Source organism: Mobula birostris, chromosome 13 (assembly GCF_030028105.1).
Source record: "Mobula birostris isolate sMobBir1 chromosome 13, sMobBir1.hap1, whole genome shotgun sequence".
Lineage (NCBI taxonomy): Eukaryota > Metazoa > Chordata > Chondrichthyes > Myliobatiformes > Myliobatidae > Mobula > Mobula birostris.
In genome coordinates, this window is record NC_092382.1 from 40,273,808 (window position 1) to 40,324,303 (window position 50,496).

General features: G+C 45.0%; 1 protein-coding gene across 1 annotated transcript; it reads left to right on the top strand.

Moving 5' to 3' along the window:
• The first annotated feature begins 19,233 nt into the window (after nt 1-19,233).
• LOC140206736 (NACHT, LRR and PYD domains-containing protein 3-like) lies at nt 19,234-49,045 on the top strand. Its single transcript, XM_072274932.1, has 11 exons — nt 19,234-19,258; nt 20,895-21,061; nt 26,499-26,670; nt 26,768-26,833; nt 34,759-36,514; nt 37,431-37,517; nt 37,673-37,843; nt 37,999-38,169; nt 47,941-48,111; nt 48,267-48,434; nt 48,600-49,045. Exons 1-11 carry the CDS (start codon nt 19,249-19,251, stop codon nt 48,685-48,687), a joined length of 3,027 nt encoding a protein of 1,008 aa, XP_072131033.1. The 5' UTR covers nt 19,234-19,248; the 3' UTR covers nt 48,688-49,045.
• Nucleotides 49,046-50,496: the final 1,451 nt, after the last annotated feature.

Genomic DNA, 50,496 nt, shown 5'->3' on the forward strand with positions numbered 1-50,496 from the left:
ATATCGAGAAATACTTACCCGTTTCAGGGTGATAATGTCGTTCAGTCAATCGAAGGTCAGGTGAATACTGTTAAAATGAAACAATGAACCCCGCAGATAAGGATGATTACTGTCGCAAGTAAATAAGGATGTAGGAAACTGCACCAAATTTCAAGCGTGTGACGATGTTTCTTTAGCGTCTTCAGTGGGAGGTTTCTGAGTGCAAGGGCCGACGACATATCTCCGTGTGGGAAAGTGTTGTTCTGCCAAATCTGCTACAAAATTCCAGATGGTGTCTTTCCGGTGAATCCAAATACTGTCATTGTCATGCTGATAATGTTAATTTTGTAGTGGTCAAATAAATATCGTAAACATTTATTATGCTAAATATCATCAAGAACAACCAGCATTGAATTACTGACGGCTCAGTGAACCGTGGGTCTTCCACCGTCAGGAACACATATATATTTACTTCATGTAACCCGCTTAAAAAACACCCTGCCGTTAACAGACAGCCATTGTGCTCCGCCAAAGATCAGATTTGATACTTACTAGTGCATGTTATGCATGCTTTGAAAGTTACTACTTATTAATATTTCTCAAATTAGGAATTCAAGTTTAGTACCAAAATGAAGTCTCCAAGACCCTTCATTTTAAAATGTTATTACCAGTAACTTATTTGCACCTCCGGCGCCGGGCTTGTCGTACTTTACCCAGAGACAGTTCGTCTACGTTCAGTCTCCTCCTGACATCCAGCTCTTACCGATGGCCCCGAGTAACTGCTTGCATCCGACAGTGGCAACCCCTGGTCCGGCGCTTCGACAGGCGGGCTAAACCAGGTGAAGGTAGCCGGGAAACTCGAACCCCCGTGAGTCAGGGCTTTGCCTACCGCAGTATGTGAAGCCAGTTCCCGGACTCGGCGGATGAGATCAAACACAAGATCTAACACCCAAGAAGCCGGTGCAGCAACGCGACACGGAGAGCGAAGGGCAAAACAAGACACAGAAGGCGGCACGGTTATTCCCTGCAGCCGCGGAAAACTCTAGTCTGGGCGTTCTTTCCTGCCACTGGACCAAGTCGCTTGAAGCCAGGAGAGTGGAACTGCCACAGTGCAACGGCTTTTTCACTATGACATTCTTCCTTCACAAGTTACGCCATCGTTGGAAACAATAATTAAACAGCAATTAGAAATAAAACAACAAATCAAATCAGCTAGGGCATAACACATTGATATTCTTCGAGGATCTGACGCACGATTTTCACGATCATTTCAAGTGCACATCAGCTTTCTAACTATGATTCTGCATATTCCATAGAAATTGTCACCACGGCTATTACAAAGAAATAAATCAGTTGATAGCCAATGGGCGCATGTAAATAGATAGAAAGGTGCATAAGTAGATAGATAGATTGAGAAGGTTTACCTTCAGGAGACAGAAAATTTGATGTCCTTTCTGGGCTGTGACGAGAACCGGGATTATTTCTCTCCTTCCAAGGGTTTAACTACTGCACTGACCAGGACTGTCACAGGTCTACAGGCACATCACTGCCCACCAGGTGTTATCAGTGATTATTTTGACATGCCACTGACCACATGGATATCACTGCTTGTGCAGATCCCTCAGTTCGGCAATGTTATTATTACATCTCATTCTGTCCCACGTTCACTCACGCAGAGAATGTCACTCTTTATTCAGAACCATCTCGATGTATACTGGCAATTTCCCTGCTTGCAGTCTCGTGATGGACACAGCGAAAACAAGGTATATGACTATCTGGCCATAAAAATAACATAATCACACAGCTCTTCAGCAGAATCACAGTGTTAGTAATGATGCTCAGTCATCACCAACCACACTGGTGCATATCTGAACATATCCGTTATGTCTTTATTTGTTAATGCCCGCATCCTTGCAAAGTACAAACTGGGGAATCATGCCTCAAAAGTGCCATCAATAATGGCAATTATAGTGCCCTGCACAACATAGGATGGCGATGTGATGGGAATACAACTTTCATGCAACTTATCGTTATGGACTTGCTTTTACCAGTTGTCAATGCAGAGGAGGGGGATGTTCTGTCAATGTACCAACGATTTACCGAGCAGCAGTGGAGTATAAAGACATTGAACCTCGGCTTTCGGTATTCTTTTCCTTCCGATAAGAGGAGTGACCTGGTGGTTCAGGAGAGATGTTCACTCTTTTTCTTCATCATGACTTTGGGACGTGTTTGTATTTCCAGACACAGGCACATTTTATTTTCGAAGGTCTAAAGGAAATTCGATGTTATATACTTGCAAGTCTTATTACACCCTTTTCTTTAGTCAGACTGTAAGGAAAAACAACCCGGACGTGTTCAATGGGTTCACGGATAAAGAACCTCATTGACGAAAATAAGTGCAGCTTGTATTCAACAGGTTCAGATCATGGAAACCACCAAGGAACATAAGAAGGGCAAAGCACCATCACTAACAGATTTACACAGCCGAGATGTTTTTTTTTTCTGTGATGTCTCATACCAGGAATAAAATAGTAAATATGATTGTTAAAATACCCTGTATACCTGAATGCCCTGAATACGTTAGGTATATTTAAAATTTTAAAAAAAAAACGTGCTGAATGCTTCGAATAAATGTGCATGATTTTGTTGTTTCAAGCAGGCGGTGCAGAATAATAAGAAACAATTATTGCACAACAGAAATTTAGCTTCAAAATGAGATGTGGTTAACCAGTTATAGTTGGGCACTTCGAGATGTAGAGCAAATGCTCAGATATATATTTGTTTACAATTAAAATGTGACAGTTTTTAAATAGATTTTGAAATAATTTATAAATATTGCTGGAATGGAGACAAAACATTACAAAGAACAAAATAAAGAGGTCTCTGCAGACGGGCGGTAATGTGAAACACATGCACAAACTCTGGAAGGTGATAGGTAAAACCAGGACGAGGAGTTATCCTTCTTGTCGAACGCTCTGTCAGTTCGCTTTACGTCGCTATCTGCTATCTAAGGAACATATAAGTACTCATAAAGTTTCCGTCTCCAACGGGGTCTTACGAAGATGTGCATACCCTACCACGCCCACAGCGCCTTATCCGCTTTCGGCAGCTATCTCTTTCACATCATTCCCTTGTCCACTATCCCTCCCTACTGATCTCCTTCCTGGAAGTTATCCCTGAAAGCGTTGCAAGGGCCACATCTGCATCTGCACCTCCTCCGTCACTGACCACCATTCACGAAAATCTGTCCTTCCAGGTTTTTCTTTTTAACGTGTCGCACCAGGTGTCAGGATTAGACTCCTTTCGGATTAACCGGGTCACGACATGAACGTTCCTGACTCAACCATTTTTGGCTCGACGACGCTCAACCCAGCATGGATGGAAAGCACGTTCGGGGGCGGCTCGACTTGGATTCGAACACGGGAGCCTTCGCTCCGGAGTCCGGCGCTGATGCCATTGCGCCACCAGCCGGCTTCCTTCCAGGTCAGGCGCTTATATCCGGTTTTCTCAGATCTGCTGCCTTCATATTGGTGAGCTCCAACGTAGACTGTGGAACCGCGTTGCAGGATGCCGTCGCTTCGCAGTCACCCACTGAATCCCATGCATTTCATTAGCGAATTGATTCGCATCACTCAGGGCGAGAACTCAAAGTGTACGCGGCACAGCTGGCTGGTGCTCTAACCCTCAACACAGGAGCCAGGCAGTGTTCAGTCCTGACCCCACCTCCTCTACTCCTTATACACTCACCACCGTGTTGACACGCACAGCTCCAACATGCTGATCAAACTTGCAGATAACTGGACATTGATAGACCTTATTTCCAACAATGATGAGACAGTCTACAGAGGAGAAATCAAAACCATGACACAGTGGTGCCAAGAAAACAACATCTCCGTCGATGTTGAAAAAATTGAAGGCACTGATCGCAGATTAGAGGAGGAGCTGAGACAGGCTGACACCTGTTAACATCAATAGGACTATATTTGAGAATTTGCGTAGTGTCAAGGTCCTCGGTTTATACATTATAAAGGATCTCACCTGGATACTGCATACCTGTTGGGTTTTGAAAAAAAAGGACAACAGCGCCTCTTTCACCTCAGCCGGCTGAGAAAGTTTGGCATGAGCCTCAAAACCACAAGATTTTCCACAGGGGCACCATCGACAGCATCCTGACTGGCTCTGTCACGTGAACTGTACTTCCCTCAATCGTGAGGTACTGCAGAGGCTGGTGGGGACATCCCAACGCATCTGTACATGTGAACCTTCCTCTCGGCCGGACATGTACAGGAGCGGGTGCATTTGAAAGGCTCAAAGATCAACAGGTACTCCAGCCACGCCAACCATAAACTGTTTCAGGTGCTTCCGTCTGGCAAACGGTACCGCAGCATGAAGACCAGGACCAAGAGGCTCCGGGAAAGGTTCTTTCACCAGGTCATTAGATTTCTCAATACACATTGATCTGATTGCATATCTGACTGTACATTATATGTGACTGCGCATACATGTACACAAAACAATTACGTGTACAATCTCAGTGTTTGGGCAATATCCTACCACATGGATGATAAATAACAGCGGACCTAACACCAATCCCTGTAGCATATTCATCACAGTCAAAGAATCAACCGCCCACTCTCTGGCCTCCTACGCTAAAACAGTGTTAGATTCACGTTGTTTTAGTTTGATGTGCCTGAGTGAAAGTTGGAAGACAACATGTGATTTTCTCCTGAAGAAACAAACAATGTACTTCCTCAGCAGTGTTTCATGTGGGCATAATCGGCGCTTTGGACTTTAGGCAGTCAGTTTCAGTGCGAAAATAACGTATTGTATTTAATCGTGTTTCCGTGCCAAATAATGGACCAGACTGGGAATTTGCTGATAGATCATATATTTTAGTTTTTACGTCTGTTCAAACCGAATGTGGAGGATGAAATTGTGGTAGAATAGTGGCAGCTCTGGCTAATGTCTTTAAAGTTTTGTAGACTGTACTGAACGCCATTGGTCAAGTCGTTCACGAGTAGATATTCTGGGCATCATACCGAAATTCCCATGTGTGAGTGTGCAGGAGAAGAACGTTAACAAATAGCCCACAAACCGCAACTAATGTTGTGTGGGCGTGTACATTTTTATTACCAAGGTCCCTGGAATACTGCCCTCGATCTCTTTTATATGCTTAGAAGAACATACCTACAGCGAGTTTCATTGTGATACATGTCATCAACTGTTACTGCGACTTTCAGCATTCAAACCACTCGAAATGGCGGGAACGAAAGAATGAAAAGAATGCAACTGTCTTTCCCTTCAATAAAGATGTGTACTCCATTGCACTTCCTAAGTACTACTCCTGGCCTTAATGTTGGAAGCGAATGTACTCCGCTGAATGTGACAAAATAAATCTGTTTGAAGTAGACGTATACAATCTCAGTATTTGGGCAATATCCTACCACATGGATGATAAATAACAGCGGACCTAACACCAATCCCTGTAGAACATTCGACACAGTCAAAAAATCAACCATCCACTCTCTGGCCTCCTGCGCTAAAACAGTGTTGGCTCTACGTTGTTTTAGTTCGATGTGTCGGAATGAAAGTTGGAAGAGAACATGTGATTTTCACCTGAGGAAACGTCAGTGTGCTGACTCAGCGTGTTTCATATGAACATAATCAGCGATTTGGATTTTCAGCACTCAGTTTCAGTGCGAAAATAATGTATTGCATTTTATGGTGTTTAATTCCGTTTTCATGGCAAATAACCAGACTGGGAACTTGCTGATAGATCACAGATTTTAGTTTTTACATCTATTCAAGCCGAATATGGAGGAAGCAATGGTGTTAGAATTGTGGCCGCTCTGGCAAATGTCTTTAGAGTGAAATGGACTGCACCACACGCCATTGGTATGGGGTAAAGTGATCAAGTTGTTTACGAGTAGATGTTCTGTGTTTCATACTGAACGGCCGATGTGTGTACTGGAAAGGAACGTTCAGCAATAGGACGAGAAACCGCAGCTAATGTCGGTCGAGCGTGTACCTTTTTATTACCAAAGATTTCTGAAGTATTGCTCTCTATCTCTTTTATATGCTTGAAGAACATACGTGCAGCGTGTTTATTTTGGTACATGTCATTAGCTGTTACTGTGAGTTTCAGTATTTAAACCTCTCGAAATGAATAGAAGGAACGAATGAAAATAATGAGAGTGTCTTCCCCTTCAATAAAGACGTGTACTCCATTTCACCTCCGGAGCTAACCTCCTGCCCTTAAAATAGGAAGCGAATGCACTTCGCCGAATGTGATAAAATGTGTTTGAAGTTGACTGTCCATGATGATTGTTCAAGATGATTGCCTATATTAGAAACAACACTGGACAGAAAATGTCCCATTTCAGTTGCTGAAGCCTGGTGTCTTGGAAATTACATTCGTAATGTTCATATTAGCATTTGCTTTAAATTTAATAACCTGTAACATCCCTTGGAGAGACGAATTTATGGCATGGTTTCGGAGTGAGAACAACACTTTAATGTCAGTGTTTGTGTAGCTGTTTGTCCCTTATGTGACTGATGTCATAACCACACTAATTGCCTCGGAGGAATTACTCTGAATTCCATATAACTCTGCAGATCCGATCACCGGTCCATATGAGCGGTTGGAACGTTTCGTACAGCTGAACGCTGCTTCTGACGGAATATGGGATATCCAGCGATTTACTACATCGCGAGCATTTTCTATCCTGCAATTGTAGCGATCGGTATCCCTGGTAAGATACTGGAACTAGACATTCTCTGTATGGTGCCGTCGTCTTACTTTTGTTCCGCTGAACTATTCGGGGTTTTACTCAGCACAAATGCTACCCTCAGCTTCATTTCCATATTTTTTTTTCTATGTGGTGATATATTTTTTTCTTTTTTGTCAAGAACGTTGTTGCCTATATCGCCATAGTTTCATGGTTTGTTTTTGCTTGGCTTTCTGAAGCGAGAGCGGTCGTTTTTCCAGATCAGCAGCTTTCTCAAATGACTGTCCAGTCAAATATCGACACGCCAGCCAGTTCTTCCATAATCACTAAATTATAACGTATGCTTTGAACCTCATTAATTTCAATACACATAATCCTTTCAACTCTTTTACCTCTAATAATGGAGATGTTGTTGTTTCTGGAGCGATCGGTTGCTCACCGGTACGTGCATCGTGGGAATCAGATGCCTCGCTCTGAACGGTCTGAAAGTCACCACACCACCGCAACTCCAGTCCATTATTCACCTCCAGCCGGAGTACACCGACAGAATTTCAGCTTTTTACTTCCAAACCATCTATACACTGCATAGCATTAGAAGAATGGTGGGCATTCAGGGAGTTTGCAGGCACGAATAGTTCTGTGATGTTGTTGTTTTTTATCTCTCCAAATTTCTTGTAGTGAATTTAACGGCGATTGTGATCCTGTCTCGGGGAAAATGCGGAGTCTCCAAATGCATCACCCGTTACCTGGTTGGAATGGCAACAGCAGATCTGATGGTGGTTATAGTTTTCGCTTTAGTGGATCAGACCAACAGCATCTACATTTTTTCCCGATCCCTGCTCGTTACTCAAGTATGCGCTCTGACACTTGTGCTGAGGGTTGTAACGAGGCACTGTTCTGTTTGGTTTACGGTCAGTTTTACTTTCGATCGTTTCATCGCAATATGTTGTCGAAAGCTGCGGGAACGATACTGCACTGAGAGAACAGCAACGGTGATTATGGTGACCGTGGTTATAGTGAGCTGCGGGAGATGTGCCCTGTTTTACTTTGCCGTTGAACCTTACGTCATCATTGACAACGTGCCGTGGCGTTGCGTCCTCACACATGAATACGCTACTTCACCCGTGTGGAGAGGAATCGAATTGTTGGATAGCATTTTAACACCGTTGTTACCAATTGGCTTAATTTTAGCGTTCAATGGGTTAACAGTAAGACATATCTATGCAGCAAATAGAGTCCGTAGAGGGCTTCGGAACAGCAATGATAATCAGAAGGACACCGAGATGGAAAACCGCAGAAAATCGGTGATTTTGTTGTTTTCTATATCAGCAAATTTCATATTATTCTGGATGCCCTATGTAGCCCATTCCTTGAAATGGCAACCGGAAAACTATGTGTATCAGGACAGATATTTGAGTTTCCCGGTATATATTCTACAACAACTTGGGTACATGTTGCAAATTCTGAGTATGTGCACCAATACTTGTATCTATACGCTGACACAGAGGAAATTCAGAAAGGAACTGAAGAATGGACTGAAATATATGTTTACGTTAAATGGCTATTTGTGTAGATAACGCCCACGGCCAATTGCAATTCAGAGGAGTTTCCGAATAAAGCAGTTTTAAGCAGGAGTCGGTTTGTCATAAATTGAAACAATCATTTATCTGGTCATCCTGAAAATACAAAATTCACGGAAGATTGCAGACTTCCTGCAATTAAGGTAGGAAATGGGACAAACGTTCATTGAGCTGGCATGATTTTTACATATGATGAGGTACACTCCAAACTATCGCAGATAATTGACCATCATAAGGGTGGGTATTGTTTCTGGACTTCCGGGGTTTCAGATGTTTCCTAATGGACAGAATCGTGTAAAGGAGAGCAAAAGGATTGCCACTGAAACACAGAGAGAGTGTGATAGTAACACAGCTGTAGAAAGGGAAGAAACTGTGGAGAGATTGTCTATTGATAGGCTGTAAGTAGATCATTGAAGTAGAAAGGGAGCAATTACTCGTTTGGGAGTATTCTGGAAAGACCACACGCAACACGCCCCCACCCCCTCCCCAAACCTGTCAACAACAAAAACGGAGAAACGAGGAACTGTTCGGTAGCTAGATTTTGGACGGGTGCCACATTAAGACGGCTGTTGTCACAGGCAACTTATCCCCTTAATAATCATTGGAACTTCCACAGGTTAAAAGGTTTAGATACGACAGAATTTCTCAGTTGTGTCTCGGAAGGTGTCCTGGCACAATAAGAGGGCACAAGAAATAGAGAACAGTCCATCCAGGATCTCGTACCAGAAAATGAAACGGATCAGTTGACAGGTCTCATCGCGGGTAACTAATAGACATTTACTATAACTTTACACTGGGATAGGAGTTGATAGTATGGAATGTACTTAATTGATGCTATTAGGTAGGAACTTGGGAACCGAATTTGGGAAATGGCCAACTGTGTAGATAACGTCCAGGTCCAATTGCAATTCAGCAGTGTTTCCAAATAAAACAATATTAAAAACGAGTAAGTTTGCCAAATATGTCATAAGTTCAAACAATCATGTGCCTGGTTTTCCTGAAATGAATAAATTCCAAACTATCGTAGAGACTTGGCAATCATCCGGGAAACGGTACCGCAGCATTAAAGCCAGGACCAACAGTCACCGTGACAGCTTCATTCACCAGGCCATCCGACTGAATAACTCACGCAGATTTGAGTACAACTGTTCTATTTATTATAAATTACTGTGATTCCACATTGCACCTTGAGACGGAGACGTAACGTAAAAAAAAAATTAATCCTCGCGTATGTGAAGGATGTAAGAAATAATCAATTCAATCACAAAGGAAGGATTGACTTGCGGAATTTTCGGGGTTCAGATGTTTCAAAATGGTCGTAGTCGGGTGAAAGTGAGTAAATAAAGTCTCTTTGAAACACAGGGAGAGTGTGATAGTATCACAGCTGCAGAAAGGGAAGAAAAGGTAGTGGGATCGTTGGTAAATAGACTGTGAGTAGAACTCAGGTGTAGGAAGGGAACAAACACCCGTTAGAAAGTATTCTGTACAGAGCTCCCATCACTAAAACGAAAACAACACACAGAGACAGTGACAGATTGGGAGTTAGATTTTGGGCAGGTGCAATATTAACAGCGTAATTGTCACAGGCAACGTAAACTTCACTAATATTCATTGACACTTCCTCAGGATTGGAGAATGACATTTTTTTTCTTCGTTCAAGAAATGTAATAGCGATAGTCCTGAGAATTACACGTCAGTGAGTCATCGGTCAGTAGTGGGCAAGGTATTGGAGAGGTTCCTCAGAGACGGAATTTACGGAGAAACGTATTCTGGTTCAGTAGAGTCAGCCTGGTTTTGTGTCCCTTATGAGTCTGAATACGTTCCATGAAAAAGTGAAAAATAGGCAGCTGAAGTCAGAAGAGTAGATGTGGGATATATTAATTTTGTAACGTGCTAGACTGTGTTCCCTATGGTTCACGCAATCAGAATGTCAGGTGGCCTGGGATCTAGTGAAACCTGGCTGCATAGATTCAGAACTAGCTAACCAAGGGAAGACCGATGAGATAGTCGATGGAGTGTATTGTGCCTGGAGGACAGTGGCTACTGATGTTCCACAAGGAAGGTATAATTTTCAGGAATTTTTTCAACTGTAGACTCTGCTATTACAGTGTTCTGAGAGACTTTCTGAGGAAATTTCTGAGGAAATTTTTTAACTGTAGACTCTGCTATTACAGTGTTCTGAGAGACGGACATTAATTAGACCATCCTGCAGGATTTGGATAATTTACTGAGTTAGGGCTGATTTTGAAAGCAAAGTACAGAAACTGTACGCTATCTAAACTGAAATCACGTTTACTTCTTACAGGGCAGATGCTACGTATACATCAAAACAATCTTTTCCGATGAAATCATGCAAGTCAAAATCACCATTTTAAAGTACTCAGCAGCATCCTTTGGTGCTTCCCAAATGAACCAGCCTAAAAGAATGCGAATTTCAAATCCCCAATTCAAGTACACACGAATTTGTCTTAATATCAATTCACCTTTCAACAGCGGGTTTATCGTACCCGGAATCGGTACACTCATATCTCTATCCCTTTAACCTTGAGTTCACAGGGCCAGTGTTGAATACGGTGTCCCTCTGAAATCAATATCAAAGCAAAAAAAAAACGTAACAACACAATCTAAATACGCAGTTAAGACAAACTAACAATCTAACCTCGAACGTTTCTTCCTTTAAAACTGTCGCCTGTAACCTGCATGTATGGAATAAACAGTGAATTCCTAGAGTGAACACGAGAAATCCTGCAGATGCCGGAAATTCAAGCAACACACATCAAAGTTGCTGGTGAACGCAGCAGGCCAGGCAGCATCTCTAGGAAGAGGTACAGTCGACGTTTCGGGCCGAGACCCTTCGTCAGGACTAACTGAAAGAAGAGCTAGTAAGAGATTTGAAAGTGAGAGGGGGAGGGGGAGATCCAAAATGATAGGAGAAGACAGGAGGGGGAGGGATGGAGCCAAGAGCTGGATTGGCAAAAAGGATATGAGAGGATCATGGGACAGAAGGCCTAGGGAGAAAGAAAAGGGGCGGGGGGGGGGGAGTCCAGAGGATGGGCAAGGGGTTTAGTGAGAGGGACAGAGGGAGAAAAAGGAAAGAGAGAGAAAGAATGTGTTTATATGAATAAATAACGGATGGGGTACGAGGGGGAGGTGGGGCATTAGCGGAAGTTAGAGAAGTCGATGTTCATGCCATCAGGTTGGAGGCTACCCAGACGGAATATAAGGTGTTGTTCCTCCAACCTGAGTGTGGCTTCATCTTTACAGTAGAGGAGGCCGTGGGTAGACATGTCAGAATGGGAATGGGATGTGGAATTAAAGTGTGTGACCACTGCGAGATCCTGCTTTCTCTGACGAACAGAGGCGAGACACGGGGAGATCGTTTCACTGAACACCTACGCTCTGTGTTCACTTGAGAAAAGGGACACTGAATCTGTAGCAGTGAAACCATGCGTATTATACAGGTTGCGGATGAGGAGGTGTTTGCTGACTTTAGGCAAATTAGAGTGGATAGATCCCCAGCGACTGACAAGTTGATCCATTGGATCCCGAGGGAGGTGAGTGCGGAAATTGCAGGGATGTAGCCGATATGCTTAAATTCTGCTTCGCGATAGGAGAGCTACCAGAAGAAGGAGTGCTAATTTGGTTTGCTGTTGAAGAAAGACTCTAAAATTAAAGCAGGAAATTATAGGCCGGTGCGCCTGACATCAATAGTGGGAAAACATTGGACGAACCGGAATAATAAGCATTTGCATAAACATGAGTTTGTGTGTCCTAAGCAATCTTATAGAGTTCTTCGAAGAACGTTAGAGAAATGTTACCAGGAAAGTTTTTGAAGGCAAGACACTATCTTTTGACTACAAGGACTTATTAAGGCATTTGACAATGTCCAGCATAGGATTTTGCTTAATAAAGTTCATTTGCCTGGCCATCAAGGCGACTTAGTCCATTGGAGTAGACATTGGCATTGTGGGTAGATAGTGGCAGCAGATGGTAGCTTCTCTGACTGGAGGCCTGTGACTGGTAGAATGCCACAGTGATCCGTGCTGATATCGGTTATTGTTTGTCATCTATATCAATGATCATGATATTAAGTTGATTTGCTAGATCAGCAAATTTACTGATGATACTGAGATCTGGGGTGTTATTGATAGCGAGTAAGACTATCAGAGCTTGCAGTGGGATCTGCCTCAGGTGGAAAAATGGGCTGAAATGGCAGAAGGAATTTAATGCAGGCCTGCGGGCTGTCACACTTAGGTAGGATGAGCCAAGGTAGGCCTTACACAGTGAACGGCAGGGCACTGAGTGTGGTAGAACACAGGGATCTGGGAATACAGGTCCATAATTTTTTAAAGTGGCGGCAAAACTAGATAAGGTAATACAGAAATCTCTTGCACCTTTATAAATTAAAGTACCAGTACAGGAGATTGGTATGATATGTTGAAGGTGTATAAGACATTTATGAGGTCCAATTAGGAGTATTGAGTGCAGATTATGTCACCACCTACAGGAAAGATTTAAATAATTTGACAGCGTACAACGAAAATCTACAAAGATATTGTTCCGATTGGAGGACCTGAGTTATAAGGGAAGATTGAAAAGGTTACGACTTTGTTCCTTGGAACGCAGACAATTTGGGGGAGATTTGATGGAGGTGTACAAAATCATGGTGGGTCTAGATGAGGTAGATTCGGCAGAGGGATCTGGAGTGTGCAGATTAGCCAGGGGATAGAGGGAGTGAGGCTCCCATTTTAATCAGAACACAATTCCCTCCCTAGTGCTCATTTTCCATTAGTACGTCATTCCCTCCCTGTCGGCCATTTTAACGTATGCGAATATTTCCAGTGAATACGTCATTCCCTCCCAGGCGGCCATTCTCACATTAGCCTCCCTCAAAAGTGCCGATTTTCAATCAGCCCATCATTACCTCCCTCGGTAAAACTTCTGGTCATTTCAAACAGGTAACTTTTAAGAGAAACAAATTCCGCAAGTGTTTCCGTCGGGGCGTGGATCAATAACCACTGCTTGTGAAATGAAACCCGTTGTTAACAGTGGGCAAGGGAGATTACTGTGACAATAGTTGTCCGGATTGGAATACAATAATCGCTCAATGATAGAGTTAATAAATGAATGTTAGTAAATTCCCCTGAATCGAGAGGCGCTGAGAAAATCATTGACCAGATCTTTTTTTCACAGTTTAGTGGGAATATATATAGTCGAACGTATTTGGTTTAATTTCAGCAGAAGTGAAGCTCCCTGTACCTGAACAGCTGAGGGAAGTTTGAGCTGAAACTCTACCTACGCCGGACAGTCCCATATACACAGGGGGCGGAGCTCAGACTGTTCCAGAACCCGGGCTGGATCAAGTTCTCAGCCTGGGACTCGCTGAGTTAAATAGAGAAACTCCGTCCCACTGGTTGCAGTGAAACCAAAAGGAGAGATCTACCCGGAAATCCAGACAGAATGGTTAACGCAGCCTGTTTGTTTTCCTCGTTAGGGTTGTTACATTGATCCCACTCCCGCCTCCTCCCGCTATCAGACCCGTCCTGGGCCGGTGAGAGTTAGTGTGACACGGACTGCGGCAGTCCCGCTCTACCCCAGCTCACCCGGCCCTGTCCATGTGTAATAAGCGACGGACTCGGGAAAAGCAGCTCTGGCTCAACTCTCCGTACATTGTGAGCACATCGGTGCAGGACAATTGCCGATCACCCGGGAAGTCAGACTGTGATCTCCCGGGACCACACTGAACGCCGTCAGGTTACGATATCAGAGGTAAGAGTTGCCGATGATTCTGTACAATTATTCAGCCTTTACAGCGAGGCTCGGCTTTGGTCGGGATCGGGAGTGAATTTAATGGGAGAGGGGAGTCCTGACATGTTCATGTTAACGGGTCGATCATTGTCCAAATGGATTACGAGAAACGAGAGTGGTTACTAGTGAGAGCGAGTGAAGAAATCTTTCACACTAGTGGTAACATATGACATATCCCACGGGGCAGTGACCCGTCACCAATCTCTCTCAAACAAGAGAATACAATAAATGCTGGAAATCCGAGCAACACACAAAAAATGCTGGTGGAACTTGCAGGCCACAGAGCAGCCTTGGACAAAAAAAAAAACAAAAAAAAAAAACAAAGTATAGTCACCTTGGAGGCCACAGGTAATGTTCTTTACATTGCACCATTGGTTTTATCGCTCTTTCCTGTAGCAGAAAGGGTTAAGTAAAATATCAGACTTTCTTCACACTTGAATGCCAGTGTTTTGTCGAACCGGTTGGGTTTGATTTCAGAAGAACAGCCGCTCCCTGTTCTGAGGAATGTGCACGGACAGGCAGCTGCTGGCACGCAAACTCTGAGCCTACGTCTCACAGTACAACAACCCGCACCTTCCAAATCAATCACTTGGCCTCTTCCCCTTTCCATTCCAGTCTTGATGAAGGGACTCCGTCCGCAACGTCGACTGTTTACACACATCCATCGATGCTGCCTGACCTGCTGAGTTCCTCCAGCATTGTGTGTGTTGCCATGGTTATGGAGAGAACCGTGTGGGGTAGTGGGCGGGGTTATTTTAAGAAACTATGCACAGTATCCACACTCAGAATATTCTTGGGGAATTAAGGTGAGAATAATTCAGCCTCTGATATTTAGTTCTGATTTTTATCTTTATTTCCAGTTGTCTGTGCATTGAATCAGTGATCAAGGAGATATTTGTGTTTTTTAAGCTGCTTCTGGTGGTGGTGCTTTTTGTGTTCCCACTGTTTCCTGTTTGCTCGATTGACATTTTCCACAGGTTAGGTAAAGATTAAGAACAATGGCCACTAGTTTCAAAGCAAGGGTGCGAGTTGTACAGCAAACATCTGTTCCGTTTCCAGAATTTCCCATTTCAGACGAGTGCATCTATTGTTCCTGTGTCGATTGTGTGTGTTTTTTTGAACTCCTCTCCTCAATGGCCAGTGGAAGCAAAGACTTATTCTGTTGAAGGCCGAGATTTTTGATAAACAGCGGGTTTGAAGTGTAACAGCGATGGACATAGGGAAATAGAGAATGAAATTTTAGATCAGTTCAGCGGTGATCTCATTATCTGCAGCAACAGTCTCGAGGGGCAGTGTGGTCCAGTTCTGCGTGTTGTTTTGTTGACTGAAAAAACTCTGACAATTTAATTAATGTAAGCTTACTAGCATGTGAAGGGAGATATGATTTTATTTATATAGTTGAACTGAACACGAGCAGTTTGCTTGATTTAATGATTTGCATTCAGCTTTGTGCGTTAAGTATGTGCCGCAGCCACATTAAGGGTCGAACTTTTGAATCATTCGTCACCCTCGCGCTCTCGGGCTGACGTGGAGACAATTTCATCACGCTGCGCGCGCCCGGCATCTATCAGATACCTTCCATGATGTGACGTGAGATTTACTTATCTCCCATTGGTGAGAGCAAATGCCAATTTAGCAGAGCAGCCAATGGGGTTATGGGTTTCGTTATTAAAGTATTCCTTCCCGTAGACTTGCCACGTATTTACCACCCTGACTCCCGGGAAATACCCAATAAGCTTTTTTTTTAATGTCACTCTTCCTCGGCAAGGAGCTTGCGGAGCTGGAAGGCCGACGGATTGAAGTGGGAGAACAGAGGGGTTATCTCCTCCTAATTAGCAAGGACGAAGAAGGCTTCAGTATATTTGTAGCGGACACTGGTCAGGTATTCACCTGCAAGTGCAGTGTGGGCTGATTTTGAGGGCAAGCAATGATGTTACTATATGATCCGGTGGCTGGCTGTTGTTTGAGGTGTCTGGGTTTAAAGAACAGAGTAAACAGACCCACCTCAGGCCAACAGGCTGTCCCAGTGCGTGTTGTGGGGACAGATGCTTGGAGTATGGTTGTTCCCTGCATGCATTAGCAATTTATCTGAGGGACAAAATGCAACATTTGCAAGTCCATTATTGACTGAAAACATTTATATTTATTCTGTATTTTGTTTATGATACAACCATTGACTAATTTATGTTCAAATTCAATAGTCATTCAACCATACATGAAAACCCATGAATACAGCGAATTAAAACAGCGTTACTGCACACCAAGCCGCCTTGCTGGAAACTGCTTATCCAAGATCCCACAAGGTCATGCGCATTGCCTGAGTGGTATTATCTATCCATCATCGCCTCTGTTGTCCTCTCCTTCTTTTACCTTCCGTTTTACACAACATGGAATACTGTCTTCTCTTGATGTGGCCAAAATATTTGAGCTTTTCAAGTCTCCTCGTCAGCAGTTTGGCTGTATATCATTAAGTATTGTCTTGTTGGATCTGCTTGGTGCCCAATAAACTCTAAACATTTTCCTCCAGCATCCAAGTTGAAAGGTGACGATTCTTTTGTATTCAGCCTTACTAATAGTCCAGCTCTCTTAGGCATACATCATAACTGGAAATGCCATAGACTTGAGTCTACGATCCTTCGTAGACAATGTTATGTCTCTGCGTTTCAGTATTTTATCTAAATTCCCATTGCTGCTCTCCTCAGAAGTAAGCGGCCGTTTAATTTCGCGGCTGCAATTACCATCTATAGAAATCTTTGAACTGAGGAAGACACAATCCATCACTGCTTCCACTTCCTTTACATTTATTACCACGGGGTTAAAGGGCTGGTCGACATAATATTGAGCAACACGTCAGTTTTTCCATTTCTTCTTTCACTTTGATTAGAAGCGTCCTCAGATTTCTAACTTTCAGCCCTAAGAGTAACATCACCTGCATATCTGAGGTTTTTTTGCATTTCGTCCGGCGATTTTGATTCCAACATTTGACTCCTCTAGACCAGCATTCATCATGACGTGTCCAGCATATAGATTAACTGAGTAGGGTGAAGTATGCAGCCTTGTCGTACTCCTTTCCCAATCTTGAAACAGTTTGCTACTCCGTGTTCAGTTCTAAATGTTACTGCTTGATCTTTGTACAAGTTTCTGATAAGGCGGATCAGTTGTCCAGGCATCCCCATTTCTTTAAGGATTTCCCATAGTTTATTATGGTCCACACTGTCGAAGGCTTTAGAGTGATCAATAAAGTATAGATAAATATCTCAAAACAAGGAAATCTGCAGATGCTGAAATTTCAAGCAACACACATAAAAGTTGCTGGTGAACACAGCAGGCCAGGCAGCATCTATAGGAAGGGGTACAGTCGACGTTTCAGGCCGAGACCCTTCGCGTGGACTAACTCAAAGAAGAGCTAGTAAGAGATTTGGAAGTGAGAGGGGGAGGGGGAGATCCAAAATGATAGGGGAAGGCAGGCCGGGTAGGAAACAAATTAAAACGCAAACACGAGGAAATCTGCAGATGCTGGAATTTCAAGCCACTCACGTAAAAGTTGCTGGCGAACGCAGCAGGCCAGGTAGCATGCCCTTACACTTCCTCCCTTACCACCATTCAGGGCCCCAGACAGTCCTCCCAGGTGAGGTGACACTTCACCTGTGAGTCGGCTGGGGTGATATACTGCTTCCGGTGCTCCCGATGCGGCCTGCTATATATTGGCGAGACCCGACGCAGACTGGGAGACCGTTTCGCTGAACATCTACGCTCTGTCCGCCAGAGAAAGCAGGAACTCCCAATGGCCACACATTTTAATTCCATGTCCCATTCCCATTCTGACATGTCTATCCACGGCCTCCTCTACTCTAAAGATGAAGCCACACTCAGGTTGGAGGAATAACACCTTATATTCCGTCAGGGTAGCCTCCAAACTGATGACATGAACATTGACTTCTCAAACTTCCGTTAATTCCCCACCTTCCCCTCCTACCCCATCCGTTATTGCCCATCCTCTGGGCATCCTCCTCCCCCTTTCTTTTCCGTAGTCCTCCCGTCCCATGATCCTCTCATATCCCTTTTGCCAATTAACTGTCCAACTCTTGGCTCCATACCTCCCCCTCCTGTCTTCTCCTATCATTTTGGATCTCCCCCTTCCCCTCCCACTTACTAGCTCTTCTTTCAGTTAGTCCTGACGCAGGGTCTCGGCCCGAAACGTCGACTGTACCTCTTGCTAGAGATGCTGCCTGGCCTGCTGCGTTCATCAGCAACTTTGATGTGTTTTGCTAGATAAATACATTTCTGGAATTATCCAGCGTAGGTTAGCAATTTGGTATCTGGTGCCTCTGCCTCTTCTAAAACCAGCTTGTACATCTGGCAGTTGTCAATTCATGTATTGCTGGAGTCTTGCTTGAATGATCTTTAGTACTACCTTGCTAGCATGTGAAATGTTTTGGTAATTTGAACATTCCTTTACATTTTCCTTCTTAGGTATTGGGATAAAAATGGATCTTTACCCAGCCTAAAGGTCGTCGTTGTTTTTTTTTTCAGATCTGCTGGAAAATTGCATGGAACACGTTTACAGCATCACCTTTTCAAGTTTTAAACAATTCAATTGGAACCCTGTCACATCCTGCAGTATTATTATTGGCAATGTTTTCTATCGCCCATTCGACTTCACTTTCCAGAATGTTCTGCTCCAGATAGATGAGGGAGTCATTGCAGGTGTCTTTGCTGTTGGAACTTTCTACGATTCTTCTGAGTGTTCCTGCAACTCTTTTTGATGTCTTCTGCTTCTGTAAGGTCCTTCAATTCTTTGCCTTTTCCTATACTCATTTGACATGGAATGTTCTTTTGATTTCTCTAATCTTCTTCAACCGAACACTTGTTTTTCTTCCCCCCCAATTCTGTTGGCTTCTTCAGCTTCAATGCATCGCTACTTCTTGAACTTTGCGTTCAGTTGGAGGTATTTGTTCCAACCTCCATTTACTCCCTGGAATGTAGGAGAGTGAGCAGTGACCTTGCAAAAATGATCTAAATTATGAATGGCAGAGTAACTGACTCACTCTGTTTTATTTGTGTAATTCAGATCATCGCCAGCAGGTGGGGCTTTCTTTCTCTCGGACGGCAGACAAGGAAGCGACAATATACCAACGTCAGTCAGAGTCAGAATGGACACAGGTATGCTCACTGGGCTGTTTCTAATTAAAGCTCTGTCCTTATGGTACACGTGTAGTCAAGTCATCAATAGCTCAGAGGAATAATCTTGGGCGAGAAAGGGGCAGAGAGAAAGTACCATCAAACGGGGTCAATGTTCCTCTTGGTAAAGCGATCTTGAGCACTGGAACAATTCACCAGGTCCAACGCAGGGACCTGACAACAGGAATGCTCGAATCACTCCGCTCACCGTGCAAATCTTCACCTGAGTGAAAGGAGAAGGGCCTCCCGAATAAGGTGGGCTGGGCGAAACTCAGACAGGAATACAACAGCGGGCAATATAACAGTCCAGAGAACAGAGTTTCTGTCAGTATTTGTTACATCCGGATGTGGGAAATGTCTCCGACAGCCAGTGACAGAAACAGATGCTGTTTTCTCTCTTGGAAGGGAAATGGTGAATTCTCCCCGGATTTTCGGGTTGTTGCACAATGGAGGTGAGGGGAGTTTCCCGGTGTCTCTTTTCTGTCGGGTTAAATAACGTTATATTGTGGGAGAACAGGCTGGGTGTAGGAAACAGTGAACAAGAGAATTTTTAAACAGGGAATCTGGGGGGTTGGTGTGATTGTGGGGCGGGGGCTACCGAAGCAATGAAATGTACTTGACGAATAGCATTAAAGTAAAACAAAATGGTAAGTAGAGAGGGCACTACAGAAAATGCTGGAGGAACTCAGCAGGTCAGGCAGCATATATAGAGAGTAATTAAATATCGACGTTTCGGGTTGAGGAATCTTAATCAGAGAATTTGTAAATTGATTTCAAAGTTGTCTTGGGCACATAAAATACAGCCAGGACTGGAGGTGCGTTATTCTAGCTGAAGGCCTGTGACCAGTAGTGTCCGCAAGGATCACTGTTTCACCATGCGTCGTGTGTAATGTAAACAAATTAATAATAAATTATGTATTACTCAAAATGATATACTGGGCGGACTGACTCGTTGATTTACAGATTTGGTGGAGTTGAGTAAATTTGGGACTGTTGTCAAAGTGTTTAGAATCCAACAGAGTTTCACCAAGTACGGTTAATTCAGACAAATGTGAGAATTTGCACTTTGGGAGGTCAAGTTCGCGAGGTGCACAGTGAATGCTGAGACCGTTAATAAGATTGATGCACGGACGGGTCTTGTGATGGATATGCATAGCTCCCTGAAAGTGCCAACACAATAGATAATGTGCTGACGATGTGTTGAGGTACAGGTATTTGTTAAATTTGGGCTGTAACTGGATGAACGTTGGGTAAGAGGCGATTTCATTATTGTGCACAAATCTGGTAACAACATCACAAGAATGATTAGGATCCGGAGAGGGCGCAGACGAGTTTCACCACAAATACCAAAGGGAATAGGTTTAAGGTTAGAAGGGAAAGTTTAAAGGGGATTTAGGACGCATGTTTTCCACAGACGGTGATCAGTGTGTGGAATGTGGGGCCTACGGAGGGGCTAGAAACAGATACTCAGCAGCATCTGAGAGGCGTTTGAATTTCTGAGTAGGCCGGGACCGGAGTGATATTGACCATGTTCCTAAGATGGGATTGGTTTAAGTTGGCATCGTCTCCGTATAGGTATGGTACATTCTACTATTTTATGTTCTGTGACTGACTACAGATCTGAACTCCGCATTCTCCGCCTTCCTGTCAAACTGTGAGGATCACCACCTGTTCCGGTTGACGAGATTCTACATGGAGCGACTGGAGCAGGCGATTGAGGAGGGTGTGGAGGGAGTCAGCTTCATGTTAACACATGATCATCATTTCAATGAGCGAGAGTACCAGGTAAGTGGTAGGAACATATACTGAGTGTAGATTCTACTGAATCTATCACAAACCCACAGAATCGGCGGAAAGGTAACTCTGGACAATGAAAATCCTACAATGCTTGTGGTCAACATCAAGAAAAGGGTTTTCATCTGTGGAAACCCTGAACCTTTATTCACCAATACAAGCCTCTCTCCAGTTTTCTGAACACATTCATTTTTAGACAGGTTATGATGCAGGCAATGATTGACAAGTAACTTTAGTAATATGACACTTGACGGACATTGCAAGTGGACAGAGAAACACTTTACACCACTCTGTCTGACATCACATCATGTTCCCAATGCTCGACTTTAATTGCCATTCACCACTGTGAGTTCTCACAAGCCCATCTCCCATGGGTTTCCCACAAATCAAATGACCTTATTTCCCAGCTCATCCCTCGAGTCTACCTTCAACCCATCTTTCAATTGACCAGGTAACACTGACTATCGTCTCTTATTTAAACTGCTGCCCTATTTTTGATCAATATCCCAACATGCTTCAATGGTTTTTTACCTTATGTTCCTTGTGACTGTTCCACTTTGAGTTGGTAATTACCACAGCATATATTGTCAGCATTGAGAAGTACAAAATTAGTATCATTGAAAATATTCCAAGCATCTACGGCTAACGTAGAATTACAAAGAAACAGTTTTCCAATGGTCGTCGTGCTACTGGAGTGCATTCACCTATTGCCTCCCAGACTGAATTTTAGTGAGGAGCCACACACCATACCAAACCCTACATTTCACGCGAGGCAGCTGACAATTTCAGTCTGAACTTCTTTCTCAACAATACTACCAGTTGGCTTTGGTCTCTCACACATGCACAGAAGTCCAGAATTTGCTGTCTTCCTCACTGCTAATTCCCAGCTATAGGCTGATACTGGACCCCTCATGGAGCCTGGCAGTGAAGTGTGAACCTGTTGCGGACCACCAGCAATTACCCTGGGGAAAATCAACAGTGACCCAGTCATAGTTCGACCTAGTCGTAGTCATCGAACTCTACAGCAACTGGCTCTTCGGCTCATCTAATCCACATCGACCTATTATATGCCTAGTCCCACTGATCGGCACAAGAACTAGAGACATCCATACCCCTCCGATCCATGTACTTATCCAAACTGTTCTTAAATCGAATGCACATGAACCACTTCCGATGGCAGCACGTTCCACACTCTCACCAGCTTCTGAGTGAAGAAGTTCCCCTTCATACTCCCTTTCACCTTTCATCCTTAATCCAATGACCTCTATTTCTGGTCTCACCCAACCTCAGTAATAGATGCCTGTTTGCATCTACCCTATCTATACCCTTTTATAAACTTGTTTACCTATCAGTGCCTCCAGTTGAACTCTGTATTTTTGTGTGTTTTTCCCCTAGCTGTCATTCTGTGGTTTTGTATTGCCATGTGCTCCTGTCCCCGCTCCTGCTCTACTCCGGCCCTTGTATTACTGAGTACTCCGTCTCTCATCTATTTCTCATTACTACCTGCATTGCTGCCAGCTGTGTCTCATTGCGCTCCACTTATCATCTGCCATTCTGTTTATTGCTCAGCAAATTTCAGTCCTGTGTTTTCACCTGTTTGTTGCCAGATCATGCCAGTGAATTCTGCCTGAACTTTGTCACCGACGTTGTTTGCAGCTCGGGATTTGTTACTCAATTGATATCACTGTGTGCACAGTACTGTGTCTGCGATCGGATCCCTGCTACATGGTCCTGACAATCTATCACATCTCTCCTCATCCTCCTGCACACTATTGAATAAAGTGTTAACCTATTCAAGCTTTCCCTATATCTCAGCGCCTCAAAACCTGGCAACAATATGTAATTTATTTTTCTGCACTCTTTAAATCTTACTGATATCCTTCCCAGAGGTATGTGCTCACATTGCTCCAAATTAAGCCTCTGCTATATCAATTTCGACATAATTAAATATCCCAACATCTGTATTCAGTATTTTGATTGATGAAGGCCCATGTTTTAGAAACATTACAACGCCATCTACCTTCATCATTCAATGTCTTAGTGCTATAATAGTTTGTCCTCAAAAAGTGCAACACCTCACACTTGTGTTCATTAAATTCTATCTGCCATTTTCCATTCCACACTTTTCCAGCTGTTCCAAATCCCGCTGCAAGCTCTGATAATATTCCTCGCTGTCACTACCTTGGTGTCATCCACAGATTTGCTGATCCAGTTTACCACATTATCATCCAGAGCGTTGATATATATGACAAACAACACCAGGCCAAATACAGATCCCCGAGGCACACCACTAGTCATAAACCTACAGTCAGAGAAGCAAACCTCTACTACCTCTCTTAGCTTCTTTCACAACCTCGGTATCTGAACTAACTTACTACCATGTCATGATTGCCAAGTGACCTAACCTTATTGACCAAGCTCCCATGAGGGACCTGGTAAAGTGCCTTGTCTCAAATGCTTCAAGTGCCTTAAGTCCACTGACTTGCTTGGTAAATTCCTCGAGGATCTATAAGATTGGTTAGAAAGGATCTACCAGGTACAAATCAGTGTTGACGACCCCTAATCAAGCCTTGTCCATCCAAATACTCATATCTAGTCCCTCAGAATACCTGCCAATATCTTACCACCACTGGTGTTAGGCTCACCAACCTGTAATTCTCTGGCTTATTCTTACAGCTTTTTCAAACAGCAGAACAACATTAGCTATCCTCCAATACTTCCGCATCTGACGTTTTAAAGATCTTAGCTGGAGCGCATGCAATCTGTGCACTTGTCTCAAACAAGATGCGAAGGAAAACCCTGGGGATTTATCCACCCTAATCTGTCTAAAGACAGAAACACCTCCTCCTCTTTAATCTGTATAGAGTCCATGATCTCACTGCTCCTTTGCCTCACTCTAAAGTCTCTTCATTTTCCCTAGTAAATATAAATGCAAAAGTTCCATTTAAAATCTCCCCAACCTTTTTCAGCTTCATGCATAAAGGCCCACTCTGAAATTCAAAGGGACCAGTTTTTATACCATTGGTATGCTTTTGTTCTGAATATGTTGATAAAGAGTTTGGGGTTCTCTTTTTCCTAGTCTGCTAGAGCAAACTCATGCCGTATTTTCGCCCTCCTGATTTTCTCCTTTATTAACTTTTGCATTTCTTGTACTCACCAAGTATATCATCTGCTCCTTCGAGCCTGCACTCGCGATGCGCTCAGGGCCTCAATACCTCTCAAAGACCAAGGTTCCTTAAACATGTTACCCTTGACTTTTATTCTGTCAGCAACGTTCAAACACTGTACCTGCGGACATTTATGCACTGTACTCTCAAAATATCAGTTTTGAAAGCCTTACACTTAGTAGGCATATCTGTTACCAGAGAACAGCCTGTTCCAATCCACTTTAGTCACACCCTTTCTGATTCTATTAAAATTGACTTTCCCGAATTTAAATTCTTACCCGATGACCACACCAACCCTTTTCCATAATGATCTTTACACAGATGGCATTATGATCACCAGACCCAAAGTGTTCCCCTGCACACACCTCTATCACCTGCCCTGTCTTGATCCCTAATAGAATTCCAGTATGTACTCTCTACAGTTATGACCTCAATGTATTGATTACAGAAACTTCCCTGGACGTATTTGACAAACATTATCCCATCCAGTCCTTTAAAATATGGGTGCCCCAGTCAATAAATGGAAAGTTAAACTTATCTACCATAAAAACCTTGTATTTCTTACAACTGTCTGTGATCTCTCGACAAATTTGATCCTCTAAGTCCCATTGAGTATTGGGTGCTCTTCAATATAATCCCACTAACGTGGTCAACCATTTCTTATCCCGTAGTTTTACCAATGTAGTCTCAGTTTACCAGACGTCGATTTTGTCCGTTCTGAGCAATGCAGTGACATTTTCCCTAACGAGTTGTACCACCCCTTGTTCGTTAATCCCTCCCGCTCTATCGAACCGTGTCTAATGCAACGGAAACCTGGAATGCTGAGCTGCCAGTCCTGCACCTCCTTGAAACAAATCACGTTAATGGTTTCAATGTTGTAATGCAATGTGATGATCCATGCTTTAAGCTCATCTGCTTTTCCTATAATACTCCTTGTAATGAAAGAATACACATTTTGGAACAGTAGTTTCACCATGATTATCCTTTAGTGTCCTTACTTTATATATCAGTTTAACAAAATCTTTCCCACGCAACCACTCTGGTCCTTCAACCCCTGCAACTCAAGTTTAACACCTTCCCCTCCTCATGCAGCGCTAACAACCCTTCCTGCAAGTCCATCAGTCCTCTTCCAGTTCAGGTGCAAATCGATCAAGTCTGTCAAGATCCCAACTTCTTTGGAAAAGCACCCAAAGCGTTAGACTGCGTTATGGTCCTATTACCGGCCTCACTAGCACGTGGCACAGGTAGCAGTCCTGAGACCACAACCCTGGAGGTCGAGCCTTTTAGCTTAGCATCTGACTCCATTAACTCACTTTGCAGGACGTCGTCACCCTTCCTACTCTTGTCATTGGTACTGACGTGGACCGCGACCTTTAGCTGCTCACCCTGCCCTCTGATTCGATGGGAGATATCCCTGCCCTCAACAACACGCCATCCAGAGATCTTGTTGTCGTCCACAGAATCTCCAGACTGTTTTCATAACCATTGAATTCCCACTGTCTGTGCAGCTCACCTCTTCTCATCCGTTCCGATTCACAAAGCCAAACTGAATGCCAGAGGCATAGCCTCTATATATATTTGCTCTGCTAGCTCATACCCCACAACAGTAAGCCTTACACCTATTATAGAGGGGTTTCTTGCATTGACGCATTCCGATTTCCCCCTCCTGACGGTTACCCAGTTGCCTGTGTCCTGCGCCTTGGTTATAGCTCTCTCCCTGTATAGACTCTCAGTCAACCTCTCACCCTCCTCAGTAATTATGGATTCATCCAGGTCCAGCTCCAATTCATCAGCACAGTCTGTAAGAAGCTGCAGCTGGATGAAATTCCTGAAGGTGTAGCTGTCAGGGACAGGGGACGCCTCCCTGTCTTGTCACACTCTATAGGGACAGCATTCCACTATTCTGCTTGGCATTCCTGCTGTTCTCACCGTGAAAAATAGAACGGAAAATAATATCCAAAATCTACCTATAGCCTCCGCCTCTCCTCAACTCAAGACTCAACTACCGACTGTATCACTGGCTCACTCACACTATGTCTGCCCCGCTTAAAACTTCCCAAGTGGATAATTCCCCGCAATCTGTGTTGTTCAATAAGTCCCGACTGACCCCGCTCACTTCTTTTAAATTTCCCCCCCGCTATGAACACTTCAATGGCTGTTAGTGATCTGTGGCGAGCAGAATATGCTGGGTCAGTACATGCTCAGGGTAGATTTTTACCCATCACTCCGCTCATCAATATATTCCCCATTGTTCATTACAGAGCGTGACTGAGCTTGCGGAGAGGGAAAACCGATCGGGTGCTTCCAAACTCCTCCTGGATCTGGTGATGGAGAAGGGCTCCGGGGCCCGGTGGGTGATGTGGGAATCCTTTGTGAAACTACATCACCATTTACCGAAGCTGAGCAAAATATTGAATGAAATTCGAGAACGTGGTACGGTGAACAATAACTGTGTGTTACAGATATAACTGATGATGAATTTACAATATTACACAGGCCAGACTTCATGCAGGTTAATCTGTTTCAACAGGTGATGGCCAGTTCGCGTACATGGACACTGAACGGGATTTATCTGAAGCGCCCACTGACCTGAAGGGTAAGCGATGGACCGGAAATCTCACAGTCTTTATTTCGCACTGAGAGTCTCAATAGCTATATTTAGAAGCCTGCTTAGAGACTGTCAGAAACTGGGAGACAGTTTTTTTTTTCTTTGCTGCAGCTGGAGGACAGGAAAGCACTTGCATTTGTCACAACACCCGGCACCTTCTGGGTCTCGGGCTCTGCATCCAGAGACCTCTATGGGTTTTATAAACAGACAATCCCGTTGGTCAGAGAGGAATCCTCGGCGTTCCCCTTTCTCTAGCGCCGAATATCTGGAGATTTGAGAAAGCTGAAGGCAAACACTTTCAATTGGAACATCCAACTCCAGCAAGCGAAATCTCACAGCTTGGATCCAAAGTGGAGCCGAGATTTGCTGTTATTCCTCCATAAGAACATAAGAACATAAGATCACAAGACATGGGAGCAGAATTATTGCATTCAGCCCAACCACTCTGCTGCTCCATTCCATCATGACTGATCCCGTATCCTACTCAACTCCATAAACCTACCTTCTCACCATATCCTTTTCTTGCCCTGACCCATCAAGAAACAATCAACTTTCGTCTTCAATATACCTACAGTCTGTGGTAGAGTACACAATGCATACAGTACTCTGACTAAACAAAAAAAAATCTGCTTACATGTTCTATAGGATGGCCCACAAATTTTGAGGTTGTGCCTTCCAGTTCTTAATACCCCCACCATGGGAAATGTCCTCTCCATATCCATCCTATCTGGTCCTTTTAAGTAGATACCCCGCATTCTTCTGAATTCCAATGAGTACAGGCCTAAAGTTTCCAAAATGATTTTTGGATGTTCACACCTTCATTCACGAAATCATCCTCGTGAATTTCTTCTGCACTCTGTCCAATGACAACAGATGCTTTCTGAGATATGGGGCCATAAACTGTTGACAATACTCCAAGTGAGGCCTAACTACAGTCTTATAAATGCTCAGCATTTATCACCTTGCTTGTATATTCGCTTCCCCTCGAAATAAATGTCGACATTGCATTTGCCTTCTTTACCACAGACTCGGCCAGTAAATTAAAGTCTGGGAGTCTTGCACGAGGACTCCCAAGTACCTCTGCACCTCTGATGTTTGAACTCTCGTCCCATTTATATAACGGTCTGCGCTGTTGTTCCTTTTACCAAAGTACATTTCCCAACACTGTATGCCATCTGCCACTTTTCTGCCCCACTCTTCCAATTTGTCTTTGTCTTACTGCGTTCTCAGCACTACCCAATTTTCCACCGATCTTTGTATCATCCGCAAACATTGCCACAAATCCATCAATTACATTATCTAAATCATTGGCAAATAATGTGAAAAGCAGTGGTCCCAATACTGACCACTGTAGAATACCAATAGTGACTGGAAACCAACCAGAAAAGGCCCTTTTGATTCATACACGCTGCTTCTTGCCTGTCAGCCATTCCGCTACACATGCTAGTATCTTTCCTGTAATGCCAAGGGTTTTAAGACCATAAGACAAAGGAGCAGAAGTAGGCCATTCGGCCCATCGAGTCTGCTCCGACATTTTATCATGAACTGATCCATTTTATCCTATTTAGTCCCACTGCCCGACCTTCTCACCATAACCTTTGATGCCCTGGCTACTCAGATACCTATCAATCCCTGCCTTAAAGACACCCAATGACTTGGCCTCCACTGCTGCCCGTGGCAACAAATTCCATAGATTCACCACTCTCTGACTAAAAAAATTTTTTCGCATTTCTGTTCTGAAAGGGCGCCCTTCAATCCTGAAATCATGCCCTCTCGTACTAGACTCCCCCATCATGGGATACAACTTTGCCACATCCACTCTGCCCATGCCTTTCAACATTCAAAATGTTTCTATGAGGTCTCCCCTCATTCTTCTAAACTCCAAGGAATACAGTCCAAGACTGGACAAACGTTCCTCATATGTTAACCCTCTCATTCCCGGAATCATTCTAGTGAATCTTCTCTGTACCCTCTCCAACGTCAGCACATCCTTTCTTAAATAAGGAGACCAAAACTGCCCACAGTACTCCAAGTGAGGTCTCACCAGCACCTTCTAGAGCCTCAACATCACATCCCTGCTCCTATACTCTATTCCTCCAGAAATGAATGCCAACATTGCATTCGCCTTCTTCACTACCGACTCAACCTGGAGGTTAACTTTAAGGGTATCCTGTACGAGGACTCCCAAGTCCCGTTGCATATCAGAACTTTGATTTTTTTCCCCATTTAAATAATAGTCTGCCCGTTTATTTTTTTCTGCCAAAGTGCATAGCCATACACTTTCCAACATTGTACTTCATTTGCCACTTCTCTGCCCATTCTTCCAATCTATCCAAGTCTCTCTGCAGACTCTCCGTTTCCTCAGCACTACCGGCCCCTCCACCTATCTTCGTATCGTCAGCAAACTTAGCCACAAATCCCTCTATTCCATAATCCAAATCGTTGATGTACAATGTAAAAAGAAGCGGCCCCAACACTGATCCCTGTGGAACACCACTGGTAACCAGTAGCCAACCAGAATAGGATCCCTTTATTCCCACTCTCTGTTTCCTGCCAATCAGCCAATGCTCTATCCACGTATGTAACTTTCCCGTAATTCCATGGGCTCTTATCTTGTTAAGCAGCCTCATTTGTGGCACCTTGTCAAAGACCTTCTGAAAATCCAAATATACAACATCCACTGCATCTCCCTTGTCTAGCCTATTGGTAATTTCCTCAAAAAATTGTAATAGGTTTGTCAGGCAGGATTTTCCTTTAAAAAATCCATGCTGAGTTCTGCCTATCTTGTCATATGCCTTCAGGTACTCTGTAACCTCATCCTTGACAATCGACTCCAACAACTTCCCAACCACCGACGTCAAGCTAACAGGTCTATAATTACCTTTTTTGCTTCCTTGCCCCCTTCTTAAATAGCGGAGTGACATTTGCAATCTTCCAGTCCTCCGGAACCATGTCAGAATCTATCGACTTTTGAAAGATGATCGCTAATGCCTCCGCAATCTCCACAGCTACTTCCTTCAGAACACGAGGGTGCATTCCATCTGGTCCAGGAGATTTATCGACCTTTAGCCTATTCAGCTTCCTGAGTACTTTCTCTGTCGTAATTGTGACTGCGCACACTTCTCTTCCCTGCCACCCTTGAGTGTCCGGTATCCTGCTGTCTTCCTCAGTGAAGACTGATGCAAAATACTTGTTCAGTTCCTCTGCCATCTCCTCATCTCCTATTACAATTTCTCCAGTATCATTTTCTATCAGCCCTATATCTACGCTCACCTGTCTTTTACTCTTTATATACTTGAAAAAGCTTTTAGTATCCTCTTCGATGTTATTTGTTAGTTTCCTTTCATAGTTAATCTTTTCTTTCTTAATGACCTTCTTGGTTTCCTTTTGTAAGGTTTTAAAGACTTCCCAATCCTCTGTCTTCCCACTAATTTTTGCTTCCTTGTATGCCCTCTCCTTAGCTTTAACTTTGGCTTGGACTTCTCTTGTCAACCACGGTTGCATCCTTTTTCTACTCGAAAATGTCTTCTTTTTTGGAATATACCTGTTTTGCACATTCCTCATTTCTCGCATAAACTCCAGCCACTGCTGCTCTGCCGTCTTTCCAGCCAGTTTTATCTTGTTCAGTTGTCTCATATGTGGCAACTTATCAAATGTCTTCTGAAAATCTAAGTAAATGGCATCCACTGACTCTCCTTTGTCCAGCCTGCTTGTTACCTCCTCGATTTTTTTAGGCATGACTTTCCTTTACAGAAACCATGCTGATTTTAATTCATTTTGTCATTAGTCCCCAAATACGTCGAAACCTCAACTTTAATAATAGACTCCAACTCTTTCCCAACCTCTGAGGTTTGGCTAACTGGTCCATAATTTCCTTCCTTTCTCCTTCCTCCATTCTTCAAGACTGGAGTGACATTTGCAATCCTCCACTCCTCCGGGGCAATGCCAGAATCAAGTGATTGTTGTAAGATCATGACCAATGTATCTGTTACCTCTCCAGCAACCTCTCTTAGGACTTGGGACATAGTCCATCTGGATCAGCGACCGACCCACCTTAAGACCTTTCAGTAGGCCGAGCACATTTTCTTTTGTGATAGCAATGGCACTCATTCCTACTGTCCGTCTCTTACGGACAAAGACACGCTGCAAGGTGAAGACATATGCAAAGTACCAATTAAGTTCATCGGTCTTTTCCTTGTCCCCCATTACAACCGCTGGAGCATCGTTTTCAAGTTGTCGAATATCAACTCTCACTTCCCTTTTACTCTTTATATAACTGAAGAAAGTGTTTATTATCCTGCTTTACATTATTGGCTTGTCTGCCCTCATATTTCATCTTTTCCCTTCTTACAGCTTTGAAACATAGAAACATAGAAAATAGGTGCAGGAGTAGGCCATTCGGCCCTTCGAGCCTGCACCGCCATTTATTATGATCATGGCTGATCATCCAACTCAGAACCCCGCCCCAGCCTTCCCTCCATACCCTCTGACCCCCGTAGCCACAAGGGCCATATCTAACTCCCTCTTAAATATAGCCAATGAACTGGCCTCAACTGTTTCCTGTGGCAGAGAATTCCACAGATTCACCACTCTCTGTGTGAAGAAGTTTTTTCTAATCTCGGTCCTAAAAGGCTTCCCCTTTATCCTCAAACTGTGACCCCTCGTTCTGGACTTCCCCAACATCGGGAACAATCTTCCTGCATCTAGCCTGTCCAATCCCTTTAGGATTTTATACGTTTCAATCAGATCCCCCCTCAATCTTCTAAATTCCAACGAGTACAAGCCCAGTTCATCCAGTCGTTTTTCAGTTGCCTTTTGTTGGATTTTAAAGGTTTTCCATTCATCCAACTTCCCCCTCACTTTTTCTACATTATATGCCCTTTACTTGGCTTTTATGCAGTCCTTAACTTCCTTTGTCAACCATGACTACTCCTGCCATTTGAGAACTTCGTGGGCCATGACCATCCTATATTGACCTATTCCCAGAAACTTAGAAACATGCAAAAACTTAGAAAACCTACAGCACAATACAAGCCCTTCCGCTCACAATGCTGTGCCGAACATAAATTTACTTTAGAAATTACCTAGGGTTAACCATAGTCCTTCATGTTTCTAAGTATCATGCACCTATCCAGGAGTCACTTAAAAGACCCTATCTCATCTGCATCCACCACCGTGGCCGGCAGCCCATTCCACGCACTCACCACTCTCTGCGTAAAAAAAACTTACCCATGACATCTCCTCTGTACCTGCTTTCATGCACCTTAAATCTCTGCCCTCTTGTGTTAGCCATTTATGGCCTGGGGAAAAAAAAGCCTCCGACAATTCACACGATCGCAATCATCATCTAATAAATCTCGATTAGTTCACCTCTCATTCTCCGTCGATCTTAGGGGAAAAAGGCCAAGTTCACTCAACCTATTCTGATAAGGCGTGCTCCCCAATCCAGACAACAGTCTTGTAAATCACCTCTGCACCTTTCCTATAGATTCCACATCCTTCCTGTAGTGAGTTGACTAGAGCTGAAAACAGTACTCCAAGTACCGTCTGACAGTGTTCAATATATCAGTACCATCACCTCTTGACTCTTGCACTTAATCCCACTGTTGGTGAATTCCAATGCACCGTATGCCTTCTTAACCACAGAGTTAACATGCTCTGTTACCTGAGTGTCTTTTGGACTCGGACGTCAAGATCCGCCTTCCTCCACACTGCCAACAGTCGTACTATTAATACTATATTCTGCCATCATATTTGACCTACAAAAATGAACCACTTCACACTTATCTGGGTTGAACTCCATCTGCCACTTCTCAGCCCTGTTTTTCATACTATCGATGTCCCGCTGTAACCTCTGACAGCCCTCAACACTACGCAAAAAGCACTGAACCTTTGTGTCATCAGCAAATTTACGAACCCATCCCTTCACTTCCTCATCCAGGTCATTTATAAAAATCACGAAGAGTAGGGGTCCCAGAACAGATCCCTGAGGCACACCACTGGTCACCGACCTCCATGCAGAATATGACACGTCTAAACCACTCTTTGCCTTCTGTGGGCAAGCCAATTTTACACAGAAATGATTTCCCTGTGTATTCCTCCCATGTGTATATTCTCATTTAGGTAGGGTAAAAAGAATGTAAAAATCAATTTTTAATAATTGAGTAATATAAAATTCACATTATAACACGTATTTGTCGAGATAGGTATATCACCGTCTATTTTTGCTTCTGTTTAGTTTATCAGCACCTTTAAAGTTAGGCAAACCTTATGGCTCTTCTGGAGGAGGTGAGGGCTGCCCTCGGAGAACTGACAGTCTCTTCCTAATATCCTTCCTTCGTCCTGCTCCCGTCCCCTGCTTTCTATGTTCTCTTGCTATTTCCCAATCAGTTGGTTTGACCACGCTAATGGGCAGTCCTCTGTTGTTCATGTCTGTAGTCGCCTCTTCCACCGTCTGGTATAGTCGTAACCCTTCTTGGTAAAATATCTCGGTTTAGCAGAGTACGGGGTTTGGAATTTAATCTTTTCTTGCTTTAATATTCGTTTCGCTTCGGAATACTCGTTCCGTTTCTGAAGGACCGCCGGGGAGTAATACTGATCGCTGGATGAGCGAACGATGTGTCCTCTGAATTTCAATCTCCATACTCAGGGGAATCCCCAGCGCCTCCCGCAGCAGCTTTTCCACAAAATTCATCATCGACAATCCCTCCGCTCCTTCGGGAACATTATAAATCCTGATTTTTTTTTTCCGTCGCAATCTTCACTCCTGGCAGAGCAATTTACTTTCCTGTTGATTTAATACCTTTATCGGCTTACTTAGTATCCGTTCCACGTTTTGCACGCGGTCTTCCATCTTTTCAATTAGAGTCTCTGCCACCGCTATTTTCTGATTGACGTTGACGACCTCTGAGTTATATCATTGAGTTTCTGCTTTATACCTTTTTGGACTTCCCTTATCTCTTCCAGAATCCTTATTATATTTGCCGCTTCGCCGCTACACACACCTGTAGGAGAGCCGCGCGTTGTACCTGTCGCTTCCATAGGCTCCGCAGTGATGATTTTTTATCTCCATTCTTTTTCCCTATTCTTGCCCCCCTTATCAATTCAGATAATTTCGAAAGATCTTGTATTTGATGGATTAACAGGGCAAAATATGCGTATTTCCGGAGGAGCTGTTGATTTCAGCTGTCATTCTGCACGATGACGTCACCGGAACCTTAATCTCAACTCCTTTCCTAACTGCCGTGTAGTCTGTTTTCAGGACCTCCTCCCTTTTCCTCCAAATGTCGTTGGTCATAATATGTACCACGACCTCTGTCTGTTCTCCTTCGTGGACTTCGTGGACGCGATCAGAAACATCTCGGACCCTGGCACCTGGGAGGCAAACTACGATCCTTGTTTCCTTCCTACGCCCAAAGAATCGCCTGTCTGACCCCTATAGGGTGCCCTATAACTGCTGCCATCCTCTTCCTTTCCCTACCCTTCGGAGTGACAGGGCCAGGGAAGAAGTAAATTGCTCCCCCCTCCCACTGTTGCCCTCTGCAGTGTTGCCCAGCTCAGCAGAAGCTGAGCAGTGAAAGCGGTGGAACCAGCCGCTCCACACAACACTCTCCTCTCCAGAATCACGTGTGCACTTGGCACTCTCTGGAACACCGAGGAATCTGCAAACTACGAACAGAGGGGAGAGAGGAGCCTTTAACAGCGAATCTGAATCAGATCAGAAATATTTCTGGGCCATCGTTCATTTACTGACACTCTTACATCTGATATCCTAATTTCACCCAAACAATGTCTTTAACATTTTTTAATTAAAGAAAATATGTTGTGTGCTCCCTGTTATTATTACCGTAAACACGTGAGGGCTCCATCTTCATCACATCAGGCATTGACAACCTATTTCTCTCCTTCCTAAGACATTCGACGGAAACACATGGAGACTCTGCGGAGACAGACTGAAAAACTGAGCGTGAACACGATCCTGATGAAGGAGAAGGTGAAAGTTTTCCAGCTGGTTGATCGATACACTGAGCTCACGATCATTTCTACTATTCGTGATCGGAGACTGGTGGAACATGAGCTGCTGGCAAGAGGCAGAGACCACGAGGAGTGGAGAGAGAAACATCTCCGCGGAAAGCTGGAGAAAATGCGGACAGATCAGTTATTCAAGAGGAGATATGTTCACAAATGGAAAAAGTCTGTCTTTGGAAACAAAACAGGGATGTCCGCAGCAGTGGCCGGAGTCCCGGGGATCGGGAAAACAACAATGGTACAAAAGATTGTTTATGACTGGGCCACGGGGAAAATATACCAACAATTCCAGTTTGTCTTCAGTTTTAAATTCAGGGATTTAAACTCCATTAACTGTAGAATAAACCTGAGGGAACTGATTCTGGATCAGTATCCTTACTTTGGGAATTTACTGAGAAAGGTCTGGAAGAACCCAGAGGGATTGCTGTTTATATTTGATGGTTTGGATGAACTGAAGCACAGAATTGATTTTGCTGACAGTCGGAGAGACACAGAACCCAAGCACCAGTGCCCAGATCCCGAGTGGTGGTGTGAAGTGTCTGACATCGTGTACAGTTTAATCCAGGGCAAACTGCTCCCAGGGTGTTCAGTGCTGGTAACCACCCGCCCCACTGCGTTACATTTATTGGAAAAGGCAGAGATCAGTGTCTGGGCTGAAATCCTGGGATTTGTTGGTGAGGAACGGAACAAATATTTCATCAGGCACTTTGAAGATCAGACGGTGGCAGCAGCTGTTGTCAACCATGTGGAGAAGAACGAGATCCTGTACACCATGAGCTACAACCCCTCCTACTGCTGGATCCTCGCTCTAGCACTGGGTCCCTTCTTCGCACAAAGAGTCAGGGACCCGCAGCGAGTTCCCAAGACCATCACCCAACTGTTCTCCTACTATATTTACAACATCCTGAAAAACCACGGCCGTGAGATTGAGAAGCCCCGTGATGTTTTACTCAGGGTTGGCCAGATGGCCTTCAGAGGAGTGTTCGATAAGAAGATTGTGTTCCCAGCTGAAGATTTGATCAACTACAACCTGCAGCCTTCCCAGTTCCTGTCCGGGTTCCTGATGGAGCTTTTGGAGAGAGAGGATTCTGCCCGGTGTGTGGTGTACACATTCCCACACCTCACCATCCAAGAATTTGTAGCTGCAGTCGCACAATTCCTGAATCCACATCCCGGGGATACCCTGAAATTCCTCGCTGAAGCCCACAACACTACTGATGGACGATTTGAGGTATTTCTCCGTTTTATTGCTGGTCTCTCCTCCCCAATGACAGCTCGGGGCCTGGAGGAGTTTCTGGGTCCATTTCTTCATCAGACAACCTGCCGGGTGATTGACTGGGTGAAGGAGGAGGTTAAACGCCAGATTGGAAACGTGAGGAATGAAGCTGGTAAACGAAGCCTCCTGAACACATTGCACTACCTGTTTGAGTCTCAGAATAGTGGACTGGCTCAGACCGCATTGGAATCACTGGAAACACTTTCATTCGATGGAATGACGCTGACCCCGATTGACTGCGCGGTCCTGTCTCATGCCATCGGACTCTGTGATACAATAAAACACCTCAAACTGGGGAACTGCCACATTCAGTGTGAAGGAATCCAGCGGCTGGGACCCGGGCTGCACAAGTGCCAAGAGTTAATGTAATTTGATTTATCTCCCACTCTGAACTGTGAAACTGTCCCATTGTGATTTGGCTAAAAGGGCAGTGAATCAGATTGCGAAGAATTGTGACAAATGCCAGGGAATCGGTCAGTAATTCCCTAAGGAAGGAAGGTTTCTGTGGTTCCCGGTGAAGAGATTTTGGAGACTTTAGATCAGTGCACAATGGCTATTTGTTTAATGGTAGTAAATCACATGACTGTGACAGCAGCAGGTGGGTTAGGGCTTCACACCATCTTCCTGGTGAGGGACAAGAGACCGACAGCCCACCGTCCCAGCAACAGAGTAAGAATTACCATTGTGAGATTGTCCTCCCCTGCGCTTCCCCGTGTGTGACTATCACCATCAGTCACCTGCGTGACTCTGCTCACTACCAGATACCCAGACCCCATGGGTGCATCTTCTCTCCCGGTTCTGGGCCACAGTTCAGACCCACCCCTCCTGTGCACTCTGTCCCTGCAACCCTCGTCTTAGTGAATTATCTTTTCCCAATGATATCCACCTATGGTTCATCTGTTCCCCATCCCTCTTCCTCCTGTTGGATATCTCCTCTTTCATCCTGTGGGACCCCTACTCCTTCCTCCTCTGGGATCTCTGTTTCTCAATCACCTTCCTCCTGCAGGAGCTCTTGTCCTATCCCTTTGCTTCAGGGGGGATCGCTTCCATCGACACTTACCCATTAATATATCTTCCTCACAGTGGGACTTTCTCCCACCCTTAAACCCTGCCCCTTCCGACCCTCTCACGTCAGGAACAGATTTCTTACCGTCGGGGAATGAGACAGAATAGGGGGACTTTACAGGGTCACACAGACAGATTAAGTTACTGACGTTCGGAGAAATTCCCTCAGACGCACAGTCTGAATCTTTGTTCATCAATTTGTCTGTTTGTGTTTAGCCTTGGAGGTAATGACCTGGGAGATTCAGGAGTGAAACAGGTGTCTGCGGCTCTGAGGAACCCGGAGTGTAAAATACAGCAACTGCGGTAAGTACCAGACTGTGGGTGATTGTGTTTATAGTCACTGGGTGTCTGACACTGAACATTAATGTGATCAGTAATTGTGTTACTGATAAACAACGGGGATTTGTACTGCCTCCTGCCTCTCTATGTCCTTCACCCTCACTCTTTCTCATCTCCAGGCTGAACAACGTGGGTCTCACAGATTCTGGTGCTGAGGATCTCGTCTCCGCTCTCAGTACAAATCCATCACTGATGGAGCTGAACCTGAGTGGTAATAAACTTGGAGATTCAGGAGTGAACCTGGTGTCTGCGGCTCTGACGAACCCGGAGTGTAAAATGCAGAAACTGAGGTAAGTACCAGACTGTGGGAGATTGTGTTTACAGTCACTGGGTGTCTGACACTAAACTTAATTGTGATCAATAATTGTGTTACTGATAAACAATGGAGATTTGTACCGATTCCTGTCTCTCTATGTCCTTCACCCTCACTGTTTCTCATCTCCAGGCTGGACAATGTCGGTCTCACGGATTCTGGTGCTGAGGATCTCGCCTCCGCTCTCAGTACAAACCCATCACTGACGGAGCTGAACCTGAGTGGTAATAAACTGGGAGATTCAGGAGTGAAACTGGTGTCTGCGGCTCTGAGATGCCCGGATTGTAGACTACAGAAACTAGAGTAAGTACCAGACTGTGGGAGATCGTTTACAGACACTGGGTGTCTGACACTGAACATTAATGTGATCAGTAGAACTACTTCTTCCTTCTCCAGTCTGCGTGAGATGTGGGACATTTGAGAGACTTTGAACTTTTTACTGTGCTCATGGACTTCTTCACCAAGTTATGTTATTGTTGCATTGTTGTAACTATATGTTATAGTTATATGGTTTTGTCAGTTTTTTCAGTATGGTCTGTCCTGTGTTTTGTGATATCACACCAGAGGAAATATTGTATCATTTCTTAATGCATGCATTACTAAATTACAATAAAAGAGGACTGCGCGTCTTCATAATCATAAAAATATTGAAAACATACAGCACCATACAGGACCTTTGGCTCACAAACCTGTGCCGAAGATGTCCCTACCTTAGAACTACCTAGGTTTTACCCACAGTCCTCTATTTTTCTGAGCTCCGTGTAGCCATCCTGGAGTCTCTCAAAAGACCTATGGTTTCCGCGGTCCACCGCAGCCGCCGGCGGCCCATTCCACGCACTCACCACTCTCTGTATAAAAAGCTTACCCCTGAAATCTCCTCTGTACCTACTTCTAAGCACCTTAAAATATGCCCTCTCGAGTTAGCCATTTCAGCCCTGGGGAAAAGTCTCTGATATCCACAAGATCAATGCCTCTCATTATCTTGTGCACCTCTACCAAGTCACTTCTCATCCTCCGTCGCTCCAAGAGAAAAGGACGAGTTCACCCAACCTATTCTCATGAGGCATACTTCTCAATCCAGGTAACATCCTTGTAAATCTCCTCTGCACCCTTTCTACAGTTTCCAAGTCCCTCCCATAATGAGGCGTCCAGAACTGAGCATTCTATTCTATTCAAGTGGGGTCTGACCAGGGTCCTTTATAGCTGCAACGTTACCTCTCGGCTCTTAAACTCAATCCCATGATTAATGAAAGCCAGTGCATCGTGTACCCTCTTAACCACAGGGTGAACCTACGTAGCAGCTTTGGGTGTCCAATGGACTCGGACCCCAAGGTCCCTCTGATCGTCCACATCGCCAAGGGACTCACCATTAATACTATATTCTTGCCGTCATATTTGACCTACCAAAATGAACCACCTCACACTTATCTGGGTTGAAGTCCATCTGCGAATTCTCAGCTCAGTTTTGCATCCGATTAATGTCCCGTTAAAACCTCTGACAGCCCTCCACACAATCCACAACGCCCCCAAGGTTTGTGCCATCAGCATATTTACTAATCCATCCCTCCACTTCCTCATCCAGGTCATTTAAAAAAATCACGAAGTGCAAGGGTCCCAGAACAGATTCCTGAGGCACGCCACTTATCACCGACCTCCATGCAGAATATGATCCGTCTACAACCATTATTTACCTTCTATGGGCAAGCCAGTTCTGGATCCAAAAAGCAATGTCCCTTGGATCCCATTCCTCCTTCCTTTCTCAATAAGCCTTGCATTGGATACCTTATCTAATGTCTTGCTAAAATGTATACACACTACATCTATGGCTCTAAAATTCATCCTCAAAAAATTCAGTCAGCTTGTAAGGCACAACCTGCCTTTGACAAGCCTTGTTGGCTATTCCTAATCATATTTTGCCTAACCAAATGTTCACAAATCCTACCTCTCAGGATCTTCTCCATAAATCAACCACTAAAGTAAGACTCACTAGCCTATAATTTCCTGAGCTATCCCGACTCACTTTCTTGAATAAATGAACAACATTCGCAACCCTCCAATTGTCCGCAACCTTCCCTTCTCACTGATGATGCACGGATCATGCTCAGCAACCTCGTCCTTCACTTCCTACAGTAACCTGACCTATATCCCGTCATGTCCCGATGCTTTCCAAAAAACTCTAGCGCATCCTCTTTCTTAGTATCTGTATTCTCAAGTTTTTCAGTCCACTGCAAGTCATCACTACAATTGTCAAGGTCCTTTTCTGTCTTGAATACTGAAGCAAATGATTCATAAAGTACCTGCACTATTTCCTCCGGTTCCATATGCACATTTCCATTGTCATACTTGATTGGTCCTATTTTCTCGCATACTATTCACATACTTGTAGAATACCTTGGGGTTGTAGCTAATCCTGTCCGGCAAGGCCTTCTGGTGGTCACTTCTAGCTCTCCTAATTTTATTATTAAGCTCCTTCCTGCTAACCTTATCATCTTCCGGATACTTATAATTACCTTTCTTTTTTTTTAACCTTTCGTAATGTCTTCTTTTCTTCTTGACTTGATTTACAACGGCCATTGTGCACCACAGATCTTGTACCCTACCATCATTTCCATGTCTCATTGGAACATATCTACTCATACCTGCGAGTGAAACAAGGAACAGAAGGATTATACAGATCAATACGTGGCTGAGAGGATGGTGCAGGAGGGAGGGCTTCAGGTTTTTAGATATTTGGGCTTTGTTCCAGGGAAGGTGGGATCTGTTCCGACAGGACCGTTTACACCTGAACTGGAGGGGTACTAAGATTCTTGCAAGAAAGTTTGCTAGTGCTGTTTGGGGGTGGGGGGGGGCGTTAAACTAAATTTGGAGGGGGAAGGGATCCAGAATGTGAGAGAGGATAGCGAGATGAAGTATAAAGGACAGGTGGGGATTACACGGTTCCGGAATATCAAGTGTGAAGTAGAGAAAGGTGAGGCGGATCGAGTGATAAGGAGGATACATGTGCAGAGGGATGGTCTGACGGAGCATGGAGTTAAATGTGCAGAAAGAGTAAGTAAATTTAAGAAGGACAACAAAATTCAAGGGGCGTATAGCCCGGTGACAGTTCGGGGAGTTGGGTTATGCACAATAGGCAGCGATTTAAACAGAGAGAGGAGAAATGGGTTAACAATTATATATCTGAGTGCGCGAAGTGTCAGAAATAAGGCGGATGAGCTTGAAGCTCAGGTGCGAATGGGTAACTATGATGTTGTTGGGATAACGGAGACATGGCTGCAGAGGGACCTGGGAATTGAATGTACAAGGGTATACCTGCTATCAAAGGGACAGAAAGGTGGGAAGAGGGTGTGGGGTGGCCCTGTTGGTGAGGGATGAGATTCAGTCCCTTGCAAGGGGGAGGGGGGCATATAATTTGGAGAAGCAGAGTCAGTGTGGATAGAACTGAGGAACAGTAAGGGCAAAAAAACCCTAATAGGTGTTATCTACAGACCCCCAAACGGTAGCATGGATATTGGGTACAAGTTGAATAGGGAGTTAACAATGACATCTGGCAAAGGAAATGTCGCTGTAGTTATGGGGGACTTCAACATGCAGGTGAACTGGGAAAATTAGGTTGGTACTGGACCCCAGGATAAAAAGTTTGTAGAGTGCCTACGGGATGCATTTTTGGAGCAGCTCGTACGAGAGCCGACCAGGGATAAGGCTATTCTGGATTTAGTGTTGTGCAACGAACAGGATTTGATAAGTGATCTTGAAGTAAAGGAAGCATTAGGAGGTAGTGACCATAATATGATAAGTTTTTATCTGCAAGTTGAGAGGGATAAGGGCAAATCAGAAGTGTCAGTATTGCAGTTGAACAAAGGAGACTGTGGAGCCATGAGGGAGGAGCTGGCCAAAGTTGACTGGTCAGATATCCTAGCAGAAAAGACAGTGGAACAGCAATGGCAGGTATTCTTGGGAATAATGCAAAAGGTGCAATATCAGTTCATCCCCCGGAGAAGGAAGGATTCAAAGGGGGGAAAGTGGCCACAGTGGTTGACAAAGGAAGTCAGAGATAGCATAGCATTAAGACAGAAGTATAACAGAGCTAAGGTGAGTGGGAAGACGGATGATTGGGAAATTTTTAAGGAGCAACAGAACTTAACTAAAAAGGCAATAGGAGGAGAAAAAAATGAGGTATGAACGCAAGCTAGCTAGGAATATAAAGGAGGATAGCAAAAGTTTTTTTTTAGGTATGTGAAGAGAAGGAAGATAGTTAAGAACAATGTTGGGCCCTTGAAGAATGAATTGGCAGAAATTGTTATGGGAAACAGAGAAATGGCAGACGAATTTAATAAGAACTTTGGATCTGTCTTCACTAGGGAAGACACAAGCAATCTCCCAGATGTATGGGTGGGCGAAAGACATACGGTAACAGAGGAACTGAAACAGATTGACATTAGGAAGGAAACGGTGATGAGTAGACTGATGGGAGTGAAGGCTAACAAATCCCCACGTCCAGATGGTCTGCAGTCTAGGGTACTAAAGAAGGTGGCTCTGGAAATTGCGGATGCATTGGTGATCATTTTCCAATGTTCCTTAGATTCAGGATCAGTTCCTGAGGATTGGCGAATGGCTAATGTTATCCCACTTTTTAAGAAAGGAGGGAGGGAGAAAACAGAGAACTATCGCCCTGTTAGCCTAACATCAGTAGTGGGGAAGATGCTAGAGTCCATTATTAAAGAAGAAATAGCGGCATATCTTGATAGCAGTGATAGGATTGGGCCGAGCCAGCATGGATTTACCAAGGGCAAATCATGCTTGACTAATCTATTGGAGTTTTTCGAGGATGTAACTAGGAAGATAGACGTGGGAGATCCAGAGGATATGGTGTACCTTGACTTTCAGAAGACATTTGATAAGGTACCACATAGGAGATCGGTGAGTAAAATCAGAGCTCATGGCCTTGGGGGGAGGATATTGACATGGATAGGAAATTGGTTGGCAGATAGAAAGCAAAGGGTAGCAGTGAATGGGTGTTTCTCGGAATGGCAGGTGGTGACTCGTGGGGTGCCACAGGGCTCGGTATTGGGACCACAGCTGTTTACGATTTACGTCAATGATTTAGAGGATGGCATTGTGAATAACATCAGCAAGGTGACTTGGATAGGCTGGGTGAGTGGGCAGAAACTTGGCAGATGACATTTAATCTGAATAGGTGTGAGGTTATTCACTTTGGGAGCAAGAACAGGAAGGCAGATTATTATCTGAATGGTGTGGAGTTAGGTAAGGGAGAAATACAAAGAGATCTAGGAGTACTTGTTCATCAGTCTCTGAAGGTGAATGAGCAAGTGCAGCAGGCAGTGAAGAAGTCTAATGGAATGTTGGCGTTTATTACAAAGGGAATTGAGTACAAGAGCAAGGAAATCCTTTTGCATTTGTACAGGGCCCTGGTGAGACCACACCTGGAGTATTGTATACAGTTTTGGTCTCCAGGGTTAATGAAGGACATCCTGGCTGTGGCGGAGTTGCAGCGTAGGTTCACTGGGCTAATTCCTGGGATGTCCGGGCTGTCTTACACAGAGAGGATAGAGAGACAGGGCTTGTACACGCTGGAATTAAGGAGATTGGGGGGGGGGGGGGGAACCTGATTGAGACATACAAGATTATTAAGGGATTGGACAAGATAGAGGCAGGAAATATGTTCCAGATGCTGGGAGAGTCCAGTACCAGAGGGCATGGTTTAAGAATAAAGGGTAGGTCATTTAGGACAGAGTTGAGGAGGAACTTCTTCTCCCAGAGAGTTGTGGATGTGTGGAACGCGCTGCCTCAGAAAGCAGTGGGGGTCAATTCTCTGGATGCTTTCAAGAAGGAGCTAGATAGTATCTTATGGATAGGGGAATCAAGGGTTATGGGGACAAGGCAAGAACCTGGTATTGATAGTAGATGATCAGCCATGATCTCAGAATGGCGGTGCAGGCTCGAGGGGCCGAATGGTCTACTTCTGCACCTATTGTCGATTGTCTACTCGGAACCCCACGCAAAAAAAAAAACCTTGAACTTTTCCCACATTTCTTCGGCATGTTTCCCTGAGAATATTTGTTTCCAATTTATGCTTCTATGTTCCTGCCTGATAACCTCATAGTTTCACTTACTTCTGTTAAACGATTCCCTAACTTGCCTGTTCCTATCCTTCTCCAATGCTATGTTAAAGGAGATAGAATTGTGATCACTATCTCCAAAATGCTCTCCCACTGAGAGATCTGATATCTGATCAGGTTCATTTCCCAATACCAGATCAAGTACAGCCTCTCCTCCGGTAGGCTTATCTACATATTGTGTCAGGGAACCTTCCTGAACACACCGAACAAACTCCACCTCATCTAAACTCCTCACTCCAAGGAGATGCCAATCACTGTCTGGGAAATTAAAATCTTCCACCTCAAAAACCCTATAATATTACTCCTTTCCAGAATCTGTCTCCCTATCTGCTCCGCGATATCCCTGTTACTATTGGGTGGTTTATAACAAACACCCAGTAGAGTTATTGATCCTTTCCTATTCCTAATTTCCATGCACAGAGACTCCTTAGACAACCCCTTCATGACTTCCTCCCTTTCTGCAGCCATGGCACTATCTCTGATCAACAGTGTCACGCCCCCACCTCTTTTGCCTTCCTCCCTATCCTTTCTGAAACATCTAAAAACCTGGCAGTTGAAGTTGCCATTCCTGCCCCTGAGTCATCCAAGTCTCTGTAATGTACACAACATCATAGCTCCAAGTGCTGATCCGCGCTGTAAGCTCATCTGCTTTGTTCATAATACTCCTTGCATTAAAATAGACATATCTCAGACCATCGGAGTGAGCGCGTCCCTTCCCTATCACCTGCCTATCCTCCCTTTCGCACTGTCTCCAAACTTTCTCTATTTGTGAGCCAACCTCCCTTGCCTCCGTCACTTCAGTTCGGTTCGCAACCACGCCCCCCCCCCAACAATTCTAGTTTAAACTCTCCCTTATAGCCTTAGCAATCCTCCCTGCCAGGATATTGGTCCCCCTCAGATTCAAGTGCAACCAATCCTTTTTGTACAGGTCACACCTGCCACAAAAGAGGTCACGATTATCCAGAAATCGGAATCCCTGCCCCCTGCTCCAATTCCTCAGCCACGGATTTATCCTCCTCATTCTATTCCTATACTCACTGTTGCGTGCCACAGGCAGTAATTCCGAGATCATTATACTTGCGGTCCTGCTTCTCAACTTTTTTCCTACTTTCCTGTAGTCTTTTCTTCGGGACCTCTTCCCTTTTCCTACCTATGTTATTGGTACCAATATGTTCCACGACCTCTGATTGTTCTCCTTCCAACTTCTGTCATGTTCCGGTCTGTAAAGTCGCATTCTGGTTCACGGTCCGGTCCGTGCACTCAGTACTCCGGGTCCTCCAGATGTCCCTTGTTTCAGTTGAGTTAATCATAGGTACCTGATTCCCATCTTGATGCTTGGAATATATGGCGCCTTGGGATTGAGTGTAGGCTGCTGGTTTGTCTTGTCAAGATTTCCATGGGGCAACCTGCTGGTGGAAGGCTAGAACTGCCACTTGCCATCTTTCGGTCGCGTTGGTGAAACATTGCCTCATGGAGCCTTGCTGTCGGTACTCGGATCTGTCTTTGCGGTATGGATTCGCCCGTTTCCGGGGCTAATTAAATGGCCGTCAGCCACTCCGAGCTAGGTAGCGATCCGGCTGTTTCCTTAGCCAGCTGAGGTTGCTGGCCGTAACTGCGACTCGGAGCAACCCCGTTGCGGAGATCGATCTGTCTGCCGTCGTTCTTTGGTGTTTGTCTCCTGTCCTCGACTCCGTGGGGTAAGTCAGGCCGTTCTGCCGTTGGCCTGCAGGGGGATCTGTCTTGTCTCGTCCTCGCCTCCGTGGGGTAAGACAGGCCGTTTTGCCGTTGTCCAGCGGGGGGGATCTGTCTTGTCTTGTCCTCGCCTCTGTGCGGTAAGTCAGGCCGTTCTACCGTTGCCCTGCGGGGGGACCTGTCTTATCTTGTCTTTGCTTCTGTTGGGTAAGTCCGGTTGTTCTGCCGTTACCCGACGTATGGACCTGTCCCACCTTGGTGTGGAGATAAAGTTGAGTCCCGGCTTGTCTAAGGATAAGTCCCAGCTCTATGTCTATGTACTGTGCAGTCTCATTTTAGTGCCGTGTTAAAGATGAGTCCCGGCTTTTCGAAGGATACGTCCCGGCTCTATGTTGATATACATAGTCCCAGTCTGTCTCCAAGCTCCAGCCTCCGAGTTATCAGCCTCAAGACCCAAGACCCAGGAACCAAAACCCCAGCCTCAAGCCTAAAGGCTCAAGCCTCAAGACCCAAGAGCCCAGCCTCAAGCCTCAAGCCTCAAGCCTCAAGCTTCAAGACTCAAGACACAAGACCCAAGCCTCAAGACCCAAGCCTCAAGACCCAAGATCCCAGCTTCAAGCCTCAAGACTCAAGACCGAAGCCTCAAGACCCAAGCCTCAAGACCCAAGATCCCAGCTTCAAGCCTCAAGACTCAAGACCCCAGCCTCAAGCCTCAAGACTCAAGTCCCCAGCCTCAAGCCTCAAGACTCAAGTCCCAAGCCTCAAGCCTCAAGACTCAAGTCCCCAGACTCAAGCCTCAAGACTCAAGACCCAGGACCCCAGTTGCAAGTCTCACGGCCCAACACCCCAGTCTCAAGACCCAAGACCCAAGACACCAGCCTCAAGCCTCAAGACCCTAGGCTCCAGACTCAATCCTCAAGACACTAAACAGCAGCCTGCAGCCTCAAGCCTCAAAACCCTAGCCTGCAGACTCAAGCTTCAAGACCCCAGCCTGCTGACTCAAGCCTCAAGATCCCAGCCACGTCCTATTCTGTAGCCATGTCATGTCCTTGCCTGGTTCTGTGGTCCGAAACCGAGGCAAGACCCAGGTTCTGGTTTCTTGTCCAGTCTCTGGCTCGGACTCCAAACACAGGCTCCTAGTTCATGGTTCCTAGTCCTGGTCCCGTTTTCCCAAGCCCAGGCTCCTAGTTCATAGTTCCTTGTCCAGGTTGTCTGTCTAGTCCATGTCCTAGCACAAGTCTGCGTTCTTGTCCCTGCTCCTTGTCTCTGTCCTGTCACGTCCCTACTCTAGTCAAGTCCTGTTCCTAGTTCTTCAGTATCTGTGTCTTACATTTGGGTCCGTTCCCAACGGTCCCCCCGCCCCCCCCCCCGCCCCCATTGTGACAACGTCAGCATATCGTGAAGTTGTCACAATGAAACATCCCGGAACCTGGCACCTGGGAGGAAAACTACCATTCATGTTTCTTTCCTACGTCCACAGAATCGCCTGTCTGACCCCCTAACTATAGAGTCCTTTGTCACTAGTGCCTTCCTCTTCTCTTCCCTACCCTTCTGAGCTACAGGACCAGACTCTGTGCCAGAGGCACGGCTGCTGTTGCTTTCTCCAGGTAGGTTGTCCACCCCCAAGAGTACTTAAACAGGAGTACTTATTGTCAAGAGATACAGCCACAGGGGTACTCTCTGGTACCTGACTCTTCGCGTTCCCTCTCCTGACTGTGACCCATTTGCCTGTCTCCCGTAGCCCCGGTGTGACTACCTGCCTATAACTCTTTTCATTAACCTCTTCGCTCTCCCTGACCAAACAGAGGTCATCGAGCTGCATCTCTTGCTCTTCAACTGGGTCCCTCAGGAGCAGCAGCTCGACACATCGGGTGCAGATATGGCCGTCCGGGAGGTTGGGAGACTCTGGGACCTCTCACATCTGACACCGAGGACTGTAAACCGGTCTAACACACATACTTTCTGTCTGTATTCTAAACAGATAACTAACCTCGCCTCAATCCTTTAATCGCTGAAGCCCCGTTGAGCCAAAGCCTTCCTACTCAGTCTCCCACTACTCCGTCGCCCGCGCCTCCGACGCCCGCTTTGTAAATCCGTCTTTCTTTTAAACTCTTCTCGCTGTTCTTACTGGCCGACTTGCGCCGCCGTGCAAAAATATCAGTAATTGTGTTACTGATAAACCTTGGGGATTTGTATCGTCTCCTGTCTCTGTGTGTCCTTCACTCTCACTCTCTCTCATCTCCAGGCTGAGTGGGGTTGGTCTGACAGATTCTGGTGCCGAGGATCTCGCCTCCGCTCTCAGTACAAACCCATCACTGACGGAGCTGAACCTGAGTGGTAATAAACTGGGAGATTCGGGAGTGAAACTGGTGTCTGCGGCTTTGAGATGCCCGGAGTGTAAAATAGAGAAACTGGAGTAAGTACCAGACTGTGGGAGATTGTGCTTACAGTCATTGGGTGTCTGACACTGAACATTAATGTGATCAGTAATTATGTTACTGATAAACACTGAGGATTTGTATCGTCTCCTGTCTCTCTGTCTCCTTCACCCTCACTCTCTCTCATCTCCAGGCTGGACAATGTCAGTCTCACAGATTCTGGTGCCAAGGATCTCGTCTCCGCTCTCAGTACAAACCCATCACTGACGGTGCTGCACCTGAGCGAGAACTGGCTCAGAGACGGATCTGTCCCGGCTCTCCGCCGCCTCATACTGACCCTCCCGAGAATGGAGCGGATCGTGTGAGTGTTTATGTTAATGTTCAATGTGATAAAATATCAGCGGATCTGCGGGTTTTCTGGTGGTATTTGTCTGTGAGTGCTGTTGAAACATTAATCCCCAGACCCCTGTTACTGACACCGTTGTTTAATCTGTTTATTTCATCTTTATTCTTCCATCTGTTTCAGGCTGTGGGGGAATCAGTTCAGTGGGAAAGGGATGAAGGAACTGAGATCTCTGCAGGAACCCAAACCAGGACTGACAGTGACTGTGTGAACATCTGAATGTGTGAACATCCCCTACCCCCAACCCCGCGGGATGGGGACATTTTGGCCGATTCCCCGCCCTCCCCTTTAACTCCCGCCCTTACCTTTAATGGGCGCGCTCCAGCTTTAATTCCCAACAGTTCTAACGGAACTAGCTCCAGTCTCGCGCTCTGTGACATCCTGAGCGATCCCGCAGTGACTTTTTTTCCGCCTCCCGTCCAGCAGTGCTGCTTCCGTCGGATGTGCGAGTTCAAGTCTCCCCTATGTGAAACCCCGGGAAATTACACAGACAAGCAGAGCCCAGGGGCCGGGGCTCAGTCTGGGACACGTGTTTCCCGGGGTGGTATTTTCCGGGGAGAGAATCCTTTTGCTCACTTTGCTGAAGACGGTGCATTCGGCAGTCCGGCGATATAATGATGTTAAACTGACAAAATACCTCGGTAGTGGTCCTAGACCTGCAACCATCTCAGGCACGGCCCCGAAATGTGATTATAATGATTATTGGTTCCCCGATGCGGAACGACGGTGAGATTATTCAATCTGTCACTCATTGTCGCAGTTAGTTAATTATGTGTGACTGTGAGTGAGTCGGGTGCAGTTTATTTATTCCCGCAAGTTGACAGCTAACACATTGTTTAATTTAAGTTTGTGATGATTAATTCAATAAATCTTTAACTTCCTGTATTGCTGTTCAACTTGAGTCGCATTAGAGGAGAAACAGTAACTTGGGGTTACAGCTGCCCCCTGTACCAAGTGAACTGCAATAATGGGTCTGAGCTCCTCACAGTGGTACAGCAGCGTCTCAGCTCCAGGCTGAGGAATGTCATTCTGGTGGTGTCTGGTCCCCAGGACCACTTCACTCCCCATCTCCATCCAGGCTGAGCACCGCTCCCGCCGGATGTTCTCGTTCGAGACGTCCCAACGTGAGACCCCGGGGAATTACACAGACAGGAAGAACCTGGGGGCCGAGGCTCAGTCTGGGGCGCCAGTGTCCCAGAGTGGGATATTCCGGGAGAGAATCTGTTTGCTCCCTTTGCTGAGAACGGTGCATTCGACAGTGTGACCGATATAGTGATGTTAAATTGACAAATCACTCGACATTGACCCTGGATCTGCAGTGATCTCGGACACTGGGCTGAAGTGTGATTTTATAATCATCGGTTCCCCGGTGCAGAATGACCATGAGAAACGGGACGGATCATTCAAACTGTCACCCGTTGTCGCCGGTCAGGTAATTGTGTGTGACTGTGAGTGAGTCGGGAGCAGTTTATTTATTCCCGCACGTTGGCAGCTCACACATTGCTTAATTGAAATTTGTCATGATAAAATCAATAAACCTCTGTAACTTCCTGTTTTAGTGTCGGACTTGAGTTTAATTAGAGGAAAAAGCAGTGACCTGGGTCACTGCTGTTCCCCGCACCCAGTGAACTGCAGTAATGGGTGAGGCACAAAGAATTCCCTCGACACCATCCCATGATACTCTTCCAGAGTCAGACATTGAGAAAATCAAACTCCGATTCGTCCCATTACAAAATTCCTGTATCAGACATAGAGTGAAGCTCCCTCCACACTGTCCCAATACACATACTCAGGCCCAGATACAGAGTGAAGCTTCCTTTACACCGTCCCATCACACACTCCCGGGATCAGTAACAGAGTGAATCTCCCTCCACACCGACCTATCACACATTCCCGGGGCAGACATTGAGATACCTCGCTCCAGGCCGTCCCTTTACGAAGTTCATGTGTTAGACACAGAGTGAGGCTCTCTGCACACCGTCAGATCACAGAGTCATAGGGTCAGACATTGATAGAATCT

What these genes read in the sequence shown, in the direction of transcription:
- LOC140206736 (XM_072274932.1), top strand. An exon ending in TCAATGAGCGAGAGTACCAG is followed by an intron (nt 21,062 to 26,498) that starts GTAAGTGGTAGG and finishes TGTTCATTACAG; the next exon opens with AGCGTGACTGAGCTTGCGGA. An exon ending in GAATGAAATTCGAGAACGTG is followed by an intron (nt 26,671 to 26,767) that starts GTACGGTGAACA and finishes CTGTTTCAACAG; the next exon opens with GTGATGGCCAGTTCGCGTAC.